This window comes from Acomys russatus, chromosome 15 (genome assembly GCF_903995435.1).
Source record: "Acomys russatus chromosome 15, mAcoRus1.1, whole genome shotgun sequence".
In the NCBI taxonomy this organism is placed as follows: domain Eukaryota; kingdom Metazoa; phylum Chordata; class Mammalia; order Rodentia; family Muridae; genus Acomys; species Acomys russatus.
In genome coordinates, this window is record NC_067151.1 from 8,586,949 (window position 1) to 8,659,037 (window position 72,089).

The window sequence follows — 72,089 nt, forward strand, 5'->3', positions numbered from 1 at the left end:
GTCAACTCTGAAATATTTTCCAGAACTATAGAATTTAGTGACACTTCCTGTTTTCATATCCCATCAGTCTTTCTTCCAGTCTTTTAAAAAATGGGATACAGGAAGAAGACAAAGCAAAAACAGAAAATTCTTTCCAGGTACAAAGCAGGAAAGAACTCTGCAACAGAAACTGCCATTTTGCTGATACCCTGAAATAACATCCTTATAACTTCAGAGCCTGTAATTTCCTCTACAACATTAGAAGTTAAGTTACCCATTATGCCCAAGCCACATTGGGTGCCACCTGTAGGCTTTGAGCTTTTCCAAACCTACTTTATTTGAGGTTCTTAATGCTTCTCCCTCCCTTCCAACCCACCTACCCTACATAGGATACAAATAGGTTAATGCAAACAGGAGAAGCAGACCTTTTGAGACCCAATTCCTTGGAGTGATTCCACTGCTGTAGTTGGCAGGATTCCAGCAGACCCGTTAAACAGCAAACTAGCAATTCAGCAAATGTGACTTCATCCACAGCTGCCAGAACCTTGAAGTGTTTGCTGGAGCAGTTCTCTCTGGGAGCTTCTCGAAGGGGAGCAATGAACAGCCAAACAATAGGAAATGATGCCAAGACCAAAAAACCGAGCCTCTTGTTTCGGCCGTGTGTGTGTGTGTGTGTGTGTGTGTGTGTGTGTGTGTGTCCTTTCAGATTCTGTACTAGGATGTTTATCAGTTGGCAAAGCCTGTACCTGCACAAGAATCACAGGCTCAGTGGGACAAGAGAGCAGGGCTGACAATGAAGTCAATTAGCATATAAAGCCTCAGGTGAGATGGCACAGAGGGTAAATGCATTTGATGCCAAGCCTGACAACTTGAGTTCAATCCCCAACCCACCATGGGAGAGAGCTGACTCCTTGACATTGTTCTCTGACTCCCACATGTACACTATGGCAGGTATGTGTCTTCCTGGCCCACTAAATAAATAACCTACCAAGGCTGACATGTTATATAACATGTGCAGCAAAACCATGTCCTATACACAAGACATACCCAGAAGTCCTCAATCTGCTGGTCACGGATGCATTGGAGCGTCTAGCTCTGCTCCACTTCCTCCCTTGGAAATGTTCTTTTTCTTAATACTTTAGAACACAGTGTCTGGTACTCAATAAAGGCTTAGGCAATGTTAATGTCCTTCTCTTGTTGGTGAGGACACTCACACCAGACGGTTGCTTGTGGGACCACTAGGAGGGACAGGAAAGGAACAGTATTAGTTTCATTCCCAGAAATAAGGTGGAGTAGACAGTGTGCATCCTGAAACCCTTTAAATGTTAAGAATTTTCTGGAGGTGCTATATAAAGACTTTACATATTTCAATGACTTTTTAAAGTCCATAGATTCCATTAGTACTAAAATGCAACTTCATTAAAAATCCAATTTAAATTCATGGTCACTTGGCCATTCACTGTGGTCTCAACTGGTGGATGATAAAAAGCCCAACTAGTCCCGACCACATCAGGGCTTCCTCTCCCTTCAACCTCCCTGCATTGGTTAGCTGTATACCAACTCAACACAAGCTGGAATCATTTGGGAAGAGGAAAACCTTGGTTGAGAAAATGCTTCCACACTATTGGTCTGTAGGCAAGCCTGTGAGGCATTTTCTTATGATGAATGTGGGAGGATCCAGCCCGCTGTAAGTGGTCCTGACTCTGGACAGGTGGCCCTGTAGCAGGCTGAGTAAGCTGCAAATGAGCAAGCCAGTAAGCAGCTTTCCTCCATGGCCTCTACTTCATTTCCTGCCTCTAGGTTAGTGCCTGGAGTTCTTGCCCAGACTTCCTCCAATGATGGGCTATGCTGTAGAGGTGCAGCCAAATAAACCTCCTCCTCCCCAAGTTGCTTTTGGTCATGGTATTTTATCACTGCAATATAAACCAAACTAGAACATACCCTACAAGAAAAGATTTATTTATTGATTGATTGATTTTGTTTTTCTCTTTTATTTTTTCTTTTCTTTCCCTCCTTTTTCTTTCCTTCCTTCCTTTTTTCTTCTTTTGCAGTATTTTTGGTTTTACATAGGGCCTCATACATGCCAGGGAACACTCTATTTCTCAACCACAGTCCTTATTTTTACTTTGTATTTTAGGACAGAGTTTTGCTACGCTGTCTAGACTATTTTGAACTCACTCTGTGGTGCAGGCCTTGAATTTTCAACCCTCCTGCCTCTGCTTCTGGAGTTGCTGAGATTACAAGCTTATACTCTCAGACCCAGCCCCTCCTCCTTTTTTAATTTCTAAAATTAAAAGGCTACTGGGTTGGCAGATCCAGCAATGGTGCCTTGTTTTTGGATGCAGAAAGGTCTGAGTGTTGAGAGAGCTGTGGAAGCCTGAGTAAAAGATGCTCACAGCAGGAGAATGTGACCCCGGGCTGTTCAGGGAACAGAAGGAAAGTGTCAGGAAATGAGTGACAGCTTTCAAAAGCACCTGGCTATGTATGAACCAGATGCTACAGTGACAGCATGGAAGGCCCTCTGCAACCAGACCAGGAAGTCTCTTTTACCCCTCCTAGATTTTGCATTCCCTTTGTTTTCTCCTTTGTAACTCTTCTTTCTCAGTTTCTCTGTGGGTGTGAAAAGAAAGTTGATTCTAACAGTGAGGAAAACCTGTGAAACAAATATTTTGGTTCTATTACAAATCTGTTGTTTTCCTTTTCCTCTGACTACTTACATCTCCTTCCCTTCCTGGCTTTGGTGGGAGTGAGGGTGGGGACCATGGAGTCAAACCCTGGGACATAAACTAAACACCCATGGCTCCACAGGCCCAAAACTTGACCAATTAAGAGTGCCGTTGCCATCTTTGTCCAGGCACCCTGCTTCCAAAGCACCTCGAGGAGACAGAAGTATAAAGGCTTTCTGCCAACTGTAGCCAGCTTTATGATGTGACAGCTTCATAGTCATTTACCCTTCTGGAGGCTTTGTAGATACTAACTTACCTCTTGCTTTATTTTACAATCGTGTGTGTGTGTGTGTGTGTGTGTGTGTGTGTGTGTGTGTGTGTGTATCAGAGAGAGACATCAATGGCTTCTTCTTCAATGGCTTCTCCACCTCATTTTTGAGGCAGGGTCCCTCACTGAGGCCAGCGCTTGCAGAGTTGGCCAACCAGCTGGCCACTGTGGCCCTAAGATCTGCTTCTCTCTGTGCCTAGTGCTGGGACTACAGACATGTTGTGCTGCGTCTGCCTTTTAGGTGGGTGCTGGGGATATGAATTCACACTCTCTTGTTTGTGCAGCACACACCTCACTGGTTGAACCATTTTCTTTAACACTGAAGCCCTTGAGTTAACATTTTATTACATAAAAACCTTTCTCGTGGTGAAGTATATTTGTAAAGGAAAAATTTCCCTAGTGGACGAGTTGGAGTATTCAGGGAGTTCCCAGTTTCTCACTGATATAAACCATGCCGTGATGAGCATCTTTCTGAAAAAAAAAGCAGTGACCCTCTCCATGGGAGAGTTACCTCAACGTGGGCCATGTGACAAAGAGCATCTATTCTGGGGGCTCTTAACATACACTTCCAGAAAATCTACAGTCTTTTCCCTCCATATCAACTCCCCCTAGTTACTCTTCACTCTGCACTTGAGTTTTAAATGTCAAACAATGGAATAATTGTACAGGGCCTGGCTGTTCAGTAGAAGCTGTGACCACTCTTTCCTCTTCCTTTCTCCCAGACTCATCCAAGGCTCAGTGCCCCAGGCCAGCCACTCTCTCTCAGCACAGCCCAGGTATGTCCCTTTAACGTGTTGCCAAGGGACGACTTCATACATTGACAAATTCCTTGATATCAGGGTCATTAGAAGATAGCTAGTTCACGGGATTTTTCAGGCCTGGATTTTTGTTCACAGCAAAGTTCTGACCCCAACCTGCAGGGTGGACCCAGGAGGGAGCACAGCTTTTGATGATGGAGGATAAGGTCTGGGCAGTCACAATTGGGATAGAAGCAAGGCATGAGGACCACTCAAAGCAGGAGAGAGTGATCTGGGAGTGTGCTGGTGCCAGGTGGGGCCTGGTGATGGAGTTATACAAACGCTGGCTGCTCCTTTTCACACTGCCCCAAGATGGCAGCGTAAGCACCCGGCAGAGTCCACCCCCTACCCCCCGCCCCCAGGCCTCAACATGTTGGCAAGTGTCCCTAACGTTCTGCCCGCTTGGAAGGACAGATCTATCCTCAAGCTATGGAAAAGTCCTGTTTCTTCCTGGCTTCAGTACAGCTTCCGTGGCAACCATCTGAGGAAGAAACTGAAGATCTAAGTAGTCACTAGCAGTCTCTAGTGGCAAGAGGTCAGTTTAGGAGACAAACCCGGGAGGGAAGACTTCACAGTCTTCTGCCATAAGGTGGCCCTATAAAAATTACAGCCCGTGCCAGGCATGGTGGTACACATATGTATGTGGTCCCTTCCTCTGGGAGCCAGAGGCATGAATACACTTGTGTTTGAGGCCAGCCAGGCTACATAGCAGCCTGTTCCTATACCTGTGAATAAATAAATAACTGTTATCACATGCTTAGATAACTTATTTCAGTGTTTTTGTGCTCTCACCCTGTTCTAAAGATGGCTGCCCACAGCTGTGGCTGTAGCTTAGTCGTAGAGAGCTTGCCTGCCCAACATGCATGAAGCCCTGACCTTGACCCTCTGCACCAAATAAACTAGGCTCAGGTGCACACCTGTAATCTCAGCACCTGGGAGGTGGGAGCAGGGTGCTGATGTGACATTCAGGTCATCCTCTGTTATGTATGGAGTTGAGGCCAGGCTGGGATATGTGAGACCCCGAGCTGGACCCACAGTAAGCCATATCAGGAACTGTGGATGGGGTGTGTTCTCGGCGTGGCCCAAGAAGGAATGTGCCTGTATCTAGTCATCATTTTATAAATATTGATGAAAGTGGTAAAAAAATGTTTTACAGGAAACTTTATCTGAGGGAGTGTCTTGGAATTCAGCATTTAATTTTTTTTCCTCCTCAAATCTTTTAGATCTTTTATTTCAGCAATGAAACCTAAACATCTAAAGTGGGTGGGCTGGCCCCCAGGATTTGTTCAGTATTGAGGCACTCCAGAGTCTCTACGGACTAGGCTGGCGGAAACACTCAAGTATTGTAGTGGCCACAAGCGATCTTTGTGTCCTAGGTATGACAAATACTTAAAATCACAGTCGCTTCCCAGAAGGAAGGGGCGAGTTGCTTGGCCTTTTGTGAACGCCCTTTAATGGAGGGCTGTGACAGGGAAAATAGCTGATTGTTTAGCAGAGAGGCAGGTGGGAAGAAATACTGCCCGGCTCTTCGTGGACACACACGCAGTGGTGCACACACACACACACACACACACACACACACACACACACACGTGTGCACAGGCCAGGACGGAAAGGGAGATAGTGCCTGAGATAATTGTGCTGCCTTAGAGCCCGCGTCATCTTGTCCTCAGTCAGCCTCATACCCATTTAAATGAGTAGTTAAAAGAGTCAGAGACAGGGCTAAGAGTCATATGAAGGGCGGATCTGGGCCCAGGGGTCCTGCTCAAACAATGACACCAGCCAAGGACAATATGTGCAGTAACCTTCGAACCCCTACCCAGATCTTCTAGCCAATGGACAGGACATTCTCCATAGTTGAGTGGAGAGTGGGGACTGACTTTTTTTTTTTTTTTTTTTTTTTTTTTGGTTTTTCGAGACAGGGTTTCTCTGTGTAGCCTTGACCATCCTGGACTCACTTTGTAGACCAGGCTGGTCTTGAACTCACAGCGATCCGCCTGCCTCTGCCTCCCGAGTGCTGGGATTAAAGGCGTGCGCCACCACGCCCAGCTTGGGGACTGACTTTTACATGAACTCTGGTGCCCCATATTTGACCATGTCCCCTGGATGGGGAAGCCCGGTGGCACTCAGAGGAAGGATAGCCGGCTGCCAAGAAGAGACTTGATACCCTATGAGCATATACAGGGGGAGGAGGTCCCCCTCAGTCATAGTCATAGGGGAGGCAAGTAAGGGGAAAACGGGAGGGAGGGAAGAATGAGAGTATACAAGAGATGGAGTAACAGTTGAAATGTAATATGAATAAACTAATAAAAATATATAAAATAATGTAAATGTATATCTTAAAAAAGAAACATAATAAGATATTTTTAAAAAGAGAGACAGGGCTAAGAATGCAGCCCTGTTGGTAGAATGCTTGCCCAACCCACAAAGCCCTGGGATCCATCCCCAGAACTGCACAGATTTAGCAATGGTGGCGCATGCCTGTCACCCTAGCCCTTGAGAGGGGGAGATGGGAGTCAAAGTTCCAATTAACCCTAAACCTAAACTTTACCAGTCCAAGGCTTCTCTGGTCCAGCTTCTCTCTCGGGTTTCTAAGTCCTTCTCACAAGTACCTGGCTGCTCTCTGAGTCGCAGGGAACCACTTGCAGCCATGTTAGTCCATCTGCCTGGCTAACCCCTGTAGCACCCCTGTCGTGCAGCATTACGAGAGTCATTGGTGCTTGCTGCCTTCCTTCCGCAGCTCCACACAGATGTCTGGGCTACCTGGAGATGTTGCAGGAAGCTCCCTTTCCTGAGACTAGGTTGGCCTGGGATGGAAATGGACAGACCCCTCCCTCCAAGCTTCCTATTTCTTCCCCTTCTTCCTATTTCTATTCAGGAAACCTCCTGTGTCTGTAGGGCACACACACTGCTTCTTCAGCTTTCCCCAACACTTGAGAACAACGGTTGCACATTGCGGTGGTTATTAGTACAAGTGAATGCTGATGCTTACAAAATATCGTTCATGGCTGCAGGCAGGAGGCGGAGGCAGGTGGGTCTCTGTGAGTTCCAGGCCAGCCAGAGTGGCATGGTGTCACTACACAAAGACTAAACAAAGCAATAACAAACGTGAACAGGCTTGAGGAGGCAGCTCGGCTGACAGGGTGCTTGTCTAGCATGTGTAAAAGCACAGTTCCTCCCCCAGCACCCCATAAGCCAAGAGTAGCAGTGCACACCTGTAAACCCAGCACTTGGGAGGGAGAGACAGGAAGATACGTTCATGGTCATTCTTGGCTATGCTGAGTTCAAGGCTAGCCTGGGCTACAGGAGACTGCCTAAAAAAAACCCCAAACACTTGAACAAAATAAACCCTCAAAAGTAAACAAATGAATGTTGGCAGTGTAGCTCAGTGGTAAGAGCTTGCTTTACATGCAGTAGGCCCTATTTTCAATTGCCAGCAGTGCAAATAATAACTAATCAATAATTAATAAGTAAGATTTAAACTGTCTTTCCCTCCAGAATTTTATTTTTGAGATTTTTCAGATTTTCGCTGCATTGGGATTGTGATAGTCAACACTGTGTCTTTGGGTTTATGCAACGTATGTGGTGCTCTGTATTCTCACCCATGTGTTCAGTTTCTGCAATCAAAGATGCGAAGATTCCTTCATAGCCCATTTGAAGCCCTGAGCCTTCTCACATATGCATGGCGAGTATCAATTTTTTTTTTAAGTTATTGGTAATGTTTTTGCAGGTGGTTAGATGTCTGTGATTTAAGGGAAAGGCGGGGTTCATGGCTCATGATGAGAACCGGACACTCAGCTGGCTCATTCTTCAAAAGCAGCCTGGTGCCCCCATTTTACTGATCACAGTGCAAGAAAGTCTGTAAAATCCAGTTCAGTATGAGATACCCAATATCCATTCTTGGGTAGTTACGAAACTTCACAGGGACATTTGAGAGCAACACTTGGGGTGCAGAGAGGTCTGTGCTGGTTACCTTCCTCTTCCCGGAGGTGGGGAATTGAATTTCAGCTCTCGTACCCATGAGCTCTGGAAAGGGTTAGTAGGGAGAGCGACACTGTAGTGAGTGCTTCACACAGGCACCCTGCGAGACTCTGAGACTCTGAGTGCACCATGGCGTTGCTTCTCTTCTCTGGAATTTAGAACTCTATTATGGTGCAGTCAGAAGTGGCGGTTTGAATGCCCCCCATAAGCCTCGGGCATTTAAATACTGGCTGCGGGTGTTTGGGAAGGCTTTGGAGGTGCGGTCTTGCTGGTGGAAGTGTGTCAGCAGGGGGTGGGCTTTGAAGTTTCAAAACCCACAAGCTACTCCCACTTCAGTCTCTCTGCTTCCTGGTTGTCACTGGAGAAGGAACGTCCAGTTGTAGTTGCCATGGCTGCTCGCAGCCAGATGTAGCCACCTACTGGGAGTTGATTTGGTCATCGTGTTTCAACACAGTAACACAAAAGGAACTAAGACAACCAAGGCAAGCCTCAACCCTGCTAGATAGTCAAAGACGGCCAGAGTTTCTGATCCTCCTGCCTCCACTCCCAAGTGCTGAGGCTAATGGACACGGTCTGTCACGCCTGGTTTGTGAGGCGAGCGACTGAACCAAGGGCGCTCAGCCACGCAAGCGCTCTACGAAATGAGCCGCACGCCAAGCCTTAGTCCATTTTCAGTTGCTCTAACTGAATACAGCAGGCTAGGTACTTTCTAAAGAATGGAGAGTTATTCAGTTCCCTGTTGGGAAGACCAGGCATGTCAAGAGTGCTAACATCTGCTTCACATCTGGAGAGAGCCTTCTTGTGCCTCAGCCGAGCAGAGGGCTTCACAAAGGAGCCCGCACATCTCTCTCCCTCTCCTTAGAAGGCTTGTAATGCTCCAGCTCCCAAAGGGACACTTCTAAATATCATTTGCATATGAAGTTTGGATTAAGTTCCTAACTCAGGAACCTGGGGACACGTTCAGGCACAGCACACAGTTTGGCGGCATGCATTCCCCTAAGAGTGTCCCCCTCGGGTAATTTTGTCGAGCCTCCAAAGCGAAACCTAGGATATCAATCCAGGGCTTTTAAAAACATCTTTCTACTTGCAACCCCCTTTGCTGGAGACATCTTTCTGCAATCTCACATGTATCAATCTGTATGGTAGGTAGACAAACCAAACACCCACTGAAATAAATAATACCCATTTAAAAGCAGTTATTTATTTTACATACAATTTTACCACACTTTAAGGATGAAGATAGCTTTGCATGCTAGTGAGATAGATGCCTCTATTTTTACACAAACAATTACATTTTGGCTGAGTATTTGATATCATGGGGGCATACAACATCTGGCACAGTTTTCAGAACTGATGAATATTTAGATTTTGTAGTTGTCAATCCTGAGAACGCTGATTCATATATTTACAAAGCATAAGACGGCAGATGAAAGTTTAGGGTCATTTCCAACATTATTAGAAAATCTGTCCTAAGCCCACTCCAAAATTCATTTAACAAATTGTATATGTCAAAGTGTCTAGCAAAATGTATGTAAGTATACCATATGTATATATGGTGCCCACAAAGGCCAGGAGAGGGCGTCAGATTTCCTGGAGCTGGAATGACAAATGACTGTGAACAGCCATGAGGGTGCTGGTAACCAAACTGGACCCTCTACAAGAATAGCATGTGCTCATGGCCACAAGGCATCTCTCCAATTTCCCATTATTATTACTATTACTACTATTATTTTTTTGTAATGAAACTCGTCAGGATTTCAAATAGCAATCTGAGCTGGAAAGATGGCTCAGCTGTTAGGAACACTGGCTGCTCTTCCATTGTCAGCAACCACATGGTTGCCCTGTTCTGGCATGTAGGTGTACTTGCAAATTGAACATTAATATCTATATATCTATAGATAGATATAAAATAATTTTTTAAAAAAATCAAGCATCCTAACACAATCTAACCCAAAGATAATAACTTGGCACTTGCTGAGAAATGATGCTAGAAAATAATTAAATCTTTGTTTTCCATAATTAAAACTACATTGTTTCCATAGAAGCGGGAAACGTTTTGTGCACGCATAAAACCCAGCAGAGATCCTACTGCCTCTTCCCGCCTGAGTGCTGGGATTACCGCGGGCACCACCACGCCCCGACAAACTATCATTGTCCTGATGCAATAGAATTGCACATGGAGACGCAGAAGGGCCCCAATGCGATGAATTTCTGGGCATGTCCAAGGCAAGACATTGCCATAAACCTTGGTAATTTGAGCAGAATTTAGAGTGGGTTTCACTGGGCTCTCAAGGCTAATCTGGGACATCCTCCCTGATATAGAGCCCCCATTCCCTCTCATACACCCACAGGTCAGAATCAATAGGCATCTTTGCACTGAGGCCATGGAAAAGGCTTTCTGATAGAACCGAGGGGCAGGTAGAGAAGAGAAGGAACTCCGCTCAGGATAAACCAGAGAGAGAAAAATGAGATTCTAAGAGACAGACCGAAGACTTCTAAGCTTTTTATCGGCTGCAACTAAACTTTCCCATTGCTGCCCAGAATATCCTTCCATTTAACACTTGAGATTGGGGTAACAAGCGAAGAACCAAAGACCTGAGAATGCAGTTACGGGTATCTAACAACTAGGGGGCGCTCAGGTCTCACTTCCTCGGAAGAGACCTGAAGACCGGCGGTATGAGGATTTATGGTACTGAGTGGGGAGGATTATAGAAGCTACCCTGCTTGTTTGGGCAAACGAAGGACACTTCAGACCCAGTTATTAAGGCATAGTGTGCATTATTAAGACTTCTCTGTAAACTTCCTGGGTGCGGAGCTCTAGGGTGTAACAATCCAAAGAAACACTCACATTAAGATAACAAGGGAGTGCATATTACACATGAGTGTGTGTGCACGCACGAGAGAGGTATCCTTTCTGACTTAAACAACTGACACAGCATGTAAATTCTGCATCTGGTTGAAAAAAAAATTGCTATGTCCAAATCATATCATTTTTTTTTCTAGTCATTTTGGCAGGAGACAAAATGTTGCCTAATTTCAGAAAGCCTTTAAATGTCACTTTAAATTTCAGTGACATAGCAGTTGAGGCTGCCAAAAGCCGGGAGAACGACTTACCAACCTAGAGATGTCAATTAGAGTTGACACCAGGTCCCAGGTCGAAGTCTTGCCCAGTCCTTTATACACATTCATAGCTTGTGGCTTGTACCATTTGCTGCTGACCTACAGCTGATCCTGGAATCTGCCTTTCTCTAAGGTCTTTTAGCTTCTGTGTCAACCTTTCTTTTTCTCTCATTTGTGTTAAAAAGTATTTATTTTATTATTTTAAATTGATGTGTATTTGTGTGTCTGTGTGAGGGTGTATGTATGCGGGCAAGGGCCTTGGCCAGCAGAGGGCGTCAGACTCCCAGAGCTGGAGTCACAGGTGGCAGTGAGTACTAGGAACTAAAGCCAAGTCCCCACAAAAGCCCATACACTCTTTGTTTGTTTGTTTGTTTTGTTTTTTGTTTGTGGGTTTGCTGTTGTTGTTGGATTTCTCTGTGTAGCCTCGGGTGTCCTGGGCTCAACTTGTAGACCAGTCTGGCTTCGAACTCACAGAGGTCTGCCTACCCTTTGCTTCTCTGAGGTGTGTGCACTCTTACCTGCTGAGCCACAGCTCCAGCCTGTGCAGCAGGTTTCTTTACTTCTATATTTTGTAGGCAATTCCAAGGATGATCTTCTTCTTCTTCTTCTTCTTCTTCTTCTTCTTCTTCTTCTTCTTCTTCTTCTTCTTCTTCTTCTTCTTCTTCCTCTTCTTCTTCTTCTTCCTCTTCTTCTTCTTCTTCCTCTTCTCTTCTTCTTCTTCCTCTTCTTCTTCTTCTTCCTCTTCTTCTTCTTTTTAATATCTGGGATTATGAAATAGGAAGGTCAGAATGGCAATGCAAAATTCTCTTGAATAGATTTCCCTCTCTCAAGTCATTTCCATGGAGGTGATAGACATAAAAAGAGGTTAGACCAAGGCCAAGGGCGCTAAGACATTCCTCAGGATAAAGCAAGGCCAAGAGGAAAGTTTGCTTTGCTGAAATTTCCCATATGTCATAAATAAGATAACCAGGACCAGAGAACTTCATACCCTCATACAGCTCTGGAATTTGAAATCAGATATTCCAAGTTAAAATCTAGCTTATTTTGCTGCTTTGGCTAAAAACAAACACATGTACACATACAAGCACACATGCAAAACAAAACAAACCTATGGGCTAGTTTATCCAAACTCCTTGAAAAGAAAGCTCTTAGAGTGACAATGACTGTGGATGATGATGATGATGACAATAATGACAATAGCAGCTATTATCTCCAGCCAACAAATGTGCTAAACACCAGAGCTTTACCATCAGTTCTGTGAGTCCCTTCCCATGAGTCAGCGTTACAGCACCACATCACAGATGAGACCCCTGAACTCCAGGAATGCCAAAAACCAACCAAAACTGAAACACACAACCATGTAGAAGGCGATACATGCTGCATTTGACAGAGTTCAGGATTAAACCTAGGTTTGCGATCTAAACCACTCTGCTATAATAAAAAATAGTCCAGCACAGGGACTGCCCTCAGCTTCCTTCAGAACCTGAAACAAGAGCCGGTCGTGGTAGCGCACACCTTTAATCCCAGCACTCGGGAGGCAGAGGCAGGTGGATCTTTGTGAGTTCGAGGCCAGCCTGGTCTACAAAGCTAGTCCAGGACAGCCAAGGCTACACAGAGAAACCCTGTCTCCAAAAACCAAAAACCAAAAAAACCAAAACAAACAAAACAAAACAAAAAAACCCAGAACCTGAAACAACAGCAAAGGGGTGAAGTCACAGTTATGTGTCAGGTACAAGGATGCAAACGGGGAAAGTGCTTTCATGCTAAGGCAGAAAGCTCTCTAACCTGCTAAGAAAATCACCAGCTCTGATTATTTCCAATTACCCTGTTCTCGAGCTGCGCACTCCAGGAATCTGTTGTAATTGTGTAGGAGGTCAACCTATGGCCTGGTTCTGTTTGTAGGGAGCTCATTTGATCATTTCTATGGCCAGGTCACAGACTTATTGGTAGGAAACAAGTTCATGGCTGTTTCCCCGATCAACGAATCCCTTGTGGTGATTAAAAGGGCTATTTTATTGCCAGCTGCTGACACCTGGCTGTAAAACTATAAAAAGGGGGGAGTGGTCAGGGGAAAGTGAAAGTGTGGTTACCACTGACCTTGGGTTTATAGGTCTTGGCCGACTGAGTTGGAGTCATTAGCTCTGCAGTGTTAGGGACCAAGCAGGTAGTCTGTCTCATTGCCGCCTTGGAAAGCCAACTTCAGCTACAACTCAACGCTCCCTGGAGAAATATTTTAACCCCCACCCCCTAATTTTGAGCATTTTCCTAATAACATCGCTAAGAACAAACACCTGGATGTGGTTTCATGAGACTATGGAGAAATGAGTAGTTCTGCCAGCCGCGAGAGGAGCAGGTGGTATCTTGTATACATTTGTTACGGAGATGGACACCGGAGAAGAGGCCAAGGCACCCGCGCAGAGAAAACTCTCTGTACCTCCCTAGATGGCAGCAGTGAGCCAGCGTTTAGAGGCGCCTCAGGTGCGGCATGTGGGGTGTGGGTGGAGACACTGGACGCTAGATTTTCCGTCTGGTTGAAGATTGTGCGGTAGGTGGCGGATGATGCAATGTGAGTCACTGGAGTCCGTGGTTGTGAGGAGTCGGAATCAGGAAGGCTAACTCTTCTGTGAGCTGCCACCTTTACTGAGCTTGTCGGCGGACCAACGAGATAGGATATGAGGTCGTCCCTGAGTAACCTTAGACCTTGTGCAGAGCTGCTTCTGACACACTCACTGCCCTCTTTTCAATAAAAGAACTTGATTGCCTTGGTTGGAGCTGTGGCAGGGAAGGTTGCAGTGTGTCCCAGAGACAGCCTGCCATTCTATGTGGTTGATGGCGTAACCAGCCCACCTGTCACTCCCTCTTAAGTGGAGCCCCCTCCAGCACCTCGCCGCCACACCGCTCCCTACCGCACCCCCTCCTTCCCCCGCAATTCTGCAGCTCTGCTCACAGATGCCACAGCTTTTTAGTACTGGCTTCCAGCCAAGTGAGCTTTTGGCTACGCCATGACAGAGCAGCTTTGTTCTTTTACTGTGTCCAGGCGCTGTACTCAACACAGCTGACATATACATCTCTCATTCTACCTTTAATTATCCCAACTTAAAGACATAAGCCTCTTGGGCCAATACTTCAGGTATCAAGGACGGTGTTCGGAATGTACCAGACAGTGCTCTAGCCCTTCACATACGCGGCTCTCTTCAACCTTCAAGACAACTCGGTGGATGAATATTAGGCCTCATTATTTATTTATACTTTTATTATTCAAAGCATTATTTAGACAAAAAGTTGAGGCCCACAGGGACTTGTGGCCAAGGGCGTATGTCTGATAAACAGCAGACGCAGGATTGAACCCTGGCACCTGCCTCGGGGTTCCCACGGGCTATCATGCTTAGAAGAGAGCTAGCAATCTGTGCATAGCACTGTCTGCTCTTCCCACTTGATCAAAAGCAGGTCTTGAGGTTCTATTTGCCCTCAAATTTGGTAATGGCATAATTTACCTTCATTCTCTTGATAGGATTTATGGTGTAGTAATGTCATCACAGTGATAAATCACCCTCCACCAGAGCACGGTGACGTTTACACATTTGCGGGGTATGGGGGTGGAGGAAGAGAGAAGAGGAGAGGCGACAGGAGCAGCGGCATGCATCACTAGGTCCAAAGAGGCAGATGGCTTTCACATTAAGCTGTGGGTCATCCGATCATCCAACAGGGGAAGTAGATGGAGTCAAGAAAAACTGTGCATGGCCTGGACGAGTCCTTCACAGTGGATTCCAGACATGAGAAAAGAGAAAGGCCCTGGTGGGGTGCGAACTGCTAACCAAGGAGTAAAAAGGTTCAACCTAGCAGCTCTTGGGAGAACACCACCAGGGGCTGGGGCTGCGGCTCTGTCGGCAGAGTCCTTGTCCAGCCGTGCAGGAGACCCTGGCTCTGGTCCCCAGCACTGCATAAATCCACGGTGACAGTGTACGCCTGTGATCCCAACACTGGGGAGGTGGAGGCAGCCAGGGCCAAGTCCAAAGTCATCCTTGACCACATAGTGAGTTTGACGCCAGGCTGAGCTACAGGAGAGCCTGTCTCAAGTGTGTGCGTCTGTGAGTATGTATTTATTTACCTATCTGTCTCTGTGTGTGTATACATATATAACTGGAGTCCCAGGTCCCAGGAGAATTTGCCCCTGGATAACTGAAGGACACTCAACCCATGCTTTGAAGGCAGTTGTTCATCCTAACGATGCAATGCTTTAATACAGTTCCTCATGTGTGCTGACCCCAACCATAAACTTATTTTTGTTGCTACTTCATAACTCTCATTTTACCACTGTTATGAATCTTAATGTAAATATTTGTGTTTTCTGATGTGTCAGGTCACATCAGAATCGAATCAGGGTTCACTGGAAAGAGGGAGTGGGGATTGAAAGTAGGATACAGACACGCGAGAAATAACGAATCAAGCCAGGAAATTTCTGATCAAGACTCACTTTATTGCCGACTAGCAGGAACATATATAGAGCAAGGTCAATAGGATCTATTCTCATCTCACTCACCCTAGCCCCCGGGCAAGAATGCAATAGCCTAAATCTCTCCCTGTAGAACTTCCTAGTTCTCTGAGTAGTTCCCTGTAAGAACTTCCTAGATCCTCTGGATGGTTCCAAGTTGAGACTTCTCTACTTCTTTCAAAGGTAAATAGTCCAAGGATAGCCTAGAACACAAGACCTTGTGGTGAGGTGAAGGTCAGCAACTCGAAGGTCACAGCATACAGCCTAAGCACAGGATTTCTGACATGGCAGAATTTGGCATGGGTTCCCATACTGATGATCTTAAGAGACCCCTGTGACAGGGTTATTTGACCTCCCCCACGCCCCCCAAAGGATTTTGACCAGCAGTTTGAGAACTGACGTTCTAAAGGCTCCTCTTTTGACTGTGGAGAACTGGCACACTTGACAGACAATACCACTTAATATCTTTTTTTGTTTGTTTGTTTGTTTGTTTGTTTTTTGAGACAGGGGTTCTCTGTGTAGCCTTGGCCATCCTGGACTCACTTTGTAGACCAGGTTGGCCTTGAACTCACAGCGATCCGCCTGCCTCTGCCTCCCGAGTGCTGGGATTAAAGGCGTGCGCCAAACCACTTAATATCTTTAAAGCATTTCTTCATGTGCTTGTACCACAAGCTGGCATCCATTTTGAGTACATAGAAAAAACACGTCCTAGAAACCCAGTGTTCAGGGCAGCTGACGGACATGGAAGGCCACTCAGCCATCCTCTGACATTCTCCTGTCTCTCCAGCCTCAGGGTAGACTCGGGCATTTACACAACGTCTGCTGGGGCTGAGGTGAGCGAGGGATACGGCTTTGCCATATTTTGTTCAAAACTGAAAATGTTTCAGAGGTTTTCAAATTCAAACCTGGAGCCAAATTGGCTGCTGGCCATGGACTTGAATTTCTTCAAAGAAAAGAAAGACTTTTCTGAGCAGCCCTAGGCCTTTATTAATGAGGAATTTAAATCACAATTTATCTGCGTTCCTCAGAGCAGAAACCAGCAGTTTTCTACCTCACGGCTCTAAGAGTTGCTTGCTTACCTGCTAGCATCTGGATCACACTGTCCTAGTGACGCTTGGCAAGTCCACAGAGGTGCTCTCTCCAGAGGCTGACTGTTTGGGGTGCAGCTGCATGACTGAAGGCTCGTGCTGGGTGCTTCCCACACACAGCCTCCCCCAGAAATGCTCCTTGAAGAGTGTTAGTCTTCAAAAGACATCTTAGTCACAGGAGCACCTGCAGCCCTGGAAACGACAAAGCCAGCAGGGAATGCTGCTTGAGCTCTCCCCTCGATTCCCAGAGTCTCGGCAGCACCCTGAAGCCTTTAGCTTAGGACAAAGCTGGTCAGCAATTTCTGTTGATTTACTCTCCCCTAAAAGCCTCCAGAAGCTCTGAGGACAACTGATCAAGCAACGGGACATCAGCTGTCCCTGCCCACGAGACATCTTAACTCACAAGGCTGCTTTGAAGAACTTGGCATTTGTCATTCACTATTCTGAAGTCTAGTCTAGGCCCTTTGAGGGACCCACGTTCTACGGGCATCGGGCCTAGCCCTTGACTTGCAGGTGTCTGGCTCCAAGGCTGGACTGCTTGCTTTGGAGAGTGCTGCCCATCACTAGTCTAGAGAAAGCACACACACGTGAGCTGTCTTTGTAACCTGTCTTTCGTCCCTCCCTCCATAGAATCTTCCCAAGGAACCATGACCCCTAGTTCCTGACTTCCTCTCAAAGCTAACTTTCCACTTCAGTTGCATCATGGTCTCCACCCTGCACACCTTGTTGAAAGCCAAGCACTGAGGGAGAGAGCATGTGCACACATTAAACGCCTACAGGAGACCTCCCACCGAGACTAACTAACCCTACTCCTTGGGTATATGATGGACACACTGCGCTTCTGCATTGCACAGCAGGCGCCCCACCTCCCCCATCATCATGAGCGCATCCCACCGATCCCAGCTTTTCTCTGTGTGTATCTGCTGTTTCTTCATTCCTAGGTCAACCTGGTCGGGTTCCCAGGACCACCCCTCATAGGATGTAGCATCCTGTGGTGGTTTGTGTCATATACATTTTTTTAAAAAATTATGAGTTGCTTCAACAATCTTTTTAATTTAACGGTTAGTCCAGTCCATGAGATTGGGCTAAGAAATATGCATACAAATAAATTATGTTCTGTGTAAGCATCACTTTTGGATGGTAAAAGGGCAGGGTGAGAGTCAGGATAGGGAAGAAGGAATTGTCTATGTGGGGTTGAAACCCACTGCCCCACTCCCTACTGTTCCCCTCAAGCCAACAGCCACCTGCTCCCTTCAGACAGTTTTCAGGATATACCATAAGCCTTTTATCATGCAATGTGTCCCTCATATAAATGCTGTGTGCCAGAATTCTAGTGTGTTCTTGCCTCTTTGAAGTTTTTCTAGACTAATGGGATGGCCTATGGTGACTGTCCAACCTGACGCTGATCACACAAGGGTTTTTTTGCCCCTTCATTTGTTTTTCTATGAAAGGAAAATCATAGCTCCCCTGCGGTGTGTGACAAGGATTAAATGAGATGACCTGGCAAAGGGTCATAGGTTGGCAGTCGACCTTAGGACCTTCCCCGTGGTCTTATGCCTTTTTCTTTTAAAAATTGCTTCCTTGGATTAAATTTTTTAAAAAGATTTTTACTTATTTATTTTATATATGAGTGCTCTATCTGCCATGTACACATCCATCCCAGAAGAGGGCATCAGATCACATTATAGATGGTTATGAGCCCCTATGTGGTTGCTGGGAGTTGAACTCAGGAATTCTTGAAGAGCAGACAGTGCTTTTACCAGCTGAGCCATCTTTCTAGGCTGTTCAATTTTTAAGTCTGCTGTGAAGAAAGTGGGGATATTTTGTGACACGCCCCAAAAGAGGTTTCCAGATTGTTTTATTTTTAAGAATATCTTTTATTCTTTGGCATTTTCATACACATGTACAATCTGTCTTGACCATATCCACCCCAACTCCTTTCCATTCCCCTGTGACCCCAACACACCCCCTTCCACCTTAGTGTCCCCTCTTCTCCTGTGACCCCAACACACCTTCTTCCACCTTGGTGTCCCCACTCGCATTTCTTGTGACCTGCTGAGTCCAATCAGTGCTCCCTTCTGGACTGTAGCTGCCCATGTTGGCTTGACCTTGTGCAGGTCAGCAGAGGTAACGTGTGTAGAAGAGTTTTTAAATCCTCTGGTGGTGACCCTGGGATGGACAGTGGGCAAAGCGGCTGCTACCAAATTTGCAGACTTGAATATTATTCCAAGCCCTACATAGTGGGAGGAGAGAACCAACTCCCAGGAGCTGTCCCCTGAGCTCTACTTGCATTCTGTGCTACACATGTCTACACACACACACACAAACACACATACACACACACAAAGATACACACAAACACACACACACGCACACAGATACACACATACACACAGACAAACACACACAGATACACATACAAACATACACATACATATACACATACACACAGAAAGACACATACACACGGACAGACACACATATAAAGATACAGATACATACAAATAAATAAGTACATTAATAAAAATTTATTAAACTTTATAAAAGTCAATTGATAATGCTTCCAGGACAGTATAAAAATGTCAGTTTTACTAAAGTCTCCAAATTTGGATATCAGTTAACAATATAAATGTATAAATTTAGGAATGTATAAATTTTGTAAGCTGCTGTGTGGGTACTGGGAATCCGCAGGTTCTAAGCACAGGCAGTAAGTGCTCAGAATCATGGAGCCTTCTGTTTTTTTAAGAAACCCAACTAAGCCTAGAGAAATCCAGTCTAAGCCTTCTGTTTCTTAAGAAACAGTTTCTTGCATTCTAGAATTCCTAACTGAAGCCAAACGGGCAATTGTAACAACATTGTTTAAAAAATCACGTGGGAAGAAAATGATTATTGCGTGTGAGGAGGCTACTGTCAGCTTTAAGAGAAAAAAAAATTAAGACTTTCTAGATACTTAAAAAAAAAAAAAGAAATTGGGAAAACATTCTGTGATTAAGACTTTGAAGCATACAGAGAAAAATAAAATTGACATTTATGGCATCAAGCAGGTTCTTGAAGGAGGAAGAACAGCCCCCACCCCTTCACAGGCCCTCATAAGCACGTGTGTATGCATTAAAAATACTGATAAGCATATTTGTCCAGGCATGCATCTCAGAGCTAGAGTGCCTTAACAGTTATAAAGGCCTGGGTTCAAATTCTAGCACTGTAAAAGCTATGCACACACATGCACATGCTTGGGTTATTCATTTGAAAGCTGTTTTTCAACTCCACCGAAAGGCAGATCAGTGATGAGACTGTTCATTCACAGGCTACAGTGAACATGTGATGGAAAGAAACATGTCAGGCATGCAATTGTTCATCAGAAATTAAGAGCACATGAATTTAATTGGGAGAAGAACCCTCTCATCCCTACCCCACCCCCAGTTTTCTCAGATTGGGATAAGAGAGACTTAAAAGGCAGTCTTACCTGACTCCTAAGGACTCACAAACTTTATAAACCTTCCAAACTGCCAGGCCATCACATCCGAAGGCAGCTGTGCATGTGATATGGCTGAGGCTTGGAAACCCGAGGCAGGAGGATAGAGGGTTTTGGTCAGCCTTGGTTATGTCAGGAGACCCTGTCTTACATTGCCCATAAAAGAAGCTTACCAAATGACTACTGGCAGGGAGATGTACACTGGACAGACAGACTTTCCATATCCCAGACGGGCTGAAGCAAGAGGACATGACTTTCCATTCAGCCACTGGATTCGAAAACCTATGGGCTGTTTCTGGAAGTTTCCGTGTGCTATTTCTTAGGTCACTGGGATCATGAAAATCAAAATTGTCAAAAACGGGACGGACTGCTGTAAATTAAGCCCAAAGAGTGCTCAACAAAACACGCTGTGCCTTCACACCTTGACAAATGTTCCTTCTTGTTTGTTACCCTGGAACGGAACTCTGCCTTTCCTGAGAGAGGCCCGAGTGTGAGCACCGGGCCTGATCTCTAGTCAAACCAACACGTTGTAAGTTTTTTCAGGTGATCCTGTTCTGCTGTATGCAGGCTACAGGCTATAGTTTTTACTAGACCAATCCTGTGTGTATATGGCCAGCTAGTGTTTCATACAGCAGCAGCGCTTGTATTTTTTGCGGGGTTAAATGTTCATTCTATGGGGCTGCTCTGTGCACTGTAGGAACTTGAACATTGCTCACCTGTCCAGACCAGACATCAACAGACGATTCAGTTATTCCCAGATGAGAGGGCCCTGGTTGGTTTTCAGATGGTCCCTAGAGGGGGCTGGAGAGATGGCTCAGCGGTTAAGAGCATTGACTGTTCTTCCAGAGGTCATGAGTTCAATTCCCAGCAACCACATGGTGGCTCACAACCATCTATAATGTGATCTGATGGCCTCTTCTGGCAGAGCACTGTATACATAATAATAATAAAACAAACAAACAAATAAACAAAAAAAACAGATGGTCCCTGGAGGAGGTAGTTTGTCTCTTGCTGTGTATTATGCCTGCTAGATTTTCTCTCAGCCACAGAACATTCTGTGTGAGATGTGGCTCAAACGGAGAGTTGACCTGTGACATTGTACGAAGGTCTATTAGTGTCTTCCATCACTGGAAGACCTATGAAGATGTGAAGATGACTACTTCTTGGATGTGTAATTATCACAGTGTCGTTGTTAAGTAAAATAATATGTGATGGGGAGGTCTTTTATTTTCTTGAGACCGTGTTAGAAATAGAGCTGAAACCGTTTTGTGTAACTTAAAAAGCCATTTACGTGACTTGTAATGATGAGATACCTAAGCCCCAGGCAGCTCTGATAAGAGCTAGGTCTCAGAAGCAAGGCCCAGGCTGTGTAGATCGGAGTCCAGCCCAGGACAGGCCTCGACATGCTGAAGAATTAACCCCAAGGTGGTGCTTGATGTACTAGCGAAACAAACTGTGGACCCTGATAGCTCAAAGCTGCTGCCCAATGAGACGATACAAAGATTGGAACTTTGGAAACGGTCTCTAGAGTCTCGTTGCTGTATTCCCAAGACATGGCTTCTCTCGCCTCACTGTTGGGCAAGAAGACTCAGGATTGGCTCCCGTGCACGGCCTTAGCCCAGTGACTATTAAACTTCTGGCACTTTTGAAGGGCTCACACACGCCTGCCTGTTAGGACCAGCTTCTGTCTGGCACTTTGAAGGATTTCCTGTGTCTCTGCAAGGGCCTTCCTCCTAGCCTGCCAGAGCTGATAGATTTCACCGCAGATGTGGGTCAAGCTTGCAAGCTCCTGCAGCGGCCTCACCAGAGAAGATTCCTTAATGGAGCCCCGCAGCATTTCCTGTCCAAGGCCTCCACTTGTTTAACCTTTACGTTAACACAGTGTTACAAGGAATATTTGTGTCTCGATAAACTGAGCACATTTGAAAGACAAATCTTGTGTGGGCGTCCTAACTACTGAGCACTGTTAATCCGACTGGGCAAGAATAAAACCACTACCACAATTTTGAGGCAAATTTGAAGCAAGCTTCAATTAAATACTGGCCAGCAGGGTGGACTCTGGACAGGTCTATTCCGGAAAACTGACCACAAGTAAGGCTTTGCAGAGTCTTATTAAAGGCAAACCCATAAGGCCACCGTATTTCCCATCTGGTCCAAACAAGGGTATGCATACATCCAGATGTCCTTCCTGTCCGTGTACCTCCCACCTGCACATGCAGGGCAGTTGAGGCAAACAAACTTGTTTAGCGGATTAAAAACACATGGCTTCTTATCTCTCATAAACAATATCCTCCAGCATCTTAGGACATATCTGCCCCTGGGTTAGGGGCTTACAGGTTAGAGGTATTTTTGTTTTGTGGATCTCTTAGGCACAGTAATTAAAACTTAAAACATAGTTCTGGCTCTCAGAGCACCTCACAGCCCACAGGCTGTGTCTCTGCACAGGGCCTCTCTACATGGTCCTGGCTGTCCGGAACTCGCTATGTAGACCAGGTTGGCCTTGAACTCATAGAGATCCTCCTGCCTCTGCCTTCAAGTGTTTGGATTAAAACCATGGCACATCACACCCAGATTTAGGTGAACTTTTAAGAGCATTGCCATTTTCATCATCCTGCATTTGGGCTCTAAAGGACATACTTCTGACTTTTCTTTTACATTCTTCTAGTGTGTTTAGTAGCAAGAAATAGGCATGCACCCAGGTCCTTCAAATGACCAGAGACTAACTGTGCCGTAAAGATGAGACTTGCAGCCTCAAGCTCAGGCATCATGGGTAGAGATGTTCATCAGGGCTCTGGGGAGAGGAAGAAACGGTATGTGAACTTAAGGTCTGTCAGGCGCCAGTGTGGTCCAGAGGCGGAGCTAATGGGATGTCCCCCTGTGGCTGAACTGTGGCCCTAAACCAAGGTGCATCTCAGTTCCAGACTCAAAAATGTAGCTGTTCGTATCCTGCTCCACCACCCTCTCCCTAACGCACAACTTCTAATCCCTGCTTACTTCAGCCCCTTGCTCCTGTTTACTCCTTGGATTTCCTTTCAGTCTGGCTCTTCTCTACCTACTCTTCCTCCTCTCTCCCTGTGGGGAGTGTTGAAGAAGAAGCCTTTCGGAGGCCCACAGAGAGTGAAGCGTCAGCAGCTCCTAAGACTCCGCCAACGGTCCTGATCCACTGCGCACAGTGTTGATCTACTAGGGACGCAACTGCACTAGTGAAGCCTCAAAATGGTCTGAGGCTAGGGCGGTGACTGCTTCCCCTTTCTTTATATAAGTCTCCTGAGGTGACTTTGCCCACCCTCCCAATTCCTTATAGCTACACCAACCTGATTGATTGCTATTGGTGCTTGAGGCTGGCATGGGATCGCCTGATTGGCCTTTCAGTTGTATAAAGGCTTATACACTACACAATAAGGTTAGATCTGTACCTTGGGTCTGGTGTCCAGAGTCCGCGTGGGCTCCGTCATCATTCAACCCCCTACCCCCATTGCTGATCCCCACATACCCCTTCTAGTCTTTCTCTGTATGTGGGGTGCAGGGATAGCGGGTGTACGCATATGTCTGTGGGCCTGGGTGTATGCACTGTCTGTGGAGACCAGAGTTTGATATCAGGTGTCTTCCTTTGTTGCCCTCCAGCTTTGTTTTTGTTCTGTTGTTTGGGGGGTTTTGTTTTTGCTTTCGCTTGTTGGTTTTATGTTTGTTTGCTTGTTTGTTTTGGTCTGTTTTGTTTTGCTTTGCTTTGTTTTGTTTTGTTTAAGACGGGGTTCTCTGTGTAGCATTGGCCATCCTGGTCTTGCTTTGAAGACCAGGCTGGCCTTAAACTCACACACATCCCCATGCCTCTGCCTCCTGAGTGCTGGGATTACAGATATGTGCCACCACGCCCAGCCTGCCAGCTTTGCTTTTGAGACAGGGTCTGTCACTGAATGTGGAACTCACTGTTTCATCAAGACTGAACGGCCATCAAGTCCCCAGGATCTGCCTCTAGTGTCGCAGACACACAGCACCACACCTTGGTTTGTCCTTTTTAATAGCTCATTCCCTTCTAATAGCGTCTGATTCCTCCAGCCTTGATCTTACACATATAATCTATCTGCTCCTGACCTCTGTAGCTTCATGGCCTTTGCTACTTGCTTCCTTCCCTTGTTTGGTGCTTAGTGATAACTGTCAACCTGAGTGATCTGAGAGATGGGCCTCTGGGCATGCGCGTCACAAGTCACAGAGCATGTTCACTTTGCTCATTGACCTGTGAAGACTCAACTGGTTTTGGTGGCTCCCTTCCCTTACTTGGATCCTGGACTGTGTAAGTGGTGGGAAGGGGCTGAGCTGCAGGATGCATCTGCTTCTCTCTGCTTGTTGACAGCAGATGCAATATGACCAGCTCCCTCAAGCCCCAGCTGCTGTGGCTTACCTCCCTGCCGTGATGGATTACAATTTGGAGCTGTGAGCCAGGATAACCCCCCCACCCCTAATACATGGCTTTTGTCAGAGCATTTATCACAGCAACAGGAAAAGAAACTAAGACATCATGCCTCAAGTTCAAATTCTTAGAAAAGATAATCACAGTGGATCAAATTGCCACCATGATTTTTAGGTGGCAGATGCCTTATGCCAAAGCTTGATCTGTAATTTTATTACTTAGACACTCTGAGTGTCTCTGTAGAATGTGTGTTTGCAAGTGCTTGTGGAGGCCACAAGAGGGCGCTGGAGCCTGTGGACCTGTAGTTACAGGTAGTTGTAAGTCACGTGGTGTGGGTGCTAGGAACAAAACTCGGGGGAGAAGCAAGCACTCTTAACTGCTGAGCCATCGGTCCAGTGCCCTGTTTACTGTTTAAATTTTATGGCGGGGTAGGACGACAGTGTTCTTTTTTAAAGTCAACATGTGTAATTTGTTTACAGAAGACTCCGGTGACCTATAAGTAGCATTCAGTTGTCTTGACTTCATTACCTGAGCAAAAGGACTGCACTCCTACACATGAGGTCCCCGTGGTACCACGGCTCGGAAGGTTTTGTGTGACGGATGCTGTACACAATTCTTGCTGTGGCTGTGATGAAACTTACACGATTCATCACTGTGTTTAGCATTTTAACGCCCCTGTCCCCAAAGTCAGCCTCTCTCTCTCCTACTGACACAGCTCTTTGCCGCCCATGTAAATGCTAGAACATTCCCGGTGCAGTATTCTTTAAAACGAGACTGTGTCAGGAGGTTATCCTGACAGTTATGCACAAACCCAGGGGATTCCTACGTGGTCGTTTCACCCAGAGGCCACCCTCTGTGACCAGATGGAACACGGGTGCCAGGAACGGTGTCAAGACCCCAGTCGGGGCTTGGCAATCAGTCAGTGGACAAGCACCCGAGCTCTGCGAGTAGAGCCAATTTAAAAGGAAAGCTAAGCGTGTGCTCCCAGCACAGAGGCAGAGCCAGGCAGATCACCGGAGCTTGTTGGAAAGAAAGCTTAGCTTATTTGATGAGTTCTAGGCTAGTGAAAGACCCTGTCGCAAAGCAAAAAGGTAGATGGTGGCTTAAGAGTGACATCCAAGGTTGTTCTCTGATCTTTCCATACTTCTACACACACACACACACACACACACACACACACACACACACCCCTGTCCCACACTTGAAGGTGGTGCCTGGTGTGAACCAGGAGGGACATGAAACAGCAGCACAGAGGGATCCCACAAACAGATGAGCGTCTAGGAAGAGACAAAGCAAGAAGGAGTCACTGCCAAAGGCTCTTCGGTCCCCACTGTGTCACAAAATCCAGTATCACACTGAGATTCATGCCTTTCTGGTATGAGCCACTCAGAGATTTTACTACCCAGAGAGGGAGCAGTGCCGTGGCCTGTGGCATTCCTACACATAGTGATTTACAGTAGAGGAGAGACGTGAAAGGGCAAAGCTTGGGTTTTCTTCATGCCAGGTGACTCTTTCTACATCTGGCTGGGGAAAAGAAAGTATATTTTATGGTGGTTTAAATATCTTTTACACTATAACCTGAATACTCCTGGCTGTAAAGCATGGGACAAACTTGGTCCTAAATTCTTTCTCACTCTTCCCAGGAAAGGTAGGGTCTGTTCTCCTTCTCCTTAAATCTCGTGGTTACATTGCAGAGTGTCAGGAGTGACCCAGCCAGTGCCTGAGCTGTGTGTTAAAGGACAGGCAGCCTCGCTCACGGGTTCTCAGAGCCTTAGCTGTCATACAGGGACTATAACTAACTTACCTGAGAAACAACACAGGGAAGCCCCGAGCCTGAGTGGAGGTGAGCTAGACTTAACAGCACGAGGCCTTGGGCTATCTGACAGAGTCCAGGGGCCGAGTAAACGTGTCGGAGGGAACCAAATGTCACGGTGCTGAGCAGGACGATTGTCCAGCTCTGATCAAATTTCTGAATTACTGGAACATGTGAGATAGTGGTTTTTTTTTTTTTTTAAAAAGCCACTCAATTTTGGAATGGTTTTAAGATGTGGCAGTAGATAATAGAAATATTCACATGAGCAGAAAAGGAATCTGGGGTGGGCTTGCACCTTATGGAAGAGGCTGGAACAAAGTAGCTAACTGATGACCCATAAGAGGACCATTTCAACTGAACACTGAGAGTCCTGGGCTAAGACCGCAGTGCCTGCGAATGCAAGTGGCTGTGCAGCTCACAGGGCTTCAGTGACTCGAGACCTTCCTTGGCACTGATGACATCAAGGGTGGTGTGGAAGGAAGTTCTAAGGTGGGGTCAAGGTCACAGTCAGGTGGTGAGGGCATTATGATCCTCTTTTCTGATGGCCCATTGGTCAAGATCACAGTCAGATGACAGGGCGTTATGATCCTCTTTTCTGATGGCCCATTGGTCAAGGTCACAGTCAGATGACAGGGCGTTATGATCCTTTTTTCTGATGGCCTGTTGGTCAAGGTCACAGTCAGATGACAGGGCATTATGAGTCCTTTTTTCTGATGGCCTGTTGGTCAAGGTCACCATTAGGTGATGGGGACATTCTGATGATCCTCTTTTCTGATGGCCTGTTGGTCAAGGTCACTCCTAGGTGACAGGGACATTATGATCCTCTTTTCTGATGACCTGCCTGTTTATCCTCCAGAGGACCAATGGTAAGTGATGGAAAGACTCTCAGAGCTTCAGATAGACAGCCTGGACATCCAGAACAGAATCCGCCTTCCAAGGGAGAACCAGAAGACAATGAAGAGAAAGACTTAATCATGTAATGTACGGACGTAGAGAATGATGCATGGCAGCAAGTGACCCTGGGATACCCCAGGCCCAGATGAGAACCAGACCTGGGAAATCCTAAAAAACAAAACAAAACAACAACAACAACAACAAAAAACCCACCTCAACCAGAATGGTAGTCAAGCCTGGAAAGCTGGCTTCCCATCTATTTGTGTCTGTGTGCATACAGATAGGTAGGTGTTATTTGTGCCTTTCCAGACTCTGAGAAGAAAAAGGCAGGGTACTTACCAGGGTTTTACTGAGGGTTTAAATGAAGAAATCATGGAAGAATGGGCAGATGTACAAAGCAGCTAACACACAATCTCTTCTTTGGAAAAGGCTCCTTGCCACGGTATCCTGTCATACACAGAGATACTTACTCAGCCACGTTCACTGCAGCTCTATTCATGATAATCATAAAGTGGAAATAACCTAGACGTCCCTTAACATATGATATATAAGGAAAATGTGGTATAATTACACAGTAAAATATTACTCAACCATTAAAAAAAAAAATGAAACCATGAAATTTGCAGGTAAATGGATGGAACTAAAAAAAGGTATTATCCTGAGTGAGGTAACCCAGACCCAGAAAGACAGCTATAGTATGAGCTCGCTTATATGTGGATATTAGCTGTAAGTCAATGATAACTAAGCTATAATCTATAGAACCACAGAAGTTAGGCATAGAATAACAGACTAGGGGTGACAGATGGATCTCCATGTAAAAGGAAAATACAACAGATGGTTGTACGGATAGATGAGGAACAGGAGGATCAAGTGGGGAAAGGACCGAAAATGAGAAACAAGAGAGCAAATACAGGAATTGATGGCTGGAATTAAGGACCACTTGAGAGGTAGTATGGTGGTCTAAAATATGCATGTATATGAAAGTGATCCAAAGGAAATTGCCAAGTAATGGGGAGACAGAGCCCCAAACTGGACATCTATTATCACCAAATGAAGCTGTCAGTCCTGGACTGGGCTACATCTAATTGAGTTGCTGGCCAAAGGGGTCCCATGGGAGTTCCCAAACAATCCAGGCTGTTGCCAAGACTATGTAGGTTGCATTCCATAAACTGATGGCAACACCTACACAACTCATTGAACATAGAGAAATAAAGCTGGTGCCTGCATAGAGCCTTCACCGCTACATACTAGCGTCTTTGGTACAGGAAGGTTTCCATCACTTTACCAAAGGAGAAACATCAAGCCGATCACAAATCCTTTGATCTACAGTGGTACCCTGCCTGCAAGTTATGCTAGGGCAATAGTGGCACAAGCTTGTGGGAGTAACCAACCAATAACTGACTTGGCTTAAAGGTCCACTCTATGAGATGGAACTCATATCTAACACTGCGTAGGTGACCAAGAACCTGAGACTAGATAACCCAGGAGTATAGGATAAAAGCAAATACTACTGTTCTGCTAAAGGAATGCAACAATAAAATGACGTAATGACATTCTGCTATACTCATAGATCAGTGCCCTGCCCAGCCATCATCAGAGACGCTTCCTCGTACAGTAGATGAGAACAATTATGAGACCAATAGCCAGACAATACGCAGAGAATGAGAGGCCTTGGAACACTCAGCCCTAAATGGGCTTTCTCTAACAAATCCCTCCCATTGGGCTTAGGGAACCGTGTGGAAGAGGAAGTGGAGTGTAAGGACCAGAGAGGAGGCAGACACCAAGAAAACCAGCCCTTTAAGTCAACAAGATTGATGCAGCATGTGCAAACACCAGGGCGAGTTCATCTGTGTGAACATTAGCTTCTTCCTGAAAGGTAATATTTCATAACACCAGATTCTCTGACAACTCGGCACAGAATATGCGTAATAAAGTCCAAATGACTCAGCCTGGATTTCAAAGCAAAAAAAACCCAAGCAAACCCTCACATTTTTAAATAATCCATCCCACACCACATTCTGCTGCTAAGGGACTAAAGTGCATATACAGTGTGTGAATACTAAACTTAATCACCAAAAATTATTTACTAAAGATTTTCCCAAAGATGTTAGGGTTGGGAGCGGGGAGCTGTGAAAAGCAAGTACTTCAAAAATTAGCAGGATTTATGTGGGTAACAGGATAGTGGATGATTGAAATCTTCTCAATTCATACTTTCACAATTAGTTCACAGTCAGAAAAGAAAACTATTGAGTGGTATTTAAAACATTAAGGAATTAGATCATCATATATTGGAGAAGATATCTCACCGCCTGCTTGAAGGATCCATTTGAGCTTATGATCGATCTTACTCAGGAATAATTATAAACATTGAATACAAAAATAATCTCTTCGATTTTACTTTCCTTATTATCCACAACAGCCAAGAACCTCCCTTCACTTAATGACATCCTCTCACAAATATTGATTACCCTTAGCAAATGTGAGTTAATTAAAACCCTGAAAGCATCTTCCAAGCTAGCCAAGGTCCTACCTAGCCTTAGCCCCTGCTCTATCTTAGTCAGGCTAATCATTGCTGTAAAGCAACACCTTGGCCAGAGAACTCAGAAAGAAAAGGGTTTATTCAGCTTACACTTCCATGTCACAGTCTATCACCGAGGGAAGTCAGGACAGGAACTCCAGCAGGGCAGGAACCTGGAGGCAGGAGCTGATGCACAGGCCATGAAGGGTGCTGCTTACTGGCTTGCATCCCGTGGCTTGCTCAGCCTGCTTTCTTATAGAACCCAGGACCACCAGCCCAGGGTGGTACCATCCACAATGGGATGGGCCCTCCCCCATCAATAGCTAATTTTAAAATGCCCTGTAGCTGGATCTCATGGAGGTATTTTCTCAGTTGAGGGTCCCACCTCCCCATGACTATAATTTGTATCAGGTTGACATAGATTTAGCCAACTCACACTCCATTGCCTCTCACTCCAATTCCCTTTCCTAGGTCATCACCATCAGCCGTTACTTTAATATGTCAACATCCTCTTACTTTCGTATTTTGTTGCCCTCTTCCTTGAACATAGTATGTCGCTCTCTTGTTATTTATGAAGTCCTACAAGTCCTCAGAATGCAGCACTGCTGCCACAGTTCTTGAAACGTATGACAATTGGGTTTTATCTGCAAATTTCACAAGGGAAGGAAGTCTCCTTTAAGGGGCCGTCTGCATCAGGTAGGCCTGCGGGCATGCCTGTGCCTGGTGGCCTGAAGTAAACTGATGTAGACCCAGCACTGTGGATAGCACTACTGCCCAGGCAAGGGGGTCGTGATCTGTATAAGAGAAGTCATGCTGAGCACGGGCGAGCAAGCAGGCCTAGCTGCCTCTACTTCTCTCTGCTCTGGACTGTGGATATGACATGACAAGTTCTCCTGCCTCGACTTCCCTGCATGGCAGACCATAGACCAGAACCGTACCCTAAATAAACCCCTTCCCTCCCAAGTTGCTTTCATCAGAGTATTTTATTACAGCAACAGAAACCAGGCCTCAAAGCTTCTTAAACTTCAGCCACTGTGCAGTAGATAACGTTCCTGGGCTGTGGTTTATCCAGCCTTCCTCAGGTCAGGATTGGGTCAGTAGGGTGTAGGCCACAGCCAGTGTTAACCCAGGGATGCCCAATGGGCCCTCACACACTGGTTAATCATGATTGGGACTGTGCCACGTTGCCACTGTGGTGCTGATACTTGGTACTTGGATGCCAACTATCACGCTGACAGTGTAGGCTTGTGTTTTTGCAGACCCCAGAGCAGGTGCCAGGACCCTACTGTAAGGCTGGGCTCAGGGCAAGTCCTTTGCAGACTGATGCTGCATATTCTGCATTTCCTTATTAGGTCGGGACCATCTTGAAGACAGTGCTTGATACATAATTGCTTCCATCCTCCATGTTGGCCAGTGCAGTGTGTGTTCAATATACATTACTGAGATGAATTAATGTAAATGAAATGAGTTGAATACTTTCAACATTTTCACCTTCTAGAAAACAAAGCCCTGGGATGGTTTGTTTGTTTGTTTGTTTGTTTGCTTGTTTGTTTTGAGACAGGATTTCATTTTGTGGCCCAAGCAGGCTTTGAATGTCCAGTTCTCCTGCCTCAGCCTTTTAAGTCCTGGGATTAGAGTTAAATGCTGCCACAGCCAGAGAAGTTGCTTTTAGCAGACAAAAAGAATCAGCCATTTCAGGGGGGAAAAGGAGAAAAAATTTTAGTTATGACTTCCTCTTCATTCAAGGATAACTGGACAAAAGATTAAAATTCGTAATTTTAATGATAAATCAAAAATTTCAATTCTTAAATAAAAAAACTAGCTTAGAGTTATTACCAGAGATTTAATGTCCCTCTGGAAGCTACTTTATATGTGATGGGACTTATTTCTTCCTTTCCTGAGGCTATGTAAAATGAAAACTCGATTAGAAATAAATTTTTCATATTCTGGTGGGTGGTTGCCTAGCAACAAGAAGTGAAACAATGGGGCCAGTGCATGGAAACCAGATAGATATTCCACCTGGAATTTTTTTTCCGTAATAGATTAAGTAACCATTTCATATATATGACTTGTCAGGCAATAAATTATTTTTTTTTTCGAACAGAAGAACTAACAAAAAGGACACTTTTACTTAATCTGGCTGTTTGCTAGCTTCGCACTCCACACAGATGGGGCAATTTTGAATTAGACATTCTACAGACTGGTCACTTAACTTGCTTACACACTTTCGGGAATACACTGAAGTGTGGTTGTGCACACTTAGCTCTGTAAGATCTGATCTGAAAATCTCCTGGGCAAGGAGCACAAAGGGAAAGTTGGTCAAACAGTTAAGGCACGTGACAGTAACAACGCAGTGCAGCTCGGAAGCTGGCGAGGCTCTTGTTTTTCAGTTTGTTTTACAACCCAAATTAAGCATTTAATTGAATTATCTCCATATATACATATTCCAAGAAGTGACTAATATGCTCATAAGCTTGGAAAGACCTTGGTGTGCTTTCATGATCAATTTTTAAAAAAACTCCATTAGTGCTGTGTAAGAGTGTGAATGTGTGTGTCGGTCTGTGTGCATGTGTATCTATGTGTCTGTGTCTCTGTGTTTGCATGTGTGCATATTGTGTGTATGTCTGTCTGTATCTATATGTGCATGTGTGTGCATCTGTATATATGTATGTTTGTGTCTGTATGTGCATGTGTGTGTCATCTGTGTGTGTATGTGCATGTGTGTGTCTGTGTGTGCATGTGGGTCTTTGTGTGCATGTATGTGCCTATGTGTATATATGCATGTGTGTGTGCTTGTGTGCACATGTGTGTGTGCATCTGTGTCTGTGTGTGTGGAGGGCAGAGGACGGCTTTGTGGATTCAGCTCTCTCCCACACTGCTTGCATTCCGAGTCCGGGTGAGGTAGGCCCTTCACTGGCTGAGCTGCAGGATGGTGTGACGAGGAGTCATCATGCCGAGCTTGCTGATTGTTTGCGGTCAGCAGACCATTTCAGAACAAGCTCTTAAGAACCGAAGAATCCTCCTTTGAAAACATATAATCTAATGTTGATGGCGTGTGTAGAGTTGTCCAAACTCCAACACAGTCTCCTTCCACATAAAATCATTCCCGTGAAACACGCACACCACAGGCATGCATGCACGAACGCACTCACAGTTAACCATCTACATATTTTCAGTTTCTATGGATTCACCTGTAGGTACAGTTTCACCCTCCTGCATTGCAGCATGTAAGCCCTTGCCCCTGGCTTCTTTGATGAAGCCTAACATTTGCAAGTCTTACCGATGCTGTGGCAGGCATGAGCACAGTACTTCATATCTTTTTCTCTCTCTGTGGCGGTGTTTGAGACAGACCCCAGGGCCTGGCATGTGCTAGCTAGGGAATCTGCCATCAGCTCCACTGTTTGTCCCACTGCATACCTAATTTTTAAAAAGCAAATCCAGTTATTCAGTTTTAGTTTTTATGTCTGGGTGTTTTTTCCTGTGTGCACCTTAGTTTTTTACTCAACTTGATACAAGCTAGGACCCAAGAAGGAACTTCAATGGTGAAACATGTCTCCATCACATTGGCCTGTAGACACTGCAGACAGAGATGGCTAACTGTATGTGCATGCATGCATGTGCTGTGTGTGTATGTGTGTACACGTGTGTGTGTGTGTGTATTTTACAGGAATGAATTTGTGTGGAATGAAATCCTGTCTAAGGTTGGACAACTCCACATCAATGATTAATGTGAGAGAACCTGCCCACTGTGGGTGGTGCTAACCCTAGACAGGTGGTCCTGCGTGGTAAAAGAGCAGGCTGGAAAAGCCACAAGGAGCAAGCCAGTATGTAAGCAGCGTTCCGCCATGTCTCTGACTCAGTTCCTCCCTTCAAGTTTCAGTCTTAAGTTTCTCTCCTGACTGATCAAGGGGTGTAAACAAAAACCCCCTTTTCCTTCCCATTGCTTTTGGTCACAATCTTTATCACAGCAAAAGAAGCAAATCTGGTTCTTGTGTGTGTCTGTGTGCACTATATGTGAGCCTGTTGCTCATGGAAGCCAGAAGAAGGCATGGGAACCCCTGGTTGTGAGCTGCCATGTAGTGGGAACTGAACCCGAGTCTTCCACAAAAGCAGTAAGTGTCGAGCCATCTCCAGCCCCGGTTCATATTATTTTACTGTGAATGGATTTTCTATTATGTAGTTATAGCACCCAGAATCTTACAGACATGGGTTATTGTGAATAGAACTTTTATGATGATCATATACAAGTTTTTGTCCAATTCCTCCTCTTCGGTGATGAACGTTGTATGTCCAGGTGTAGAGGTTTTGATCACATGGTGATTCCAGGTCTACTATTTGTGTGGCTGGCCAACTGTTCTCCAAAGCTGCCTTACTATTTTCAACCATCCAACAGTGGATGAACTTTGCAATTTCTCCACATTTCCACCAGGACTTGCTATTGTCTATTTTTTTCATAACCATTAGAGTAGGTGTGAAATGATGTCTTAAAAAAAATAATATCTTATTTGTTTAGTGTGTGTCACTGTGTGTGTCTGTGTGTGTGTGTGTCAGTATGTGTCACTGTGTGTGTATCTGTGTGTGTGTCTGTGTGTATGTGAGTGTGTGTGTCTGTGTGTGTGTCAGTGTGTCACTGTGTGTGTCTGTGTGTCTGTGTGTGTATGCGCATGTGTGTGTAGGGTATGTATGTATGCTCAGATACTCTCGTCCATGTTGGGGCATGTGGAGACCACAGGTCAACAGCAGGCTTCTTCCTTAATTGCTTCTCTACCCTACTATTTGAGACAGGGTCTCTCACTGAGTAAACTGATAAGGTTTTCCTAAAATTTATATCAAAATACCAGATGCAGAATAATGGATATTGTTATTCCAGGTCTCTTTCTCAATTATTTCTGAAATAACAGGACCCACTCTTTTGGATATTGTTAAGTCCCTAGTAATTTTGATATAAATTTCAAAAAAACGTTGTCACTTTCCTCAGAAAGTCACCGTTGGGCTTTTATTAAAATGCATCAAATCCAAAGACAAATATAGAAAAATAAAGTTACATAAACCAATATTGTAGTCACTGTTTATCTTAGTTACTGTTCTATTGTTTTAAAGAAACACCATGACCAAGGCAACTTGTTCACAGAGTCAGAGGTTTAGTCTATTACTATCATGGCAGGGAGCAGCAATGGTGCTGGAGACATAGCTGAGAGTTGTACATCCTGATCCACAGACAAGAGAGAGACAGAGACAGAGACTGGACTTGGTGTGGACTTTTGAAACCTCAAAACCTATAGGGGCCATTCTATTCAAATCACTACACTAGTCCATGACTATGGACTATCTTTCCTCTCAAGCACTTTTTAGAATATCTGGCAATGGTCAATGGTTAAATTGCAGGTCTACATATAGTGGGGGAGGAGGTCCCCCTCGGTCATAGAACTAGGGGAGGGGAATAGGGTGAAAGCAGGAGGGAGGGAGGAATGGGAGGATACAAATGATGGGATAACAATTGACTTGTAATCTGAATAAATTAATAAAAATAAAATTTTAAAAATTTCAGGTCTATGTTGCTAAATTTACTTAGAAATGTTTTGTCATGGTAGCAGTAAAAAAACTTTATATGTGTTGATAAAATACAATAAAAAGCTCATAAGTAGACTTGTAACCAACTTTATCCATTGACCTTTGACAAACCAACAAAGACAACACAATGGAGAATGGTTTGTTTTCCAACAAATCTTGCTGGAATTGACGAATGTACACCTGTGTGGGGAAAATGAACCTGAACAGAAACTTTGTGTAACATAAACATTAAGTCAAAGTTAATTGTAGACATAAATGTAGCCGGGCATGGTGGCGCACGCCTTTAACCCCAGCACTCGGGAGACAGAGGCAGGCAGATCACTGTGAGTTTGAGGCCAGCCTGGTCTACAAAGTGAGTCCAGGACAGTCAAGGCTACACAGAGAGACCCTGTCTCAAAAAACAAAAACAAAAACAAACAAACAAAAGGTCTAAGAAGTCTAGAAATTAAAATGTCATTAAAATAGGAGAAATTTCACTTGCCTTGTGTCTGTAATGGATTTTAAAATAAAATATCAGGTGATTCAAATAAAAAATAACAAAACAAACGAGCACTTGCACAGTCAGAGATGACATACAACAGCGAATACATGCAAGAGAAGAGACTCGGACCCTTTGTCACCAGGAGACTGAAGAGCAGCAGTGACTACTGCACACCTGTTACAACCACTGAGACCCTAGTATCAGGAACACTGGCTGCCAGCAGTGGGAGGGCTGCAGGAGTTGCCTTTCATGCCTGGAATACAGAGCCACACAGAAGCTTGCAAGGCTTCCGTGTTCTCATAAGAATAAACACTGCCTGACTGTACAATTTAGTGACCTGGCTATGAGGTATTTACCCAACTAATTTAAAATATGTCTATACAAAAGCCATGTATTCATGTGCACAGCAGTGTTTATAATTTCTCAAAAATTCTGGGAACAGAAACAATGTCTTCCAAGAGGTGAATGGGTAAATGAGCTGTGCGTAGCCACTCACTGCGGCACTACTCGCTCTTTAGATGCAGGCTGTGTGCACAGACTGTTGCCTTCCAGTGAGCAGGGGGATGCGGATGGATGGGGTAAGCTGCTAGGGCAGAATCAGGTGATGAAGTCTGCCGTAAGCCATGTTGATAGTCAGGACCCTCCACATGACATAACGGAATGGTTCGTCATTTCTGCGTCCCCTCCCCCAAGTCTTTAACCACAAAGACCTCATTGCAAAGAAATGACACAAACCTAATGTCAGACCTGACCAGTTCCTCAGAATTCTAAAGCGTTCCAGCAAGGGCTGTGTGAGAAAGTGTCCACCAGAGGTACCTGGAGATGTCACGGGTGATGTTCCCTCTTGGGATCCTGCCACAGTGAAAGTGGCATTAAGAGGAAACTGAGAAAATGTGAGTAAAGAGTGGACGTAATTACAACCGTTTGTTCATTTTTTAAAAAAAATCTCATATTAATGAAACTTACTCATTGAAGAAATTGGATGTGGTAGTATCTTTGCAACAATTCTGTAATTCCATAACTGAATTAAAATGACATTTCTTTGGAAAATCTCTAAAGATGGAGTAGGGCTGGGGAGGTGGCTCAGCTGGAACGGAGATTGCCATCAAGCCCTGTAACCTCAGTTCGAGCCCCGAGGCCCACATAAAGATCAGAGAGACCCGACTCTGCTTCACAAAGTTTCCTCGGATAAACACACGCACACGCGTGCGTACACACACACACACACACACACATAGACTATGGCTCACAAACATACACCATAGCCCCTGCCCTCTCTCTCTCTCTCTGTCTCTCTTTCTCCCTCTCTCTCTCACACACACACACACACACACACAGGCATACACACATACACACACTATGGCACATATGCACATGTACACACACAATTATTAGTGTATAAATTATTTGTATAGATAGGTGGTGAAGGAACACCATTGGATTAAGATTTCTGTACTGGATATAAAAGTGGCTAATATTCTATAGGAAACACAACTGTGTCCATGGGGCTATCTTTCTTTTTGCTGAGCAGAAATCATCACAGCACATTAGTCTTCTATGCGTCGTACCCAGCTCCACAGACTCTGGGCCTCAATCACTAGCAAATACTAAGTCAAGCAACAGTGTGTTGATCAGCACACTTTTCTGTAAAACCTGGGTAGCAAACAGGAATGTTTTAGGCTTTTGGGGTATTTGGTGTACATTATAACTCTGGAACTCCTCAATCACAGCATGAAAGCAGCCACAGATTGTCTGTCTGTCTGTCTGTCTGTCTATCCAATGAATGTGGCAGTATTCCACACTAAGATTTCATTTTACAAGAATGTTGGCCAGCCATGAGCTAAAGCATGCTGCCCTCTGCGCTTGAATTTTGAATGCTCTCTAGAGCACAAGGAAACATTCCAATATGACACTGATGGGCTTGCGGTCACCCACTTGCCTTGTCTCTAAGCCTTGTCTCTTACCTGGTCCCAGCTAATGGGCTTCTGTAGTGAGTCGAGTCAGCTCCAGGATGCAGCTGGTTCTCTCGGTGATGTTTAGAAACATGAACGCACTTTGACAGATGGCTACTGCCCGTCATCAGACTGCTGGTCAGTGCTGCGCGCCCTAGCCTGTGCTGAAGGAGTCCAGACCTCAGAGGGAGATTGGTCTGGCTTTATATGACTCCTCTAGTTTACCTTTTCCTGCCACCAAAACCACCACCCAAGACTCAGCCCTTGGCTCCCTCGGCTCCCATTCACCTTTGACCAGGGAACTAACAAACCCTTAAATAACAGCAGGCTTGTTTTTGTTTTGTTTTGTTTTGTTTTTACTTTTAGACAGAGAAGGACCTTGCAGGCTTTTGAGTCTGCCCTTCTGGAAGAAAAGGTGTCAGCATTAAGTCTTCATGATTTTTATCAATAGGAATTTTTTTCATATAATATATTCTGATCACCTGATTTCCTCTGCAACTCCTCCCAGATGCTCCACACCTTTAGTCCCAGCACTTGGGAGGCAGAGACAAGTAGTCTCTGTGAGTTCAGGGCCAGCCTTTTCTACAGAGTGAATTCCAGACAGCCAGAGGTTATTAGGGAGATCCTGTGTCAAAAATAAACAAATAAATAAGAACAAAAAAGAAAGAAAGAAAGAAAAGAAAAGAAAAAGAAAACAAACAAACCAAAAAACAAAATGAACAAAATACCATAAGAAACTCACACGCACAAATCACAAAAACACTAAATTAGAACCCTAATATATAATCAAAAGGCCAATAACACAAAAACAACATAGAAAGTTAAAAATGCCACAAAAAGTAATATAAGACAAAACTTCTACAAAAAATACCATTTAGTTCATTTTGTGTTGGGCCATCTCCTGCGGGAAGCAAGGCCTACCCTGATGTGTGGTTATATTACCCAGTGAGAGTCCAGTTGAGGAAACTAATTGTTTTTCTTTTCAAGATAGTATCAGCTCTAGTTAGCTTCTTGGTTAGTGGTGGGAGTCCATGCCCACTTCCCCCAAGTTTTCATAATTTAAAAAATTAAGTACATTTATTTGTGTGTGTGCACAGCTTGCCAGAGCTGGTTATCTCTCCCCCTTCACCATGTGGGAACTGAACTCAGGTCCTTGGGCTTGGCAGCAAGTGTCCTCACACACTACACCATTTCCTAGACCTAGTCCTCACGACATAACAGGAATTAAACAGAAAAATTTTTGTTACGTGACATCCTTTACCCATTACACCCCAACTTTCATCTCAAAGGAGTCAGTCTTAGGTTTTCAGTGCTTAAAATCTTCAAAAGAGCTCAATCCATTCAAAGGGGTTTTAGAGATCAAAATATAAGGGTTGCTTCTCTGTTCCAGCCTCCCTGGTCCGCACCAGCCAGAAGGAAGGCATTGGCTTCCAGTCTTCACTGAGAATGTCTGCTTTACTTTTGGCACTCAGCAGCCTGCTGTTCTGCATTGGACTTCTTGGCCAATCTTCCAACTACTTGTTTGCACCCCTCCCCACCTCCCCTCTTACAGGACTCTGATTCTGAGTGGTAACCACACCCTTCCCTACTCTGTCACCCCACCCCCACCCCCATCAGTGTCACAAAGTAAATGAACAAAGCTCTTTAACAGTGGTTTGCCTTCTGGCCTTCAGAGGAGGGTTGACTCTTTGATGGAGTAAAGGGAAGATGGAGAGGGCGATGGAGGCTCAGAGACACAGCTTGTTGCTGAGCCTCAGTTGTCTGGGAAAACTCAGCCTCTGGTTCTGAGCTTGCAAATTCCTTTCAGTGAAATAAAAGCTGTTGTGGCTACTTTTGGTCATCAACTCGACTGCCCCTGGAATTAACTAAAACCCTAGCAGCTGGGGATACCTGCGAGGGAAATTGTTTCTTAGTTGTAGGAAGACCTACCTTTACTCTGGGCCACACTTTCTGGTGCAGCCTATAGAAATGACAAGGAGAAAGGCAGATCTTGCTCTCTGTCTGCTTGCCCTCACTCTCACCGGAAAGTCTATCCCTTCGCTGCCATTAGAGCCGACTTCTGCAGGATACTGGCATGGATTGAAGACCAGCTAAGACATTTAACCTTGTGGACCGAGAAACTGTTGGATTCTTGAACTTTACATTGGGCACAGCCACAGCCTGTAAGCAACTCTAATAAATCCCATATATATTCGGTGCATGCGTGCGTGCATGTATGTGTGTGTGTGTGCGTGTGTGCGTGTGCGTGCGTGTGTGTGTATTCTATCAGTTCTGGTCCTCTAGAGGGCCTGACTAGTATGACCACTCTTGAAGTCACTCACAAGGCCATTCAGCCTTGCCAAAGCCCCTCAGTAGATAACTTCTATCATCCTGTGAGACTAAGTTCATCAGATGTTACCTTATACAGTAAATTGGCCTGACGGCTGCACATCTCTGGAAACCTGCACATATTCTATAGATTCCACTTAACTGGCTGTTGAATTAGTTGTTTGGCTGCCCCATACTGCTGGCAACAGCCTAAATTACCACTGTACCTTCTGCTTCTACAGCCCATACCTACCACACATTTCAAGTTCACCAAGCGTTAGTTGAACTAAATTATACTGAATGCTCATCTCATGGAAAACTTAAACATAAACAAAACTAATCCAAATTAGTTTTAGACATTTGAACACTATCTTAGAGTCAGAATGTTAGATTTAAACAATTGTTTCTAAACTTAATTAACAAAATTCATTTCAGATTCTCGTTAACACAACTGACGTTATCTTTTAATATAATTGATTAGATCTCTATGAACCAGAAGTCTTTTGGGCATGCTTTATCAAGGTCCTAGATTACTTATGCATTCCAAAACATGCCCACACAAAACCATCTGGTAGGTTTTGATAATTATTCTGAGCTTAAACTTAGTATATTGATACGGAAAATAACTAACTGCTACCCTGGGAACGTGAAAGCATAAATACAGTTCTTAAAGAGCCCTGTGTAGTCCCTGGGAGGAAATAGCTTGTTTTATGAGAATGGGTTGTTTTAACTGTGATAAGGAAGAAGAGAAGGATGGTTATGTAAGTATTTTCGTACCTAGAGCTTTAACTCATGTGAATGATGCCTGAAGGAAGTGTAGGGATACAAATGGTTGAGGGTACGTGCTGTTCCTGCAGAAGACCCGAGTTCAGTTCTCAGCACCCATGATGGGCAGCCAGCAATCACCTGCAATTCCAGATCCAAAGTATCTAATGTTCTCTTCTGGCCTCTGTGGGCACCTGCACTCATATGCATGTACGCTCCCCCCCCCTACACACAGACACATACATAGAGACATGCACACACACAATTTCAAAAACCAAAAATGCTTTTTAAAAGTATTGGTTCTGTAGGTAACGAAAAGGTGCAATGTCAGGAAACTTGACCTACTAAAATGACATACATGTGTGTATACGTAGGCATGTGCATATTGCATAAGTGTAATTGAAATTAAACTTTCATTGAACAAATTATGTATTTATTTCTAGCTTCTAGTAAGTTTCTAATTTATACAATATTGAAGGAATTGCTTGTTGAACATGATTAACTTCACCAGTTACTTTTAACACACCTAATCATATAGTAATTAAATACAGGAGTAGATTTTATTATGTCACTTATGTCACACATACATGATTTATTTCGGTCACATTCACTCTCTACCTCTTCTTCTTCTCAACTAGCCTGGAGTTCTTTGCTTTGTTTGTTTGATTGATTCTGTGGCCCAGTGATTTCGATTGTGAGCAAAAGTGTTTATAGGAAAATGTATACCTCCCCACTGGCTTCTCCAGCAAAGCAAAGCAAAGGTCTCTTCCTCCATGATCAGCCAGTATCTGTATACAAATCCTTGTGGTGGGGAGGGATATAATTTAATATGTTAAAAATACTTATTTTTATTATTTTTAATCGTGTGTGTGCGTGCGTGCGTTGTGCGTGTGTGTGTGTGTGTGCGTGTGTGTGTGTGTGAGCATGTGCACAGAGTGCAGTGTCCATGGGAGCCAGAGGTGTTGGATGCCCTAAAGCTGTAGTTACAGGCAGTTGTGAGCTACCTGACCTGGGTGCTTGGTCCTCTGCGGATGCAGCGTGTTCCCGCAGCTGCTGAGCCGTCTCTCAGTACTTTTATGGTTCTCTGTTCTAGGTGAAGCTTGCACATTGCCTAGGGCAAAACAGAGATGATAACAGCTCCCGGGGGCCTCCACGTCTAGACATCACCACTAAGTGAGCAGCTTACGAACCAGAATGCTGCTCACTTCAGGCTGTGAAGCTCAGTGTCTAAAATCAAAGTTCAGACAAGGATGGACGAGTGGTTTGATCGCCATGACAGGAAGGTGCCTTGTAAAAAAGACTGTATACAGCCGGCGCCCAGGACTTGCAGGTGGACAATGGGTAAGGAAGAGTTTGAAGTACAGAGGGAAGAGGGAGAGCTGGGAGAACTGTTCCCCAGTAGCAGATGTGTGCAATCGTGGGTAAGTAGACCTGCTCTGGTCAATACTTGGTCAACGGAAGTCCCCTCCTACCCAGATATGTGATCGCGAAGCACACATCATTTTAAGCACAACACAGATATTTCCTTCTTCTGGTGTCAGCTGAATGGAATTCCTGAGTTTCTAGCCCAGGCTTATGACAGTGTCAGTACCGCCAGCTTTTTACAATCAGGAGGATGCTAAGTTCTCGCTGCTCATTAAGTGTGTGCTATGTGCCAAGTGTCTTACAGGTCAGCAGAGAGCCACGGCGAGCACGGCTATGGAGATCTCCTAGACGGTCTCCACTAGAACAGTGGGCCTGCAGAGACTCCTTCATGGTGAGCCTCTGTTGATTTTTAAAAACCTACAAGTGGCCTGGAACTTAAAGACAGAGGCAAAAGAGAGCCCTGTTACCATCTATTTATAAAACAAAGAAAACATAATGGAAACAGTGCTGCCCAGTGCTCTGTGGCACACACTTTGACATGCAAGCTTGGTGACCTGGGGTCCCAGGAAGCAAAGCACTGACTCCACAGTGTTCCCCTCCAACCTCAGCACACACTCTGGGGCACCATGCACAATAATGATTGATACAATTTATTAAAAATTCCAAGAAGATTAGATCTTCAATTCCTATAAGTTTTTACCTGTTTTTATCAAAATGAAGCCTACATAGAAATGGACATGATTCGTATAAAGTGTGATGTGTTTCTGTATGAAAAAAAAAAAAAAAGACATTTAATGAAGTAAATCAGGAAATACTATAAAACCCTGAGATTACATATGCTATGTTGTGCTAAAGATATATTTTAATGTTGTTCTAAGGCATTTTAAATTTGAGCATTGGCCTGGAATTTGCCTCTAATCCGAGGGCCACCGGCTATAAAATTCTCCCCCTTATTGTACACAGAGCAACACAGAACACGTTAGAATAAAATGCTCAAAAGGACAGGACAACAAGATGGAGTGTCATTTAAACAGAAAATCTCTTAGGTAGTAAGCAATTACATCTGGCATTCTTCTTAAGTCCTAGCATGCAACAAAGGCTGAAGGAATGAACTTTGGAAATCATTGCCACCAAGAGACTTGAGAACTCTCTAAAATAGAATTCCCATCTCGGCACGAGGAAGAAGCCATTTCAAATGCAGATGGCACATGGGTGGCAACCTGAGAGCAAATGAAAAAGAGATGTTTCCCTTGGCACCTTTAGCTAAAGATTATAGCAGCATTTAGCTAGCAGAAGGACTGAGAGTTGGGAAGCATTACCTGGTGCTAAGCGGTTTGTTACTTGTTCTATGTACACAGCTGCACACAGAAATGCTTATGAATATGAAAAGACACAACACACACACACACACACACACACACACACACACACACCCTTTCTAGAAGGACTACTGCACATTTGGTCTTGTAGCTTTACACATCAAACTTCTAAAAACACACACATCCAAAAGTGCAGATGTTAGTAAGGACCTCAACCGAGATGAAGATTCCATACCTAGTTCTCCCCGTTATCTGGAGGAAAATATTCCAACGCCCCAAATGGATTCGGAAATCATGGGTAGCTCTAAATTCTGCGTATAGATATTTGATGCTTTTTCTAATATTCATGGTCAACTTTAATTTATAAATTAGGCAGAGAGCAAAAATAAATATTGAGATAGAAAAAAGTATATGCTGTATAAAAATGACTTATGGTACTATAGGTCTTAGTAATCTCAAGCTATGTTTTTAAAATTTCCTTATTAAGTTGAGGTGGGTTTTTTTTTTATTTAACATAGGCTCTTTGTGGATTCTCTTTGGTATATCTGAATTTGCAGTACCAATATTTTTGTGCTTCAAGGTTATTATTAAATAAAATAGGGTTGTTTAGAGTAAGCATTGTGCTCCTGCCACGTGCAACCCGACAACTACTAGGATTGACAGGAAGGTAACATATACAACACGGATTCTTGGATGGCTTAGGGTACGGTATTTTGAAATCTCATCATATTACCCAGGATGATGTGAAATATAAAACAAGAATTACTTACTTCTGGAACTTTCTCTCTCTTCATTTTTTAGGCCACAGCTGATTACAGGTAGCTACAACCTAAGAGAATAAAACAGCGTAATGAGATCTATTGTAAATAGACACACTGGGGAAATTTTAAATTCAGAACATGACTGCTCTGGCAAGAGGTCATATCCAAAGACCTTCTAGGTCTGTGTGATTAGGCTGACATACAGACACGCCTTCAATCTCAGGTGACAGAGGCAAGCAGATCTGAGTTCAAGGCCAGCCAGGTATAGAGCAAGTTTCAAATAAAGAAAAGCTTAGGTCCAGGTGTGCTGGTACACACCTTTAATCCCAGCACTCACGAGACAGACGCATCAGGTCTCTGCATTCTAGTCGGTGCTGTTCAGGCAGTTGAGTGAGTCCCTAAGTGAGAGGCAGCACAGTGGAGTTGAGTTCCTGGCAGTTCAGTTCACAGCATGCAGAGGCATTTTTTACCAGGAGAATTTTACAGAGAGAGGATGAAGAGAGAACAAACTAGACACAGATGAAGACAGAATAAGCCAGAGAATGAGAAGGAGCCAGAAGATTAGAACAGATTGCTAGAGTTAGTTTGAGGCCAGGCAGAGCAATTCAGTCAGGGGCCAAGAGAGAAGCCAGATTGAATCAGTCAGCTAGGAGAGGAGTTTGAGCCAGACCCGCTGAGTCGAACCATCCAGAGCTCAGAAAGAACAAGAGTGGGTGAGCTTATTCAACAGTGAGTTTCAACGGGCTGAAGACATTCTAGGCCTAGGTTGGATTGTATGGAGGCCAGAAGCTTCCAGAACTAGGCCTAGGTTAGCAGACAGGGAGGCGGGCAGTAAGCCCTCAAGATGATAATTGCATCAGAAATATAAAAGTTGCTTTTACAGCACATAGATGAAAACCCATCTGTGTTGGAAGGACTAGCCAATGCTTAGTCCTTTAGTTGTGTGCCTCAAACTTGAGACACACATACGCATACACACATGATTTGTGATATGAGCACTAATTAAAGTATATTACTTTAGTTTTTAGTCCAGTGGGTGAGTTTTGCTTATCCCTTTTGTTGTTATTACACAGCCACAGTTTCAGTACCTTTTTCTGAACTCAAAAGAGCTTGACATTAGGTGTGGTCTTAAAGCCTGATTTAAAAAAAAAAAAATTATTTCTTTATTTATGACGTACATAGTGCTCTGTCTGCATGTACATCTGCAGGCCAGAGGAGGGCATCAGATCACATTATAGATGGTTGTGAGCCACCATGTGGTTGCTGGGAATTGAACTCATGACCTCTGGAAGAGCAATCAGTGCTCTTAACTGCTGAGCCATCTCTCCAGCCCCTGATTTTTAAATTTTCCAGTCATAAAGTTTTAGGCAATTCTCTTAATCTTCAAGCTGTAAAGTGAGTATATTGAAACATGTTCAAGGCTTCCTTGCATATTAAGTTGTATAAAACATGTACCATTTGTATATCAGAAATGTATTGTGTGTACAACCCTAAGAGAAAGTTTCTGCCCAGTTTTTGTGCTCAGAGGGATTAGTCCACAGTGTGCTAATTTAGCCCCTGGCTCATCCTAGGCTTTCAGGAAGGAGATGGCTCTCCACCTCTGGGCCAGTGTTTCCTGGCTGCAGAGCAGCAGTGGCAACCCCACTGGCCTCTACCCTTCCTTCCATCCCATCTCTCTCCCTTGAGGTCCAGGATGGCAGTGTTTCAGCTGGTATGAACGTTCTAGAAACTGTGACCATCTCCTGGGCACAGACATTCAAATTATCAGACAGCAGGATCTTCTACAACACATTTCAGGAATGACTGCACCTCTGTCTCTGGCTTTTGCTGAGATAGCCATTGGTCCTCTTTCCAGAGAACCCAACCAATGATGGCTTCCTTTTGCTTAGGAATCTTCAGTTTATTTTTCTGTTCTCTGATTTTTATCACAAGCAACAAAGAAAAGCCAGACTGTGCTTTCAACACTTGGCTTAGAAATCTCAGTAAGGAAGTAGCCAAGTTCTCTGCTTCTGTCTAGCAGAACGAAGCCAGCCAAGTCCTGTCACTGTAACAAGGCTCAACTTTTCTCCAGTTTCCACAAACAGGGCCTACTTCTCCTTTTGACCTGCCTGGCAGTGCCTTTAACATTGCTATTTATAGTAACATTCTGTTCATAGTGCAAAATACATTCTCTGAAAATATAGCCATTTTTTCTCCAGCCTCCTCTTTTCCTCCCAAGGCTTCTCCAGCGCCTTCTTTAGGTGATATTTCTACCAACACTCTCTCCAGTGCTTTTTAAAATGTTGAATCTCAAATGTCTTCCAGTGTCTGACTGCTACCTGACTCTGAAGCAGTCCTCATAGATTTGGATATGAAAGTAGAGCTGAAAAAAACAAAAAACAAAAAACAAAAAACAGAAAAAAAAGAAAGTAGAGCTGCATTTTTGGAGCCTAAGTTACATAAATGTCAAGGGCTGTCCTAACAGTATCATAAACAGACAGTTAATACTTCACAGTTCTGCACAGGTCAAAACTGAGCTATTGAGAGGGAGCTTCTGCTGAGGGGGAGGGGAAATACCTGTTCCAGACTTCCCTCCTTGATCTGTAGAGTTGGGTGTTGACTCTGTTTCTTAGCAATTAAACTTTATTATGCAACCCAACTAGCTTATACAAGAAGGAAAAAGGTTAAAGGGACAAAAGAGTGAACCTTCCAGTAGCCGTTTCACGGGACGGGTCCTTAGATGTCTCTCTGGCCTGCATGCTGATCCAGCTTGTCCGCTGCCCCTGCACGCTCTTCCCCCAACTCCTTCAGTCACGTGGGAAGGACCGGATCCTTCTCCCGGTGAGGGTCCATTAGAAAGACAATAGTCCAGGTGGGGTTCCCAGGTCTGCTTCCTGAATTCCAGACCCAGGATGGCTCCACTCAGTCTGTCACAAGGTATTCATGGGGTGCCCCAAGGGTAAAGCCCGCCAAGATTGCTCCCACCTGCGACAAAGCTTACTCCTTCCCACAGTTGGGTCTTTTTCTATGCTTTGTCACATCATTTTCTTCATATATGTTTGCCAGTGTCCCAGTTCCCCCTTCTTTGTGGCACTGGGATCAAACCCAGGGGCCACTGCATGCCAGGCAAGTCAGCCACCGTGCTTTACACCTAGACCGCCCCCCCCCCCCCTTTCTCTTTGCTTTGATGACATCAGCAGCTTTGGACTACATGATTGCCTTGCTCTAGCAGTAACTTCACGACAAGGTAATTCTTTGACTTTAAGATGTACTGGTGCCTAAGAAGTTCATGAACTGAAGCCAAAAGACACGTGGAAGGAGCCCTTTAGAGGATAGGAGTTTACAAACAAGCCAGCGGCTCTGACTTGGAATAGGCCAAGATAGGTGGTGAGGGTAAGGATACAAGGCATAAAGAGGCAACACAAAGAGGCCCATGTGCCACAGCCAGGGAACAGACTGAGAAGTGGAGTTCTGGGAAGTCTGCTCCAGAGGAAAATGGGTTCAGTCTTACTATCGAAGTCCCTAGAAAAGACTAGGACATGATGCTAAACTCCAGAGACAGCGTCTTACTGTGGCATTTACTTCTATGGCCTCCCTAACTCCATCTTGCCCTCCTCGCTCCACCCAAAAGCTGTTTCCCTGAGCTGGACTGTCTTAGCCATTGCTCTGTTGCTCTGACGAGACACCAAAACCAAGGCGTCTCTTCAAAAGCATTTAAACCAGGTCTTGCATATGGTTTCAGAGATTTTTGTCCATTGTGACCAGGAGCAGGCAGTCAGACAAAGTACTGGGGAAGTAGCTGAGAGGTCGGCATCCTGCTCTGCAGACAACAGGAAGAGAGAGAGTGGGCCTGGCACAGACTTTTGAACCCCCGCCCCCAGTGACAAACTTCCTCCAACAAAGTCGCACCTGTATGAGCCTATGGGTCCATTCTTAGTCTAATCGTGGCACAGGGATAATCTTAGCAGTGCCACCCCCACCAGCTCATAGGCGGGTCGCGGTTTGGTACATTCATACCTGTGGAAGTAGCTTTCCTTCAGAAAGAAGCTATATTCACCCCTTGTATGGTTCCCTGGGCCTTGATGATTTAAGGCACCATTCTAACTCACTGTCTTTCAGAAACTTTTTTTTTTTTTTTTTTTTTTTTTTTGATGTATAAACTGCAAGCAACCAGGTCTGTTACATTTCAAAGCCCTCACCCCTGCTTGTTACTGAGAAGTGGAGGCCGTCGTAGAGCCCCAGGCTTTCTTCCCTCTAGTCTGCAGGAGCAAAGGTTGGAGATGAAACTGATGAGAGAGAAGATCCAGCTGACGGTTGCTAAGCAACCATTGTTGGCAAAAAATGCAAAAACAAGATTCGAGGAGCTTTTAATTGGCCAAATATCTTAGAGAATATTTATAATTCCTCAGAGGTTTGTTTTCAGAACCTTCTTTTTTATTGAAACAGTTAATCACTTATTTTAGAGATAGTTATCATAATTACATAAAATTCCATCAATTAAGACTAATTTTGGAATGGCACTGATTGAATCCTAACTATGTGCAGAAGATACCCTACTTGTTTTACTGAAACGTGTATCAGCATGCATAGTGATCACACAGCCTTCCACATCTGTTTCAGGTTGTCAGCTCCTGGCAGCTGATAGAGTCTGCGAATGGGAAGGTGACATCTACGCTTCCTGCTTATATAAGGGTGGTCTCTGCACAAGTGATCACTTCATGGGATCTGCTCAGAATTTACCCAGCTTTGGACTGAAAAGTGTGTGTCTCAGGAGTCCTTTGAAGCACGTCTTGATCCCTTCATTTCTGGTCTCAAGGTTGTATCTTAGATGGTTAGGTTGGTCTGTGATGGGTCCTAGGGCTGGAGTTATCTTGGGAGATCTCTGAGCACAGTGGGACATCCTGTCTGGGAGCTCCGCCAGCGTACAAGCTAATCTGGACCTGCTGAGGTTTTCCCATGGAAATCTTCAGAGTTCTAAGAGAGTAGATGAGTGGAACAGTCGAACTCCTGGAGAAGGAGTGTGAAGCCCTTTCCCTCCCCCTGCAATGCTGAGTGTGAAGCCCTTTCCCCACCCCCTGCAATGCTGAGTGTGAAGCCCTTTCCCTCCCCCTGCAATGCTGAGCATGAAGCCCTTTCCCTCCCCCTGCAATGCTGAGTGTGAAGCCCTTTCCCTCCCCCTGCAATGCTGAGTGTGAAGCTCATTCCCTTCCCCTCCATTGCTGAGTGTGAAGCCCATTCCCTCCCCCTCCAATGGTGAGTGTGAAGCCCATTCTCTCCCCCTCCAGTGCTGAGTGTGAAGCCCATTCCCTCTCCCTCCATTGCTGAGTGTGAAGCCCATTCCCTCCCCCTGCAATGCTGAGTATTCTTCATCTATGCGATTGGTCCATATCCCAAAATCTAATACTTACAACATGTTTTAAGCCTCCATAAGTTCCTGTCAGTAGCACTCACTATGTCAAAAGTAATTCTCAGTGGCCTGGGACGTTGTAGGAGTGTGCTATGAGGATGGACAGTCCAGAGCACTACAGTTTAAAAGAGAAAGGCATGGCGATGCTCCGATGCGTCCCCTGGGGGAAGGGGCCCAGTGGCAGAGACACCCATTCATGGGGCAGCTATATCCCCTAGCACAGATATGGAAAGAGTCTCCAGAATCACATCAGAGGATGGACCAGGCCCAGGAAGCTGGACAGTAGTATTCCATTTTCCCCAGGGGATCTTTCCAGCGACCAGTTGACCAGTGACTGTTGTCTAGAGCACAGAATTTTAATTTAATTACAGAATTCATACATGAATCTTGGATTTACATCATTTCTACCCTGACTCCTCCAATTCCTCCCTTATCCTTTTCTATCAAATTCATGACCTCTTCTGGGATACTCATTTTTTCATTCACATACATGTACACATGTGTTCATGTACACACACACATCCAATCTATTGGGTTCACTTATGGTTGTTCCTATGTGTTTAGGGCTGACCACTTGGGATCAGTAAGCTGTCAGTGGGCTCGTGCCTGGACAGTGATTCTTTCTTCCTCAGCAGCCACTGAGGACCTGCAGAAGAGCACAGAATCTTAAGTCAGAGGACCAGGTGTAGCTGCAAACTGAGTACAACATGAGATGCTCAGGACAGAGGCTATGAAATGTCCTCTGCAAAGGCTCAAGACTCAAGTGTTGACAACTCAGCCTCCAGCTGGTGAGTCATACGGCTCCAACCTGAACAATCAGCTTATCCCCTTGTGGGTACACAACATGAAGGCCTCGTTCAAAGGAAGGAGGAGGCGGGGCCCAGTCAAAGGGAGGGGGGTCACTGAGCTTTTAAAGGATGGATGTTGTCCTCAATGCCTCTCCTGCTCTCCATCTCTGTGCTTTCTAGATACCATGCCGTCCCACTATCTACTCTCTGCTGTAATGTTCAGCCTCACTTCAGGCCCACAGTGATGGAACAGGAGGTTGAGGACCGAGCCTCTGAAACCATGAGCCAAACATAAACTTTTCATCCCTAAAGTTGTTCATCTCAGCCATTTTGTCACAGTGGTGGGGAGCTGACTAATGGGCATCCTGGATGAATAAAGAGCGTGGGAACTAAGATCGTGAGAATGTGGGTAATTTAGCATCGTGGAGATAAGACTGAAGGAAATGGTAAGCAAGCATGCAAGGCATAGGCGAGCTGTGCTGACCCTCAGCGCTTCATGATTCTACGCCACGCAGCCAGACAACATGGAAAGCCACTGTGTCTAAGCTTAACAAAAGCCTTCTCAGCTCTTGGCCTGTTAGCTCTCTGTTAACATTACAGGAAAGGCCCTAGATAAGTGTCCCACCTGGGAATTCGCACTCGTTTTTTTTTTTTTTTTTTTTTTAATGAGAAACAAAGGACCGTGCAATGATTTCTGTCTGGGCGAATAGCGGGGAGGCCGACAGGGGAAGTAAAGATGTGAGTTTCGCAGGTCGATTTACTGGCACCCGATTAGGTAATCAAGGTGTAGCATGGTGCCCCTCTAAAGCTCTTACTGTGTCATTAGCCAGATGACGAGGCTATTTTAGTTTTCCATGTTCTGAGGAGCAACAATGGTATTGGATTTTTAATGAATGTTGAGGGAGTTAGTGCATTTAAAAGAACAGATGGGATGTTTGAGGTGGGGAAAGGTGGCTACAGCCAGAGACAGAAGCAAAATAACAAAGAGTTCTTCTAAAATTCTATTCTGGGGAAATAACTATGGCAACTTCTGCGTTGATTTGCTTACATAAACCGAAAAGTGTGGTTTACTTTTCCTTTGGCGATTCTGGGGATCAAACCCAGGACTGTGAGCACTCTAGGTACACACTGTACTGCTGGGCTAGCCCCAGGTCCAAACTGATGTGGTCTCGAAAGAGCAGACTCTGATGTAAGCTCAGTAATACTATGGTAATAGGCAATAAACTCATAATGTATCGTGAGTCAAGCAAATGCACAGAAATTTCCAATTTAGAGTTCAATACTTTGGCTCCCAAAATTATAATCCTACCCACATTGGAATGATAAAGGGCTGTGTGTGTGTGTGTGCGTGTGTGTGTGTGTGTGTGTGTGTGTGTGTGTGTGTATGAGAGAGAGACGGAGACAGCGAGAGATAGAGATGGAGAGATAGAGACAGAAAGAGATAGAGACAGAGAGATAAAGACAGAGACAGAGACATACTCAGAGGGACAGAGACAGAGAGACAGAGACAGAGAACATGATCTTTCTGGGACAGCTTCCTCGCTGACCCCCTGGATACCCATCTGAGCTATCCTCTGCTCTTTCTAGCCATGAGGTAGGAAAGTTTCTCACAACTATCCTAGGACAGTGTCTACCAACAGCTCCTGCCAGAACATCATGAACTTTATTGCTCTAAGTGAATGTTTGCTTCTCTCTTGGAGTTAAAGCTATTCTTCTGTCTCTGAGTCCTGGGAATGATAAGATCCAGAAGAGAGAGACTTATCCTGCCACAGAAACACCGAGGTTTATCCTGTTTCCTTCAGTGTGCTTGACGTGGCTAACTTGATAAGCAAAAGTTTGGACCAAGAGGAAGAAAGGAGGAAGTGGGGGAGGAGAAAAGGTAGAAAATGAAGGAAGGGACAAAAGAAAAAAAAAAAGGGCTGTGTCATTTTCTGCTGTGCCAATAGGACCAGGCTGATTATGTACCTTGGTGACAGCGTGACAGGAGTTACGTAATCATCCTGTGAGACCGTTTGCCCTTGACATTCCTTATGGTCACCACGTGTTTCCTCCAGACTCTACATGGCTTGCCCCTTGCTCCCCTCTGCTTCTGCTCAAATACGAACCAGTGCAGAGAGGGCCTCCTGACTACCCAGGACCGATGCTCTTTATTCTTAAAAAAGAGAAACATGTATTGCTATGTTTGAGGTGTGTGTGTGTGTGTGTGTGTGTGTGTGTGTGTGTGTGTGTGTGTGTGTGCGCGCGCGTGCATGCATGCAGATGCTCACAGAGGCCAGCAGATGGCATTGGATCCCCTGGAGTGACAGGTGGTTGTGAGCTGTCTAGTGTGGGTGCTGGGAATTGCACCTCAGTCCTCTGTAACAGTATATACATACGTAATGTTGGGCCATCCCTCTAATGATGCCTTTATTCATCCCATCCTGCACTTAGGCTGTCTAACATGGCTTGGCTATGGATCTATGCATCACTAGACTCTCTTTTCCCCACACCGAGCTTTATATAAGCAGGGATTGGCCAGCTTTTTCCAATTTCATCCCCAGAACAGTTCCTGCCAATGTAGAGGAAGCTCCATAACCATGTGAAATTATGATTAAAGTGAGGGGATTCTGTGGTGCTTCATTGATGTCTCCAGGGTTCGCTCTATTGATTTAGAGCAAGTAAGAAGTGGGCTGAGCTGTGAGGCCCCTGACCTGTGGTCTTGAGTTAAAAGACAAAACCACGGAACCAAGCCAGGAGCCCACTGGTTTATAGAACAAATGATTCCAGGCAGAGAGAACTCTTTCTTCTTGTAATAGATGAAGAAGTACAAATACCTGGGTACTAGTGACCAAGGGCAATGCTCTTTCAAAGACTGTGAGTAGCTGAGTTCCTTAAGGACTCTTGACAGATGCGTATAGCTCAGAGCAACTGACAACACTATTCTTTAAGTCCTAACCCTTACCACTTCCAACAGTGAGTGGGTGTCTTAATTTAACAACTTAAACTTTTTCTTCTGCTATGATTTAAGCAGAATTTTTTTTCCCTAAGAGGAGCTTTGAGATCTTGGAATAAGAGGAAAACAGGTGGCTCAAAATGAGACAATGGAGAGTGTGGGCTTTTCAGAGCCAACTAATTGAGTAACTAGAACATTCCACTTGGGGTTTGGGTTTGATCTATGGAACACCTTTGTTCTAACTTTTATACCTACACCCACCCACCCCCAACTTCCATAGAGGACTTCCATTTTATCAAGAGTAAATGGCCCAGTAGAGGAACTTTCATCAAACCACTTTAGCACTACAAGATTTAATTCTAATGGGGTTCTCCCATGCTGAGATCGGAGACTTTGATGGTTAGGGGATTGGAGGAGCTGTATTTTCCAAATGAGCAGTATATTCTCTCTCTAAATCAAATTGACTTTAATGAATCCCCACTCCCACCCCAATCTGCTGTGTCAGGCTGAAAAATAGCATTCTTCCCCTTGAAAAGTTTGTTAGAAATAAGGAGCAGAAGTAGACTTGAAAGTCAGATGTGGATACAAATCCAGGCTTGAGAGTGTGTAGAACGCTCTTAGCAAGGCTAGCCCCCAGCGCTGGAAGGTGCTGATCAGACTGCTCAGGAGAACTGTCATCAGCAGCCTTACTCATCTATGGAACCTAAAATACTGACATGTCTGCCTGTGCAGTAGTGGTGTCTATCATTGGAAGTAACCGACCATCTTCCACCTGGACATGGGGTCCATTCCACAGGAGGAAATTCACATCTGGTACCTACTCAAAGCCTGTAGCTTGGGAATTCATGGGCCCTAGTTGGATGAAGTGGTGTTGTTTTGCTAACTGGACATGTGCCTGTTTGTCTTCTAAATGTTTTTATACCCATAAGCCGATGATGCTTCATCTTTTGTCAAAGAGGTTTATTCTTTTTTATGTTTAATCTTTAAGGTGTATGGGTGTTTTGCCTGCATGTACATCTGTACTATGTGCAAATCTGGTGCGTGCAAACACCAAAAGATGGAACTGGAGTCACCGTGTGAGCAGTAAGAATTGAACCTGGGTCCTCGGAAGAGCAGCAAGTGCCCTTAACAGCTGAGCCCCCCCTCTCACCCATAGGGGCAAGTGATCATTGCAGAGACTTAAAAAATGGTCAATAACTGACTGTTGAAAGATCGCTTTATTAGAACATTTAACACCATCTCCAAGGCTCACAGAACATCATGGGAACCAAATAATGTGGAGCATGTTCTTCCTCGCTTGACATGACCATCGTATTATTGAAATCTCAGCAGTGTGATTGTCAGTACAAGAGTGCTCAAGGTTGACTCCATCAATGTCATGTCATGAAAGGAATCATGAGGCCTCAGTCTTCCCTAAGGACTCGAGTGTATGTTGTTAATGGTTTCTTGAGGAAGGAGAGACTTTTTTCAGTGGTAGAGACATCAGTAAGGTGCCCACATTCTTATAACTCATTAACTCAATTGAACACAAAAAGGAAGATGTGAAGAAAGGAATACTAATAAAAAAAGAAAGAAAAGAAAGAGAGAAGAAGACAGAAAATATCAATGTAAGGGACTGGTTGGGAAAAGGAGGGGGATCGGCAAGTGTGGGAAGAAACAAAAAAGTGTGTAAAGGGTTAAACATGATCAAAATCTATTATATATATATATATTTTTATATGAATGAAAACCCTTAGCAAGTGTCTACCAGATATAGAAATTTTGCCTCTTCTCTGCCTGTTTAAATTTTGTGTGCCCTAACCATTTGCATGAGTTCCTTTCTCATTTTATTAACTGCAGTATTTTTTATTTATTATTATTATACTGGATAAATGTCTGGGAGATACTTGGCAGGTTGCAGCAGGAAAGTCATGCCCTAAATGGAGGGGTCACTCAAACCAAAGATGAGTTAAGTACCTGGCAAAGGTCAATAGTTTCAGAATGGCTTCAATATTGGCTAATACTTTAAGAAATCTGTTCCTTTTACAGGTTAAGAGGCCACATTTGTATGCAAAGCCATGTTAGGTGCCTGCCAGGCTGAGGCATTTTGCCTTGTTTCTGTCTGAGGTTTTGTAACCAGGGTCGTAAGGATAAATCTTGAGCTCTGGCAACCCCAAAGAGCTAAGTTCAGCAGCCCATCCCCAACAGGCAGGTTAAAAAAAAAGAGTAATAGTGAAAAGCGCAGGAGGGAGACTTATTCAGTGTGGCACATTGGGAAAGGAACACATAAGGATGGCCAGTGGCCCGGAAGTCCGCCTTCAGTGTCCTGGGATGAGATGCAAGTTAGATAGAGGGCAATAAGCGTGAGTCATCAAGCAGTCACTGCCAAGGTGAAGTCCTGCCCGTCTCTGCACATCATTGTCTCAGCTCAGGTCTGTCTTGCAAGATAGTCTCATAAGTCATCTGAACTGTGTCCCTTTCCCAAGAGGAGAAACTTAATTCTTTGGTGGACCATTATTTAAATAATGTGATAGTCAGAGAGGGGCACGTGAAACTCCTGAAATAGCTCCATCCTTTTCAGTTCAACTGGGTCAGGGCCCTTTTCTGATCATATGCTCTGTGTGTAGAATTTAGGTACAAAAATATGACAAGTCAGAGGAAAAAAACAACAAGGCACAGCCCATCAGTGTTCCCAGGAGGCCTTTGTACACAGTGACTGTCCATCAGTGTCCTAAAGTAGCCAACCTCAAGCAGCCGCAACCCCCTTACAGCCATCCATCCATACAGCAGCATCCTAAGTAACCACGGAGAGCAGCCAGATGATGTTTGCTGCCTTCCTTCTGATCCTCTTCTTTGTGTGATTGGCTAAGGTGTGATAGCTTCAATGTGATGAATCTGCTGCCGACATTTCCAGCTCATCTCTTACCCCCTACCCCCCCCCCCAAGAACTCCACTTGAGAGCAACACTTTGTCGTCCTTCGGCATTCATTCCTGTCCTCTGTCTCAAGTTCTTTGAGCTCCATCACTGTGCCTCTAAGTAATTTGTTACTTCTGCTCATCTTTTCCATCTCCTCCAGCTCTGTCCATCAAACGTCAAGTGGGTGTCTAATCACTGTAGTAGTAGGGGAGGGATTAACTGAGAGTAAAAGAGTCCACCCTGTTGACAAGAGTAAGAAAGAGCAGTGAGGGCCCTGGAAGAGCACCGCCTACCATGAAAGCAATGTGTTGTGGGCATGGGGCTCCATTTGAGAGAAGTGTTTCTACAGTTAGGATCTCTAACGCATGCCATGTAAAGAAGGACGGTCCAGTTTGACTATTATACAGTTCCAGGAGATTATTTTTTGTGGCTGTGTGTGAAACTAGCCGTGCAACCTCTACCGTGCAAATAGGAACCATGCAAATCCGCAAAATCATGGTGTCTACCTTTTTATATGATATTTAAACCATAAGGAAGGGCAGCTGTAATGCTTCCATTTCAAATATTTCCAAGGGAAGTGGAAGTGGGTCTGCAAGGCTGAGGATGAGGGAAGGATCCACCTACAATGGCCTCTGAGCTATGAATCCTTATTTAGATAATAGAACTGTTGACTTTAGCTCAGGTCTCCCTGTGGAAAAGGCATATCCCCTTGAATGATTTTTTTTAAGTATATTACAGAGACAGCATCCTGGTTAGGGATATGAACTCATGTCTACTTCCGCTCTAAGAACTGAGACCCCTTCCTCTTAAACCTGTGTATGCTCCCAGTCTGTGTGTGTGGATATAAGTTTTTCTTTTTCTGGGGTAAATGCCCATAGTATACTTGCTGTTTTGTGTGTGTTTCCTTTTGTTCTTGTCTACAGCATTGTAAAAATCTCTTCCTAGCACATTAAATATTTCCTTTCTCTTGTGCCACATACTGAAATTTGGTAATATACCTCTACATTCTATGGGGGCTGGAAATACATCTTGTGCACTCAAGTATCAAGATAGTTCAGAGGGTAGAGACATGTGCCACCAAGCTTGATGACCTGAGTTCCTTCCCAGAACCCACAAAGCAGAAGGAAAAGACTGTCTTGTAGGTTCTCCTCTGACTCCGCTCATGCCAACACACCACGTGCCCTCATGTGTGCCCTCATGCACCCACACACAATACATAAATGAATGCAACAATGTTCTAAAATGTCTGGTGTGTGGACAGGCTGGAGTGCAGCTGGAGTAACAGCACTGTAGGGGGCCACACTCAGGACAAAGGTGTCTTATGCCACGACAGGCTCGAGTCCAGCTAGACTGGCAGCCTTTAGGAGCCCACGCTCAAGAAGAGAGTGAGGGTTTGACCTCTTATAAACAATACTATGCACATGTATATTTGTCTCTTCTATTTACATTATGGTTTTCATAATGGTGCCTTTAGGACTCTTCCTGAAATGTTCCAGCCTTGTTGGAAAAGGACACACTTGATTAAAAGCCATCGTTGGGGAAGCAGCACCCTGTGGAGACCACGCACTGGCCCCAGTGGCAACAAGGGCAGGCCAGCCTGGGAGCTTCGGTGAGTCCAGATGCCCAGGCCTGCCTCCTGTGCTCCTCCGGACCTGTGCCCCTGGGAGAGGAGCCCAGACATCTGCATTTCAGGCAAGCCTTTACTACCTTACGAAACACTGCCTAAGAAAAAACACACAAGGAGGGAGAGGTTCCTTATGCTTGTGGCTACCTTGCAAGCTGGGTTGGATTTTGTTAAGGATCATGGCAGTCTCCTCTCTGAGGGAGAAGGAATGTTTACTTCCCAACAGCATGGTCACACAGGAGTTATGATTTAAGGAGGTGCATGTGGCTGAATGGTCCTAAGAATCTGGACCTTGGCCAAAGGCCTCTACTGTCACTCTGATAGTCACCTTCATTTGTTCCTTGGCTTCGGTGGGCCCATTTCCATGAAGACCCTCAAAGAGGCCTAGTTCATGGTCACCCTCTCGGGTGTTTTCTGAGCGGCCACCTGCAAGCACGGACTGTTGGGCCACTTATCAGCAGGGAGGCATCTTTTCCAGGCCAGCTGCCACATTGTTTTCCTGCTCTGCAGCGTGTTTATAGTGTGGGTGGCTGGCCAGCTTAGGTGACTCAGAGACAAAAAGAAAGACCGGGATGCGGGGAGCCTGGGAGACTGCTCAGTTACTGACTCACTGGCATAGTCTGTGGTGAGGTCACCAGCCTCCTGTTCCATTCCAACACCCCAGAACAGAACAAGGAGGGGGTACCACTGCCCAGCTCCGAAGCAGAGGAGGAGAGAATCATGCGTCCTGACAACTCACCAGTTTCCAGTTCAAGGTGTGACTGATGAGCCTGTTATTTGGGAGAAGACTGGAGGAAGGGGGCATCTGGACTATTTTTCGCTAAGCTATGTGTAGAAAAACATTACCATTCCAGACTTAGACCAGGCTTGTGGTCTAGACTTTGATACAGGCCGACTATGAGACCCTTATCAAGGTATGTGACCTTGAGCAAATCACTTCGCATCATCAATGTGTAATCACTTTGACTGGGGCAAAGATATTTTAAAGAGATACTTGCACCCTCTGTCAACCAGTAGACCCCAAGAATGTGTAAATTGGATACCAGGCAAAGGCTAGTTTGTCTTCCAAGAAAAGTCTGGGAAAACATAGTCCTGGCATGGTATCAGACAGCTCTGATAACTTCAGACAACCTTGTAGGAGAGACTAGGAGCCCATCGCCCCAGAGGCTCCTGTAACACTAACTCCTAACCACTAACTAGGCACCAGTGTTGAAGTGTGTGACTGGCCCAAACCATGAGGGGCTCTCTAATGTGTTAGACATGCCAGGTGAATCAAACCTTGCTGGCAACGCTGTCTTTTTTTTTTTTTTTTTTTTTTTTTTTTTCTCCAGTTTTTAACTGTAAATGACCTGAAGTGCAATGACGCTGCTGTTTCTTCAGACACTATGTGAGCAATAGATGTGCATCAGGGTCCACCTGCCACCCAGGTCCCTCACAATCAGTACAGTGCTCTGCTTGTACATTTGACTCTCACCAATAAAAGCCAATTAACTTCAAGGGGGAGGGGTCATCAAAAAAGAGAGACTTGACCTGCAAAGATGAACATGCAGATGATCAGACTGCATGTAAAACTCAAACGTAAATGATGTTATGGAAGAAATATCAGCTGCTGGAGAGATCATACATGCAGCCGATGAGACCTGGTAAGGTAAGCTGACCAGTGCAGCAGAGAAAAGGAGTGACGAAAAAGCAAGCAGTAGTGAAAACTGGTATGTAAAACAAAGGGTTTGGAGACTGGGGAAATGATGGCTCAGTGATTAAAGGGCTTATAGCACAAGCAAGAGGACCAGAACTTAGGGATCCTAGACTCCACATAATCAGTTGGGCGTGATGGCCCACCTGTAGTTCCAGCCTTGGAATGTAGAGACAGGGGAGTTACTGGAATGACCTGCCTGGTAAACTCATTGTATTGATGAGCTCTGAGTTTCACGGAGGGATTCTGCATCAGGTAAGGTGAAGAGAGATGGAGGAAGATGCCTGACATCTCTGACAGGCCTCCACCCTCATATATGTGCACACACACACACACACACACACACACACACACAGACATACATGCACATATGTGCACAACCCTCATGTGCATGCATGCACTCACATAAACACAGACTTTCACACAAATATGAAAACACACACATATACAGGGACACATGCGTACATTAAAAATACAAAAAGAAAAAAATAAAAATGATTTGTTCTAAAGGCATCCTTGGAGCACTATTCGACAGGCTTGAAAATACAAAAATAAAAAAATGTATGTTGGGATGGAATTAGACTTTGAAAGGGTTTAGTACAGCACAGAAACATGGCCCTTCTCTGGAGAGGACATGCTGTAAGCAGAGGCGAGTGTTGTCTAAGCCAGCCTTTGCGTGTCTTTAAAGTCACTAGAGCAAGCCAACCTTTGTTCCTAATGTTTTAAATTATAATACACTAAGTACAATTTTGCTCACTAGTTTTTATTTCTCTTTTTATTTTTTAACTTTTTATTGATTCTGTGTGAATTCCACATCAAGCACCCCAATCCCACTTTATTTCTGCACTCCACCCTTACAACCTCCCCTTAAAAAGAAAAAAAAAAAAAATCTCATCGTGCAAACTTTAGTGTGTCACAATGTGCGCCACAGTACACACTTTTGTCCATACATCTTTACGTGCAAACGGTCTTTACAATGAGTCATTGGTCTGGTTTGAGGCCTCCGGCTTCTGCTACATCATCAGTACTGGATCCTTACTGGGACTCCTCTCAGATATCCAGTTGTTGCCCTGTGTCATGGAGACCTTGCAGCTTTGGATCTACAGGACTGGCTCCTTCACACGCTCCAGCAGGTCATAGATGGAGCAGATGTTGGGTTGGGCCAACTCAAAGCCCTGGTTCTGGGCCTGGGTGGTAGCTGAGTTGGTCAGCCTGCCAGCTCTCCTGCACAGCTAGGGGAGCTCTCCAGCACTGCCCAAGCTAGCTCACCCAATGCTTTATCTGACAATGGTGGGGCCCCCTCTCCCTCACTCATGCCCTTGGGCTGGCTCACCTGTGCCCCTGCCACCAGGGTCAGATCTACTGTGCTGTCCAGGAGAGATGCAGTACCCACTCTCATAAGTGCCACAGCTGGTGAGGAGCAAGGATAGCTCTCCTGTTCTCACGACCTTGGAGCCATCTCTCTTATCTGTCACCGGAGCCAAGGGGCGAGGGCAGGTCTCTATTTATTTGTAACTGATAGTATGAGAGTTACATTGTTTTGTTTTGTTTTGTTGGTTTTTCGAGACAGGGTTTCTCTGTGTAGTCTTGACTGTCCTAGACTTGCTTTGTAGTCCAGGCTGGCCTCGAACTCACAGTGATCCGCCTGCCTCTGCCTCCCGAGTGCTGGGATTAAAGGCGTGCGCCACCACGCCCAACCAAGAGTTATATTTTTAACAACAGCTTTCAAGGTCACAGACCAGCAAAAAAAAAACTTCTCATTGCTTGATAGGACTACATTGCATAGTCTCAGCAGATGTGATCTTATAGTTCTGTAAAGGGAGGACCTAATTGTCATAATTAATGAGTGGTCACATTACTACATGTACTTGTCAAAACTCAACAGGTTGTCCACTTAAACCTGAATGCTTTGATTATTTAAAAATTATATGTGAATTAAACCTACTGAAATAGCCATTACTTATAGAAATTGTTCGTTGACTCACATTTTACACATGCTGATCCTGGAGACATACTGTGGGGGAGTTGGCATCCTGAGTTTTTACATCACAGAAGAAAGGCTCAGAGAGCTGAGATGATTTATCACATAGCTACAAAGGATCAGAGCTATGGTCTATGCCCTCTACTATGCTAGGATGTCTCAGTTATTAGAGTCAGAGGAGGAAACTTTTGAACCCTAAAGTATATCCCATTTCTCAACGGACTAAAGAACCAGGGCCCATTTACCCCTCCCTCTTTCACCTGAGCCAATATAAGATGGCCTTGAAAGTCAAGGTTGAAGTGCATAACCCCTGTAAGTTAGACTCTGTGCAGGCACATTACCATTCCTTTCCCTAAAGACTCAAACTACAAAGCAGAGTTTACACTCAATTTGTAATCCCTACACAAGTAAGTGCAAGCCAACTTAAGTTGTTGCAGTAGATGTAGAATTGAGATTTGGGTTCCAAAAGAGATTTTTTTGCCTTAGTTTCTTATTCTTCCACCTTAACTTCTCAGCAGTTACTGTATGGATGGCTCGTCTAGGCCAGACACTTGTTATTTAATTCTGTCCTGACAACCTTGCACCAGACAAGTTTCTTTATTTTAAAAAGAAATTATTTTTGATAGTTCCAGACACTTATGTGATGCATTTTAGTCACCTCCCCACACTGTCCTCTCTAACTCATCCCCCTTTCCTGCCACTAAGTTTGACTAGGGTTGCTTGCATAGATATGAGTGGGAGGCATGGGTGCTTTTCAGTGGCTACAGCACTGAAGAAAATGGCACCCTCTTCCCCAGAAACCACCTACTGCCAATGGCCCTTCTGTTTAAGGTGGGTCTACACTAGTCCTTCCTTCATTTCTGACTTGGTTTTGACCAGTCCAATCTTACACAGATTTTGAGCAGGTAACCACCACTGCTGCAGGTTCATGAATGCAATGGTCCTGCCATGTCTATGTCTTTTTATAACATATATTCTTTTTTAAAAAAAGATTTATTTATTTATTATTATGGTTACAGTTTTCTGTCTGCATGTATACCTGTACACCAGAAGAGGGCATTAGATCACATTATAGATGGTTGTGAACCACCATGTGGTAGCTGGGAATTGAACTCAGGACCTTTGGAAGAACAGGCAGTGCTCTTAACCACTGAGCCATCTCTCCAGCCTAACATATATTCTTTAAAAAAAAAAATTATTGACTCTTTGTGAGTTTCACATCATGTACCCCAATCCCACTCATCCTCTGTCCCTTCGTATCCACCCTCTGCCCTTGCAACCTCCCTCTCAAAAGAAAAAAAATTAAACGATAAAACAACACATAAAAAACATCTGATCGTGGAAACTGTGGTGTGTTTCAGTGTGTCCCTCACTGTACCCTTTTATTATGGCCTGCATTCTTATCCTTTAGCGCTTACATTCTTTCTACCCTTCTTCCTTGATGTCCTGAGCCTTGGAGGGGGTGATACAGATGTCGTGTTTAGGACACAGCAGTATACCATCACTTACTCTTAGCACTTGGATCGGTTGTGAGACTCTGGATTAACCAGCACACTCAGTTATAAGCACTTCCCTGACAGAGAGTGAGAGCAGCTGTAATGTCTAGATCTGAACATGAGCATTTAAAAGGCAGTTTAACAACAGGTCCATTTATCAAAGCAACAGCTTAGGTTCCCCCTCTAGAGCCGAATTAGACAGGGTTCTCTAAGCACGGAACTGGTGCATTGAGTATATGTCCCCGGTGCTCAGATTGATTTACATCCTGTGGTCCAGGTAGTTCAATAATGGTGTCTCACACTAGAGAGTCCAATAATCCAGAAGTTGCTTAGTCCAGAGGCTGAGTCAGTCCCAGTCTGGCACCTGAGCCCTGGAGAACACCTGGAGATGCGATTTTCAGTCTCTCTTGGGAGCCCCAAAAGCTGGTTCCAATATCAGCAAGGAACGTAGCAAAAGAGTTTAGATGGACGTGCAGCAGAAATGAAGGCAAGCAGGCAGAAAGCAAAGTTTCATTCTCCCACTCTGTTTGATCTGGGCTGCCACAGTAACTTAGGTCCTTCCCACATATAGGATGGGTCTTCCTGCATTAAATGATCCAATCAGGAAAGTCCCTCACAGGAGAGCCCAGCAGCTTTCATTTTAGTATTCCAGATCCAGTGACATCGACAACCAAGACTAGCCACTTGTGAGGGCCTGTAACTCCATAGCCACAAGTTCTGGACCAGGTTTATATTACTAGGCATGGGCTCCCTCCTGTGGCACGGCCCTCAGTGCCAGTCATAGGTCAGTTGGTCACTTCCATAACAGCCATTGCACCATTGGGTATAACTACATTTTACAGTAAACGCAAATCTTTATCGACATCTTCCTTAAAGCATAGTTCATAGGTTAACTTGTCTGTAAAGTACCTCCTACTTCCTTTATGTTTCTTCTTAAATTTAATTTTATCTTCATCAAGAAAGCATGACTGCTTTGTGCAGGCGTTTTATTAGGACTCTGCTTCAGTCTGCCTACCTGCGATGTCGTCTACCTCCCACTGGGCGTGGCACTACCCAAGATTATAGAAGGCCAAACCCTCCTCATGGCTCTGTCTTTCACCTCTCTCCCTCCTCTTCTCTCTTTCTCTCTTCTTCTGTCTCTGTTTCTGGAGTACCCTTCCCTCCTTTCCTTCTCTCCCCATGCACATTTAATAAATGTCTCCATCTCATATCTGTTGCCTGGCAGCTCGTTTTTAATAATTAAATTTGTGGCCCCAAACTGGAAAGGCTCTTCTAGAATTGTCTAAGTCTGGAATCCTCTCTACCAAACTTGTCTATCTAACACACTTTTCACAACAATTTCCTTCTGCTCCAAACTTCACTCTAAATCTAAATTCATTCCTGTCTGAACCCCTATCTCTCCTTGGCTCTGCAGGGTGGGCCAGTGGACTGCCTCTGGCTTGGACTTGGAGTAATGTGGCTGTGGTCTGAGTGGCCCGCCATTAAATCACCATTATTCCGGACAGACTGTCTATTGTTGGTAAGCAAATGCCCACCACAGAGTGTGACCCAATTCTGGGTCTCTGTGCCTGGGGCCAGACTCTGGAGTTGCTCCAGCCTTTGGTTGGTCCTGCCTGCGCCAAGATGTGTGGGCAACTTTTGGCTGGCCATGCAGCCCACCAGCTGCATCCAAGCCTGAGCTTCAGGTTGTGTATAGGTGATTCCTTCAGGGCGCTGGGGCCCTCTGCAGTGCTGATCACAGCACAACCCCATAACTCCCACACTTGGGGACCCCAGCCTTGGGCACTGGGGGATTTTGGGGGTGAGTCTGAGAAAATCCTCTGGGTTTCCTGTTCTGGCAGGATGCGGGCAGCACAGAGCAGGCATGGGATCAACAGGGAACTGGCAGCTACTGCTGCCTCCATGTGTCTCCAGCTGCTAAAACACTGCACAAGCCTGGTCACTGCAGTCTGGTGTGCCAACTGTGCCCCTGTGCTGGCAGCTACAGCAGCTAGACGTCATGGCAGCCTGATAACATTTTCAAATCTACTCGCTACTGGTTGCTCTCAACAGGTGGTAGTCGCCATGTTGGCTTCCAGATAGGGATGGAGCTTTTGCCTTCCTGCCGCCATCTTTGTTAAGGGTAACCACATGACTAGACACCACCTTTAATAGAGACAACCACGTGACTAGCCACCATCTTTGTTAGGGGCAATCACACGGCTAGCTGCCATCTTTGTTTTAAAAACACCATGTCTATACCCACTATCTTTACCAAGGCCCCCCAGCCCTATTTAAATCCCTTCTAAACTTCAAATACAGCCTCTAGGTTCTACAATGGTTATCTAATTTTGATTTTTACATTTTCAAGGCTAAGATTTTGCCATGATACAAAATATTTTTATTTCTAACTTATGTCTTTACTAATTCCTAGACCAATAAATGCTATTTCCCCTGTCACCATCTACCCTGGATTCAACTACAGGCTTCCTGGCTGATGGAATTGATACCAGTTTTAAGTTTATACAATATTCTGATGTATTAACATTCATTTGTTTACGATGTTAAAACTTAAATCGCTGCCTTATAAATGTATTTAGCCTTACTTTCTAAATGTGGTGTTACTGATCATACAGAAAACTGCTCTATTCTCTTTTTATGGATTGTGTTTATATTTTAAGATTCCAACTTAACAGAGATAAAACCTAAAGTCTTAGTCTTTAATGATTAAGATAAACTATAAACAAAGTTTCTATATATAAATATTCTTAAGATAGACTGTGGTCTTGCTGCCATCTTAACTAAAAGGCTGAGGATGGTTCCTAAAAGCCCATATAGAAACTGGTAAAAGTAGTTTTTAAATCTCTAAAATCTGAGAGGAGCCTACCCAACAGGCTCAGCTACAGAAAAAACCAACCAACCAACCAAACAAACAAACAAAAACCAACTATGCTCTAGGCCTTAGCCACCACCCTGAGGCAAGAAAATAGAGATCTTCAATGCCCCCTCCCGCTGGGGTCCAGCCTGAGCCAGCTCTGTCAGGGACCTGTGTCAGATGCAGCAAAAAATAGGACACTGGTCCTACATCTGGTGCAGCCAGAAAGGAACACTGATCCCACAGCCTTGCCTGTTGGCAGATTGGCCTATGGATGTCAATGCTCACATGCAGGCTTGTCCTTTGTGCACAGCCATTGGAGGTTCAACGAGCAAAAGAGCTATAGACAGTTCCACCTGTCAAACTCCTTGACCTGGTGGAGTACAGATGGCTCTTAGATCAGCAGCCCCGCCAAGCCAGGGTAGAGCTACATGTCTATTATAACCTCGTACTTGGGCTACACAGTCAATTTCTGTCATGGGAGGCTTCAGATACCTTTCTAGCCCTCTTCATATGCAGGGGACCAAACTTTAACTGTCAGGTCTAGATACAGTCTATCTTGTTACCAGACTTCTTCTTCTTCTTCTTCTTCTTCTTCTTCTTCTTCTTCTTCTTCTTCTTCTTCTTCTTCTTTTTTTAACCATTCTTTTAGTCAAAGAACAGTGACTGTTTCCAACAATTTCACCTATATCTTAAAGCTTTCAGAAAGATATTTTATAATGTTAGAAGGTCTAAGAAGTTGTTTTAAGAATGTTTGAGGGAAAAACAAGAATGTTTGAGGGTCCAAGAAGGTGTTTTAAGGTTGATATATACAAGTTATGAATGTTAGAGGGCCTAAGAAGGTGTTGTATGAATGCCAGAATGTCTAAGAAAGTGTTTCAAGTTGGAAAATGCAAGTTATGAAGATCAACATGTCTGAAAGGATGGTTTTTTTTTTTTTCTGATGCTATTCAGTTGCTACGCTATTGCTATATTAACTGTTAAGAGCATTGACACTAATCAACAGAGCTCCAATTTATTAGTCTAAGTAAAGCATTCCACCATACAATCTTATCATAGTTCCAAGCTCAAGGTGTTCAATGTCCTTGTTTGTCTTTTTCATTGTGCTTAAATTATATATATCCAGCATTTTGGAAAGACATCTTTCATGAAGTGTACTGATGCTGAAAATCAAGATCAAGTAAGCCTTTTCTCTTCTGCTCTAAAAGAGACCTCTGTCCTCTCCATATTACTGTTCCATAGATGTCAAAAAAGTTCCATAAGGCTTCCGCCTTCCCTAAGCTCACCTCAAAGAGTATTTGTGCTTTTAACACAAAGTTCTTTACCCAAGCCTCTACTATGCTCTATGTCTGCTGCCTTTTCCTACAATGTGTACGTGTCTAACAATGTGTATTTCACTAAAGATTTCACACAATGATGATGCTAAAGTGTCTATAATTTATCTCCTTTTATAAATTTAAAAGGACTCTTGTAAGCTACAGAAAATCCACCTCTCAAGTCAAATGGAATCCAGATAAGTACAGACAAGCAATAGTCTAAGTTTCCTACCTTTCATCTATTTCAGAGGGTGGGATGCCTCCCCCTTTTCAGTGGGTTTGGGACTCCCCTCCCTAACTACCCAGTTGCCACCTTCCTGCACCCAACACCTGCTAAATTTTCCCTTCCTAGTCTCGTAAATGCTTCCCTTTGTGAGAGACTGCCCACACCTCTCTGGTTCACTGGGAGCGGAGGTAGCCAAGCCTGGTCTACATGACTGCGCTGACCTACAACTAGGACTTTTCCCCCTGGGTGAGACCACTCTTTTCCACCACCGCTGCTCACCACAGCCACCACAAATCCTAATATTGGGTGGGCTGTGTCCCCACCCACACCATCTCATCGGCTGAGCTGTGCTCTTTTGGTTGCTGGTCAGTGCTGATGAGCTACTGAACAGTCTGTACCTGTCTTTTGAGTCACAATCTGTTTCTGGGGACACCCTAATGGATTACTGACTTCACCTCCCCATGAGAAACAGTCCATTCTCTGCCTTTCCAGGCCCCTCTGGGATGCCTTCTGGAGAATTTCAAATTCCTACACCCACATTAAGGGCTGCTTAGCTTACACACCTCTGCAACCAAACTTGGACAGATGCAAAACTAAACCATTTTAATTGTTGCCAGCAATCAGGTAAAATGGAAGGAAGTTCCTCATGTGTAATCCTTTTCTTTGCTCTCCCAAGGTTTTCAAATATTGTCTCTTTCCTTATTTTCAAGCCTTTTCTCTTTGCTCTCTCAAGAGTTTCTAATGTACACCTAAAGGGAATTTTCTCCCTAACCTACTAACTTTGTCTTTGGCCAACATATATGTTCCAGTATCTTGTCAGACTTCCTGCACCCAGGACATCCTCAAAGCATCTACCCACAAGTGCTCCAGTCCAGCCTCACAGATCATGCCAGCTGGACCTGCGTTGCCCCTCCTAGCTCCAGATGTCCTCAGACCCTTGACAACAAATGCAACAGCCTACTTTTCTGGGACCTGGCTAACATTTCTGCCCTTTAACTCACTGTGGCTGTCCCACTGTCAGTAGGAAGAAAAGATTGATTAATTCACTCCTTATCCATTTACAAAAGGCTGAAATGGTGTGCTCCAGGCCCAGGACAGGCAGCTCCAGGTTCTCCCAGAACTCCCGGTTCCTATCTGCTGCAGGACATGGCTGACATATCCTGCCCTCTGACCTGAACTTTCAGGACAGAGTTCTCCCTTCCCCTTCACCATATACTCTGGGCATTTTGTTGCTATTGCTTTTTCTTCTCTTTTCCTCTTTACCTACATTTATATACTTAACTTATCTTATATGAAAATCAATTCAATGTCCCTCATTTTCATTAATTATAGGAAAGGAGAGGAATGTTAGGATCCTGCCTCAGTCTGCCTACCTGTGATGTCACTGCCTATCTGCCATGGAGTTTGGCCCTACCCAGGGCTATATAAAAGGACAAACTCACCTACACCTTTCTCTTACACCTCCCCCCTCCTCTTTCTCTCCCTATCTCTCTCTGTGTTTCTGTCTATCTCTTTGTCTCCGTTTCTCTCTGGGATATCCCTCTACTTCCTTTTTCTTTCCCCATGCTCATTTAATAAACCTCTATATAAAAACTGTTGCCTGGCATCTTTTTTTTTAATCATAAAATGTTTTATTTTGTGATCTATTTTAGGGCCCCAAAGAAACCTTTGAAGTGCTTTGGAGAAAGGGCTAACCTCTGGTGTCTAATACTTTTAACCAATAATGTAAATACCCAAACTGAAAGCCTACATCCTGGGTATGTGTAATGAGCATGTAAGAGCAATGTCAACTGCTCAGTGTAGAAAACCATAATAAGTGTGTTATGAAGTGATAAGGACAGCTGTAGCCAGCTGAGCTAGTAAACATGAGTGGCGTATAGTAATAGATAAGCAGACCTGAGTGTGTGATGTGACAAAGAGTAAAGAAACTCAGTGAAAAGTATATAAACCTCGGTCAAAAGCCATTCAGTATCTCACTTCCACCATGGCTGCATAAATCCCGACTGCCTGGAACGAGATCTACCGAACAGACCGAGACTCTGCCCAAATACCCAAACACGAATGACGGCTCAAGCTCCTAGCACCCTACTGCTGTAACCAGAAGTCGCAGCTCTGGACCTGTCATCGCCGACACGACTCTCCATCAGGTCGTATAACCCTGATTAGGAATGTTAGATGCTACTCCTATTAGAATTAAGATAGTTATGAATGCTTGAGTATAAGATAGAATAGTATGGAATGGTATTATTATATGATTTTGGCCATTTGTGTTTTTGGACTGATTTGGTGTTGTTTTTGTGTAGTGGTGACTGATATTCTTGAACCCGTTTATGTTAATAAACTTAGCAACTGCAAAACCACTGATCAGTCTCGGATTGAGTTCATTCAGGATCCTGAGTGCAAAGTACTCAGTGCTCGCGACAGTATGCCAGTCCCAGTACATCACAATTTGAAAAGCTGGCTATAAAACGGTCAAAGAAAATGTTTCACTGGAAACTGGACTGCATATCTGATTGTTAATTCAAGACAATTCTCCAAAACCCAAACGACAAAGCTAGAGGATGTAAGACTCAGCTAGTATTACAATTGGGAGCAGCACCTTAAGTGAGGCAGAAAAGGGAAGAGAGGCAAAGTATGGGGATATTGGAAGAGAAAGAAGTTCCTCACTCTAAAATTTGGCTGCCAATCAGAAACTTCCACACAACTGATGTGATCATAATTGCCCCCAAGAAGTCACTAGCATTTCCTAGTGACACCCCCTTTAACTATATTAATAAACAGCAAAGTTTTGCCAGAAAAAGCACCAGAGTCTGAGCCCCAGGAGTCTTGTAATTCATGCTTGGCCACCCCACCTCAGTACTCCCATTGGAGGCACCAATAATAAAATAACAGATGATTTATTCAACATGGCCCCAATAGAGCAAGCAAGCAAGAGGCCCAGGAGCCCCTGTAAGTCCATCTTTGGAATCTTAAGAGGAGACTTAGATTTTAATTGAGGGCTAGAGGTTTGCATAACTTAGAACTCCCCACCATCACTGTGCTCTGGCCTCCAGACCCTTCTGCAAGCTTGTAAGTCATTTTGGGGTGGACAACATGGCCCTGGCCTTTTCCTTCTTGCAGCATGATATTCCTGGGAAAATGTCTAATACTTTTTTGTTTCCATTGTTTTGATATCTAAAGGGAGGGTCACAAATATCAGTTTCTTCCTGTCAGAATGGTCACAAAAACATGGCTAGTTCTAAAATTTAACATTAAATTTCCCTACCTTATCTGTCTTTCATCACTAAATCCTTTTCTCTTACCACGTAAATGAAGCCATCTCATATACTTCTACTGAATCTTAAAACTTTGCTTCATTTTTAATACATGCTATGAATTACATCCTCTGAGCAATGGAAGTTAGAAACCCACAGTATCAGATATATACAAATATATGCAGATGGTGCATATCTATCCATTGTAAAGACATATGAGTGAGAGTCTTCCTCTTGAGAAGCCTGCGAGGGATGGTGTGGTGTGGTGTGTGTGTGTGTGTGTGTGTGTGTGTGTGTGTGTGTGTGTGTGTGTGTTGTCATTTTCCTATATGTCTATCTGCCTAAACACTTAATAAACTCTCTAACCTTGCTTTGTGATGACTCATCCTAAAATTCTCTTCTGAATCTGTCACAGATCAGGCTGTACTCAAGAGGAGGTCCTAAAAGGTACCAGGAACCTCTAGCTCCTGGTGGCAGTGCACTGCTGGCCTTTGTTTTCCTGTTGGTGCTGATGTAGATGACATTAGAGCAAAGTCATGGGAGGGCACAGCATGGGCCGCAGTCTGTGCTTGGTCTCTCGCAGCTCCCTAAACTAGGCTCAGCACCTTCATCCCTTTAGGATTCTCTAGCAGCCAAAGGGTTGTTGGCAGATGCTGGGGATGCTCTTGCCTTTTTCCTACCTATTAAAGTGCCCTGGCTTCAGCAACAAGTCATGTGGGTAAAAGAGTAAGTCTTGGTACTTTGCCTTCTTCAGTGACTCTGCCACATCCTTATAAGACTCCAGCATCTTTCAATAATTGTTGACCTGTGGACCCTCTGCCACTGTTTCTTTGGGTGTGTGAAGGGTGGGAGCAGGGGTGGGGGGCACATGTTAGGCACCTCCTGTCAGCGAGAGTGCCAGAAGCTCTTCAAGTGTTTCTGTTTATTGCCAAGCGTGCTCTTGCTTTCTGGGGCACCCTGCCACTGAGCCAGGAGGCATTCTCAAGAGAAGTTACAGAACTGGTCACCAGTTACGATGGGCAGAACACAGAGCATCCTCAGCTATCAGCAGTACCAATGAGCTCGTTAAAGGAAAAACAAAGTCTAGCCTTTTCTTTTTCAAACATCTCCAAGAGTTCAGTTGCTATCGAGAAGTATTTGCTACCCAAAGCCTCCTGGATACTAACTGGATTTCATAAAGTTGTCATTCTTTTCCTTGTAGTTTCTATTCCCAAGAATCTTCTATTTTCCTCTTACAGCTCTCAAAGGATACCCCCTCTATCTTTGTTCTTTCTATCTGTGCCTCTCGTACCCTGGTGCATAATTCCGCAAGTATAATTTGCTTTTATCAACAACTCTATGTGTTCCTTGGGCCTTAGTTAATGGTTCTAATTACCTTTGGTGCTCTCATTACCACCCAACCTAAGTTCCCTACTACATGAATTTGAAAGCTTACAATTATTTGGAAACCAATCATGTTTTTCCACAAGAGCCGGCTGCCTCTTGAAGGCGACGGTATGAAATTGGATCTCTTTAATGAATGCCTTTTATTACGTGATTAGACTTGTATTTATTTATTTCCTGCCA